Source organism: Phragmites australis, chromosome 5 (assembly GCF_958298935.1).
Source record: "Phragmites australis chromosome 5, lpPhrAust1.1, whole genome shotgun sequence".
NCBI lineage: Eukaryota > Viridiplantae > Streptophyta > Magnoliopsida > Poales > Poaceae > Phragmites > Phragmites australis.
In genome coordinates this window covers 43,915,152-43,986,031 of record NC_084925.1, presented here as the reverse complement: position 1 = coordinate 43,986,031, position 70,880 = coordinate 43,915,152, and the positions used below count along the sequence as shown (strand labels likewise).

At 42.5% G+C, this 70,880-nt stretch overlaps 5 protein-coding genes and 1 pseudogene across 12 annotated transcripts; 4 read left to right on the top strand and 2 right to left on the bottom strand.

Annotated features, from left to right (window-relative positions):
* Positions 1-1,447: 1,447 nt before the first annotated feature.
* LOC133919895 (probable tyrosine-protein phosphatase DSP2) lies at positions 1,448-5,124 on the top strand. 2 transcript variants are annotated; one of them, XM_062364451.1, is made up of 5 exons: positions 1,448-1,885; positions 1,972-2,065; positions 4,425-4,482; positions 4,578-4,621; positions 4,740-5,124. In XM_062364451.1, exons 1-5 carry the CDS (start codon positions 1,617-1,619, stop codon positions 4,911-4,913), a joined length of 639 nt encoding a protein of 212 aa, XP_062220435.1. In that variant the 5' UTR covers positions 1,448-1,616; the 3' UTR covers positions 4,914-5,124. The 2 variants fall into 2 exon arrangements, with proteins under 2 accessions (XP_062220435.1, XP_062220434.1); XM_062364450.1 differs by having other exon boundaries at positions 4,383-4,482.
* Positions 5,125-13,469: 8,345 nt separating this feature from the next.
* Positions 13,470-15,026, top strand: LOC133919894 (probable transcription factor At1g61730). Its single transcript, XM_062364449.1, has one exon. It carries the CDS (start codon positions 13,559-13,561, stop codon positions 14,531-14,533), a length of 975 nt encoding a protein of 324 aa, XP_062220433.1. The 5' UTR covers positions 13,470-13,558; the 3' UTR covers positions 14,534-15,026.
* A 1,231-nt stretch (positions 15,027-16,257) lies between these two features.
* On the top strand, positions 16,258-22,916 carry LOC133919893 (E3 ubiquitin-protein ligase COP1-like). Of its 2 annotated transcripts, XM_062364448.1 has the most exons (14): positions 16,258-16,882; positions 17,547-17,624; positions 18,458-18,613; positions 18,789-18,871; positions 18,986-19,148; positions 19,362-19,516; positions 19,618-19,683; positions 20,335-20,413; positions 20,498-20,653; positions 20,745-20,843; positions 21,244-21,348; positions 21,451-21,630; positions 22,175-22,285; positions 22,419-22,916. In XM_062364448.1, exons 1-14 carry the CDS (start codon positions 16,541-16,543, stop codon positions 22,587-22,589), a joined length of 1,944 nt encoding a protein of 647 aa, XP_062220432.1. In that variant the 5' UTR covers positions 16,258-16,540; the 3' UTR covers positions 22,590-22,916. The 2 variants fall into 2 exon arrangements, with proteins under 2 accessions (XP_062220432.1, XP_062220431.1); XM_062364447.1 differs by having other exon boundaries at positions 16,259-16,882; positions 18,789-19,148.
* An 8,326-nt stretch (positions 22,917-31,242) lies between these two features.
* Positions 31,243-34,565, bottom strand: LOC133919891 (uncharacterized). 6 transcript variants are annotated; one of them, XM_062364441.1, is made up of 4 exons: positions 34,402-34,564; positions 33,065-33,123; positions 32,832-32,910; positions 31,243-32,481 (listed from the first exon to the last, which is right to left on the bottom strand). In XM_062364441.1, exons 3-4 carry the CDS (start codon positions 32,883-32,885, stop codon positions 31,429-31,431), a joined length of 1,107 nt encoding a protein of 368 aa, XP_062220425.1. In that variant the 5' UTR covers positions 32,886-32,910; positions 33,065-33,123; positions 34,402-34,564; the 3' UTR covers positions 31,243-31,428. The 6 variants fall into 6 exon arrangements, with proteins under 6 accessions (XP_062220425.1, XP_062220427.1, XP_062220424.1 ...); XM_062364443.1 differs by having other exon boundaries at positions 32,828-32,910; positions 34,402-34,563; XM_062364440.1 differs by lacking the exon at positions 33,065-33,123 and having other exon boundaries at positions 34,402-34,565.
* Positions 34,566-51,919: 17,354 nt separating this feature from the next.
* LOC133919888 (probable WRKY transcription factor 9) lies at positions 51,920-54,295 on the bottom strand (annotated as a pseudogene).
* Positions 54,296-66,593: 12,298 nt separating this feature from the next.
* On the top strand, positions 66,594-70,459 carry LOC133919889 (protein CPR-5-like). The gene is made up of 5 exons (XM_062364437.1): positions 66,594-67,003; positions 68,309-68,365; positions 68,453-68,488; positions 68,568-69,236; positions 69,324-70,459. The coding sequence occupies exons 1-5, from the start codon at positions 66,764-66,766 to the stop codon at positions 69,858-69,860; spliced, it is 1,539 nt and encodes a 512-aa protein (XP_062220421.1). The 5' UTR covers positions 66,594-66,763; the 3' UTR covers positions 69,861-70,459.
* The last annotated feature ends 421 nt before the right edge of the window (positions 70,460-70,880 follow it).

Sequence of the window (70,880 nt, the reverse complement as noted above, 5' to 3'; positions counted from 1 at the left end):
ACACCCTCAGATGCGTAGTTCAATTATATTTTTATGCCACTGATAATATTGCAGAATATAAGGGTCTCTTGTCCGGAATGAGAGCAGTCTCTGCACTAGTATAAAACGCTTGCTAGTAAAAGGGGACTCGCTACTGGTTGTAAACCAAGTGCAAAATGAGTTTCAGTGCTCAGACCGGACAATGGTGGCGTACCTCGCTGAAGTGAGAAAACTAGAGCGACGTTTTATCAATTTTGAGGTTAAGCATGTCCTACGCAGGGACAACTTCATTGTCGATGAGTTGGTCCGTCTACCTTCTTCTCGCGCATCGGTCCCGATCGGAGTCTTTGAAGAAAGGACTCACACGAACATCCAACATGGTTTCGGACCAAGGTGAAAGTGATGCTTCGCTCGGAAATGGAGCACCTGAGGTAACACGTTTAGAGACAACACCTCCCTTAGTTTAGTCCTCGGGTGGCCATAATATGGTCGCCCAGTTTGATTCGGGTACGATCTGGATGAATCAGATCTTGACATACCTTAATAATCGAGCGATCACTGATGCTGATGTGTTAGCAGAAAAGGTCACATGACAAGCCTGTAGATACCAAGGACGCTTCTACCGTAGGGGGGTAACAATCTTTTACTGAAATGCATCACTCAGGAAGAGGGGAGCACCCTGCTCTTTGATATTTACGGAGACATATATGATAGTCACGCTTTATACTATAGAGTTTGGCATGATCTATTTATATGTACTTCTTTTCCCCTGTTATATAAAGGGGATGACCCGGCTTAAAAAAGAGAGGATTCAGTAACAAGTTCATCCAATTCATAAGAAAATGTATAGAACATATGACTATTATCCCACAAAAGATCTGAACCTGGATAAATCCCCACGTTCTTATGTCCATCCGATTCTACCGCAAAGAAACGCCGGTCAACATGTATGTCGTCTGATACACTCCAAATTCATCGTTAAGGATCATCCCGACACTGCTACAAATAGTTCTAAATATGATGGGCCGACCATATCCAATGATTCCCCCGGGCCCTAGCCCACTGATTATGAACACATCATAACCCACAAGTGACCAAGTGTGACGACACTGCAAGAAATGGATATGTGCATGGCTTTTTTTCACTAGAAGGTGTCGCACACGCGCTCTTGTGCATGCACACCATGCTCTCACATATAAATATGTTTTTATTATACTTCAATAGATATTTATAGATAACACTATTAAAAACACTTATATATATATATAAATTATAGACGCTAAAATTTAAATCATAATAGGTGAAATGGTACCCTCACATCTTCACCGTAAAAAAACACCACCATACCAAGAGGTGGTCCCCGCAGATCGCTTTCATCCAAAGCTTCCCCCCTCTCGCCGTCAATCATCATCCAACACACGCACACGGCACACGCGCGCAGTGTCACGACTCGCATCCCCCGACACCCCTCCTCCCCGGCTGCCCCTCGCAACGTTTCCCTCTCTGCATCAGATTATTGCTTCCTCGTCCTCCTCTTTCCTATAAATAACCAGCCCTCCACACACGCCCACTCCTGACTCTCTTGCCCGATAAACACAGCCACGATCCTGCAGTTCCGGTTCCATTCAGCGCACGCCATGAAGCTGGAGATTCCGAGGAGCCAACAGGAACCGGTGCAGAACGACAAGACAGTGGCCGTCGTCACCGTTGAGCTATGGAACCACCTGAAGCTAGCCCCCGACGTGCACCCTCTGCCGGTGTCCGGCGACGACGAGGCGGAGGCGGAGGCGGAGGGCCTGGTGCCGCCGCTCAACTTTGCCAAGGTCGACGACGGCATCTTCCGCTCGGGCCTCCCGGACGCCGCCAACTTCCGCTTCTTGCTCTCCCTCAACCTGCGCTCCATCGTGTAAGCACCTAAGCTCTGGCAGATTCGTGAGGGCCTCATGTCCTTGTCACGGATGCGACCTGTAACAGCGTTGCTTGGCTGATCAGGTACTTGTGCCCGGAGCCGTACCCGGAGGAGAACGCGAGGTTCCTCGAGCAGAACGGGATCGAGCTTCACCAGTTCGGCATCGAAGGGCGCAAGGTACGTACCAAAAAACATCCCAATCACGCAATGAAATCTTGATCCGTATACCTCTTCCGCGGACGGCAAAACGATCTTTGCATCGAGTTTCTTTTTAGGTTTGGTCGGTTTGGTGCGCTCTGCATGTGGCAGTAAATAATCTCTGCGTGAACGAAGTAGTAGTCTCGCACTAGCACCACAGTGGATAAAACTAAAAGGTTGCTTTCAGTATAGAGTGCCTGTTTACGGGCACCTGCATTGGTCGTGTACTTGCTTGGGGAAAACACAGGGGCAGTTAGGACAGCCCCTTGTTAGCTTAATTTTACCCTGTGTTAAATGGGAACCGACCTGTAAACGAAAAGAGTTCACGACGGTATCTTGCTTAGCTTAATTTACCTGTTTTAAATGAGAGCCGATCAGTCTGCGAAACGAGTCCTCTTTCAAAGTTCACGTTTCTCGGCAGTTGTCCCTTTCAGTGTCAGCATTGTTCTGATAAACCACACATCCTTCACTTCTAGCTGTAAATATTTCCTCAAGTAAAATGCATTTTGCTGCACGCCTACGTCACAGCTGCCCTTTACAAGGGATTCATGAATACAGAAGGAGTAATCTAGTAGAAAACTCCATTGCTAGCGCAGCAGTGTTCAGAGGTTTGTGTGGTTTTGCCGCTTTTGGGGTCCCATGCTGCGAAAAGCTTCTTTTGCTATTGCCAAGCAACAGTAAAGCTATTAGCTTCTTTTGCTATTGCCAAGCAACAGTAAAGCTATTCTTTTGATTATCCTGGAAATGTGGTTTTGTTTTATTATTATTCTTGAAGTGGGCTGCTGTTTAAGGACTTTGCTTGTGAGTGAAACTCCGTGGTAGAGAGATGGCTAAGCGAAACAGATGGCAGTTCCAACATCACTGGTTTCAGGTTTAAGAGATTCTGCTATGCATTATGACCTTGATTTAGTTGGTGAAGCTTAAGTGCTCAATGATGAAGTAAAACTAAGCACACAAGCTGAAAAGATCCCTGTCGGGTGGTGTTTGACCAGTATTACTTTTGTATAGTAAATTTTGTTGGTGATGAGCGATGACAGGGATTCCATTTAGCAAGAAGATGGACCAACGTTTCTCTTCTTGTAGCTCTGCATTCTGTGTGCAATCACATATTTACTTAGTTTTCTAGTCTCTCACCGAAACATGTGTGATATCACTTTCTACCTGTTCTGTCCATATTTTTACATTGATTCCTGTATAGATAGGCCATCACAACATGCAGCTGTACACCTAACTGTACCAGAACCTGCTGAAGCTTATAAAATATGAATAAAGTTTAATCTCTAAATATACCAAAGTTCTACGAGCCTGACAACCTTCTCTTGTCACGACCATCAGATTGAAACCGCAATTTAGCTGTCTGAAAGGCTGTATTTTATGAGTTTATTTAGGCAAAGTTGCCTTGGAATATGTCAGTTTGTTTCACCATTTCCAGAGTCCGAGCACAAATGCTACTATTCGCTGCAACGATGGCTCAATCTGAACACATTGCACTATCGGATTGTGTTCATGAAGCTACGATCTGCTAGTAGAATGGTCAAGCTTGGATAGCGCTGGCAAATTAAGCGTTTACTGACAATTGTATCAGTCGGTAATTAACAACACTTATCTGTTGACCAACTTTAGCATTCGTCGCAAAGCATCATTCAGCTCAGTGGCGGACCCAGGGCTCGGTGACCCTGGGCATCCGTTTAGGTTCCGTCCCGATCCGTTTCTGTACTTATATATAGGTTATGAGGAAATTTGTGATTTGGATCGGTTAAATTTTTGGTAAAATCTAACCTGCATGGGCATGACTTGCACCCAGCCTAGGTTCCTGAAATCCCTGGATCTGCCACTGATTCAGCTGTTACACATTGAGGTGGTTGACCTTACAAGACCGAGTGTGAAGAAAAACTTATCTCTTGAAAAGTTGCTGCTTTTTAGTATTTACATTGGAACTAGGCATGTCGTGCGAAATCATGAAACTAGGGGAGTCTCCCATTGATAATTATGTCACCATTAGACAGTTTCAGACTGTCACTATTAAGCCAACCCTCTTTAAGTCGTTGAGTGCCCTACTGATAATGTACTCTACTTCCGTCGCATCACGATATCTTACAAGTGAACTTTTTAAAAAAAAATATATTGCAAGTGAACTTTCATGCAACGTGCACCCGTACCGCATCCGCGTAAAATTCTGAAGATAATTACCGACCTTAATCGGTTTAGTTCTCACGTATTTTTCTAATTTGCTTATGTTTCCCTTAGGATTGCGCAAAATTAATGTATGAAGCTTACAAATTCTTATAATCCACAGTTGACGGGTGGTCTGACAATGCCGGAAACTCTGTTGCTACAGGAACCGTTTGTCTACATCCCTGAAGAAACGATCCGGGAGGCGCTCAAAGTTATTCTTGGTGCCTGCATTCACAGAGACTTCAACTCTATGCCACCGAATTGCAATTTTCACTGTTTGACATCTCTAACTCTTATCCTGTTTCAATTGATTCAGACGTAAGGAACCACCCGGTGCTCATCCACTGCAAGAGAGGCAAGGTAAGTCTCGATCTACCCTGCGTTCTGCAGGTGCTGTCTTTCCAATCGGTTCAGCATTTTGCTTCCGGGACTGTAGATTTGTATTCCTCTCTTCCCTGACGCTACGTGTTTCTTTCAGCACCGGACTGGCTGCGTCGTCGGGTGCCTGAGGAAGCTGCAGAGGTGGTGCTTGTCTTCAGTCTTCGACGAGTACCTGCATTTCGCGGCGGCGAAGGCGAGGAGCACCGACCAGAGATTCATGGAGCTGTTTGACGCGTCAAGCTTGATGCATCTGACGGCCTCACAGTATTGACCAAAGCGAGTGGTTTCTCATAGCCGGTCCGGATCCTGCCACCATGCTGCATCTAGAAAGCTGTTTCCCCTTTTGTTTCTGAAGCAACTCGGCGGAGAATAATGTTAGAACTGTGAATGTATTCTGAAGTTTTAAAGATCTGAGGGCCAGTTCTAAAGATCTGTCACTCAAAATAGTTGTATGTGTATTCTGAAGTTCCAAGCTATAACAAAATAATTCTATTTTATTGAGCTTCCATAGCTAGAAATTGAATTTATTATCTTGCTTTTGAAGGAAATTACTTGAACCATTAAATTAAAGTTAGGTATGTTATTGTATGAGCAGTTGTCTATAGGTTATTGAATTATAGCTATCATACAATGTATCAATATGATCCTATCATTCATACAGGAGAATAATCGAGTCCCTGAGGTGCTAATGGATTGGCTACTGATTGTGCATACTTTTGACCCTTTTCCCAATCATTACGTATTTTTCCTTTTTCTACCGTCAGTACAAATTAAAAAGATGCTGTATTTTAGTGCGCAACCAGTCAGACAAAGATCTTACATGATCCCAAAATTCGTTTACCTTCTTGTCTGCCAAGGTTACCTTCACTTGGTCAAGCGTTCACAATTGTCTATTAGCATTAAAATGTTATGATGAACTGCATTCAAACACAACACATTCTGGACAAGCAAATGTTATCTGTTACTACATCAAAACTCAGCCACATTCTGGACACCAGTTTGTGGTTGTGTTCGATTTGTGCCCTCTGCAGTAGCATGGCATTTAGTAAAGGAGAACCAGATGCTATAGATTCCGTATCACGAACCATGGATGTTCCCTGTTAGGTTTATATGGCCTGATTGTTGAACAGAAAGCTTGCTGGGAAATGTTAGACAACACATCAATGAGAAGGATTGCTGTTCCTTTGCTATTGACAGTTCGTCAAAATATTCTCATTCTTTTGGCAAAGATTAAGGCACATTCTGAGTATTTGGTTCTAACAGTGAGCCTTCTCGTGTCTTGCAGCCATGCAATACACAGGTTTGCCGCGCATTACATCAGGAGGAGGGGAGAGGGAGGTTCGATCTTGAGCTGTTGTATCAGACGCCGAGGAGGGGACGACAAGCAGGAACATAATATCCTGAAGATCAGACGTTTGATCCATTCTCTAAGGTATGTCCACCGCTACTTCTGTAAGTGTTTTTTTTGGGGGTCTATACTCTTCTGTATGTAAAACGATTGGAACAACAAGATTTAGTTGTCTACGCATTTCTTGATCTTCATTGTGGATTACTACAGCAAGATTTAGCTGTCTACAATTTCTTGATATTTGGCTTCCTCTCCAAACTCAAATGTTGTAGCTTTTGGAGCACTGCATTATAATATTGAGTATTGTTTTTCTCTCAAATATGTACTCGACATTTCTCTCTCAAATAAGTACTATGCAAACATGACACTATCATGCATTGATGTATTCATTAGACTTTTTTTCTTTGTGTTTGCCACTTTGCCCAGTTTATGTTGATCTGAAGATGGTCTTCCTTCCTCGCTGGCTTTTGAAGCAATTATCCTTATTGACAATTTGAGGTAATCAATGTGATCTATTTCCTTTTCTTTCCTGAGGATTCTTGTATTGTGTCACTCTTTTTGCTAAAATTGTGTTAGTTCATTTTGCAAGTTTGTTGTTGACTTGGTAATCAGCACATGCAAAAGCTGTTATGATATCTTATATGCCTGGGTATACTCTTCTCATATTGTTCTGGTATGCCTCAGTGTGCCTTTTGTAGATTGAGGTGATGATTTCTCTTTTTATCTTTCTTAGATAGATCTCTTGGCCTCTTGTGGTTTTGATCTATGCATGCTTCGTTGCAGAGATTGGAAAGTAAAGTAACTAGATAAATTAGCATGCAGATTAGTAACTAGATATAGGATCAATATTTTATGCATAATCATTACAAATATTTGATCCTAGGTAGGAGAATTAAGACTCGGTTGATTTGGGATTTTTTTTCAAAAAAAGAGAGAAAAGTTGAACTTACAAGCTGCTAATACCATATGAAGGAAATAGACACTATCAATGCCACATGAAGGAAATGCCATGCAAGTGTTATTTTTTAGCACCGGTTACATGAGTCGTGTTGTAACATTTTATAGAAGGTCTTAAATATTAAGATAAACTAATGCTCACATATCTGCAGCAGTTAGATTGGGACCTTGGAGATGATCAATTGATAATATATAGTATTTAGGCAAAGAAATGTTGTCGAATTGCAAAATATGCGATCCGCAACCAGTTTGTGAATGCAAATACCAAGTTTAACAGCTAGATTGTTGTCTATGAATTTTGATGCTTGTACCAGGTAAAGCTGATATGATACCTTTATATTGTCCATGCATGATTGTAATTGTTCTTTTTATGAATGTCCACGCAACTTCTGTTCATTTTCTAAAAGTTTTATTTCCTTGTAGATATGTGTGCGCTTTTTTACGCATGCCTCTTTCATACAATTTTGGCATGCTCTCCCGTATTTTGGCATGCACATGTATCCAGGAGTAGTTGTTGGTGGAATGTCTAGGTTTTGAGCTGCAACTTAAGCTTGAGTTAGCTGTAGTAGCCCTTAGTTGGCAGTGCCGCAGCCTATGTTTTGATAGCTTACTATTTTATCTTTTGTCTGGCATTGTAATCTGTTGTCCCAAATCAGATTATCGTTCTTGATTGTCAAGAAGCTATTGTGAAGATGCTTGTGGAGGATTAGTTGACAACAATTTAGTTATAAATTTGAAAATATTTTGTGAATGTGCTGTTGATATTATCGTTACTCATCGGACTTGTATGAACCAACTAATAAAAATATGCCTAAGTCTGTGATGACAATTATTTTGCTCAAAACGTTTTCCTGATTTTGCAAAGGTCTCCGCATGAAATTGGCTGGACAATGTGCAGAGAGATTGTAACAAAGGTTATGCCACATATGTTGTGCTTGTAAGTAGAAACAAGAAGGCACTTTTCAGTGTCCCGGATCAATTGAGAATGTAACAGCATCCATGTGTTTTTCTTCCATATTTATATTATGCCTACAGACTTTCCTGTTTCCAATTATTTATTTTTGAACTCTTTTGTATACCATAGATGTATTTCCTCCTTGTATCATAGCTACGATCTTGCAGAGGATGATCCTAACAACTACTATCATCTAGAATTCTTGAATTCTCTCACACCAAATAGATTATCACCACACGTTCTCAAGCTAAAGGTTAATTGATTTATGATTTTACTCAAAAATCTTGATCCAACTAATAGGTTGTGTAATGGGACAATGTAGATATTTCGAGCGTTCCAAAGGAACACCATCGATACTGAGATTATGTTGGGACAACATGCTAGAAAGAATGTCTTTCTCTCTCAAATACTGTTGTGCCCATCTGACGATGAAATGTTTCCCTTTAAGTTTAAGAGGAAGCAATTTTCTATCATGCTGAGTTTTGCAATGACAATCAACAAAGCACAGGGGCAAACGATTCCATGTGTTGGAATCTACCTCCCTAATCCGGTTTTCTCGCATGGTCAACTTAACGTCATGTTGTCACAAGCAACTGCTAGGAGTAATATCAGAATACTTGCTGCACCAAAAAATGATGGGAGGGTCAATTCAGCATGTACACTAACCAAGAATATCGTCTACAAAGAAGTAATCACCTCGTAGATGTGTTCTGTAATTGTGTGCTACATCACTTTGTTACTTGTATTAATGTTATAATTCGATACAAATAATTTAATATTTTATTTGTAATCATGTTTATGATGAAACAATCAAGAATATCGCTATAATATATGTTATCTTTGGAGTGATTTCCTATCGTAATAATAGAATATGCGTTCGAAACATCTAGATACAGTTGTAATGCATGAGTATTGTACTAGTACTGTTAGAACCGTGAGTGTTGTAGTTGCTTCATGCTCAACTGCAGATTCTGTATATTGTTATCTAGAATGAAAATCAAAGTAGTGCTCAACCCGTATTACTTAGATCCTGTTTTATAGTACTCTAGCTCCCAGCTTCATCTCAGATCTAATGTTTATAAGTTAATATAAAGTAGTTTAAGTATCTATTTTCAATCTAGAATGTAAACAACTTCAGTTTACCCTTAGCTCTAGCTCCATAAATTTTTAGAGCTAGGAATATCCTATTCTAATTTTTTTAAAACTAGAGCTCTACCAAATAGTCCTTTATAAAAAACATAAACTCAACAGGAATTTGCACTAAACCTCCGCCTTTGTATAGCAAAATTTCTCCTGAAATGGTGGGTTGGGCTGAATGCTAGATGATGTCGAAAGGCAATATCTCAAATGTTTGGATGCTGGTTTTATTCGCGTCTAAAATTAACAGTAGATATGACCTCTATTCAGGAAGGGGAAAATGCAAATCCAAGTCAGTTTGATTTTGAGATCCCAAGTTGTTTGGTTGCAAAAAAAAAAAACCTCAAAAGTTAGGCTGGTTTTGAGATTCTCCCTTTTTGCATTTTTTTTCATATATATTTGCATACTATTTCTTCCAATATTTCAATTTATTTATATGTATATATACGTGTATAGGGAAACTAGTCTATACTCCAAAAATACATACTCTTTACTATAATATACCATATAAATAAATTAGATATACCCCTTTATCACTATGAGTATACTTATATACTCATTCTAAGATATTCTAATGTGAACTACATGAAAAATTTGAAAAGAACTCCGGCATTTTTAATAGATTTTGATAGTACCTTTATATTTGTACATATAATTTAACATACTCAAAAAAATATGTGCAAACCTCCTAAAAATATATACATACTACTTAGATTATCTTATATACTCACATGCTCTGTATAAATACCATTTATTATATAAGATACTCTCTATATTATGAGATAAATATGTAGAAGTACATACTCCCAGAGTACCAAATATGCATCCTACGTGCATGCATGCATGCATACATACATGTTTGCACACTATTTCATCCACTATTTCCATATATTTATATAAGTACACACATGAATCTTATTGCCTCCAAACCGCACCATACACCAACAAGTTTCAAACTTCAAAGTTGTCTTTACAGAGATAACATGATTGCTTCAATTATCCTTAGAAGTTATGTATATTTATTTCGATATTCTTTCATGACACAAAAAATGAGAAGGTAATATTTAGGCTTCTGTGGTTGGAGGTAATTCCCCATAAGGTAGACCTTATAAGTACAACTTAATTCAGCTAGAGAACTTTTTTACCACAAAAAGTTTTATTTAGTCAGAGAAGATTCCCAACTAGGAACAATAACTTTGGCCATGAACCATTCTTGATTAGGTGAGTTCTAATATAGTCGGATCCTCGACTGTGCATAATTTAATTGCCTTCTTTGAGCAGAGTTGGAGGACTAGCTAATGAGATTTTGATAATTAATAATTAAGGATATATATATATATATAGTGGAACAAATAGTGTGCAAACCTATATACGTGTATATATATATGTATATGTATACAAACATATGGAAATAACAGAAGAAATAGTGTGCAAACCTGTGTGTGTATATATATAGGAATAAGTCCATTTTACTCCCTCAAACTATCACGTTTGTACGGATAACCCTCTAAACCTTTAAACCGTCCATTTTACTCCCCCGAACTATCAATACCGTCCATTTTACCCCTCGGAGTGGTTTTTCTCGGTGGTTTTGATGACCTGGTGACAGTTTTGCCACATGACAGTCCTAGTCAGCGTGCTGACATCAGCATTGCGCAGTAATTTAATTTTTCTTTAGAAAAATAATTCATGAAAATAGATTATTCTGAAAAATAGTTTTTATGTTTAGAAAAAAATATCCAAAAAATACAAAATTATTTAAATAAATGTTTTAATATTTTTTAGCTATGTTTTTATTTTTTTTAATATTATTTAATGTTTTTCTAGTATAAAAATTATTCCAAAAATGTTAGAATAAATATTTTAATTTGGAAAATAGTTTTAGAAAATATAGATTAATTCTGATAAAGTTTAAAAATATTTTGTTTGATAAAATAAATGCTTTTAATATGTTTTGTTGTATATAAATTAGTTTTAATTCTAGAAAAATTAGGTTTAATTCTAGAAAAATAGTTTTCGTAATTTTTAGCCGTAGTTTTTGCGTCATTTCTAGCCATTTAAAATTAGTTAGCCATACTTTTGGACACATTTTGGGCACATTTGAGCACATTTTGGCACATTTGGACACATTTGACCATATTTTAGCCACATTTGGGAATGTTTGGGGCACATTTGGTCACATTTTAGCCACATTTTGGTCACATTTTGGTAAATTTTGGGTACATTTGGGCCCATTTTAAACACATTTGAGCATATTTTTGATACATTTTTGCTAATTTTGGGCACATTTGATCATATTTGGGCATATTTTATGCATATTTGGTCACATTTGGACACATTTTAGCCATATTTAGACATATTTTAGGCATATTTTGGGCACATTTGGGTATATTTTGAGCACGTTTTGGGCACATTTGGACAAAATATGGCCAAATGTGCCAAATATACCAAAATGTAATCAAATGTGCTCAAATATGTCCAAAATATGGCCAAATGTGCCCAAAATATGCTCAAATGTGGCCAAATGTGCCAAAATATGACCAAAATATGTCCAAATGTGCTAAAACTATACCCAAATATGATCATAATATGACCAAATGTGATCAAAATGTATGCAAATGGGACCAAAATGTGATAAATGTGCCCAAAATATGCTCAAATATGCCCAAAATATGCACAAAAGTAAGGCTAAACGAATTTTAAATGGTTAGAAATGATGCGAAACTACGACTAAAAATGACGAAAATTATTTTTCCAGATTTAAACCTATTTTTTCTAGAATTAAAACTAATTTTATATGCAACAAAACATATTAAAAGCATTTATCTTATCAAAGAAAATATTTTTAAACTTTATCAGAATCAATCTATATTTTCTAAAACTATTTTCCAAATTTTGGGCACATTTGAGCATATTTACCACATTTTGGTTCCATTTGAGCACATTTTGATCACATTTGGCCATATTTTGGTCATATTTGGGCACATTTTGTTCATATTTGGACACATTTTTAGCATATTTGGACATATTTTGGTTACATTTTGGCACATTTGGTCACATTTGGGTACATTTTGGGTATATTTGGCTATATTTTGGACATATTTGAGCACATTTAGGTACATTTTGGCATATTTGGGCACATTTAGCCATATTTTGTCCAAATGTGTCCAAAATGTGCTCAAAATGTGTCTAAAATATGCCCAAAATGTGCCCAAATATAGCTAAAATGTGTCTAAATGTGGCCAAATATATCTAAAATGTGCCCAAATATGACCAAATTTAGCAAAAATGTATCAAAAATATGCTCAAAATGTGTTTAAAATGGGCTCAAATGTACCCAAAATGTACCCAAATGTGACCACAATGTGACTAAAATGTGTCAAAATGTGCCAAAATATGACTAAAATATGGCCAAATATGTCTAAATGTGTCAAAATGTGTTCAAAATGTGCTCAAAATGTATCAAAAAGTACGGCTAAACTAATTTTAAACGGCTAGAAACGACTCGAAAACTACGGCTAAAAATGATGAAAACTATTTTTCTAGAATTAAACCTAATTTTTCTAGAATTAAAACTAATTTTATATACAATAAAACATATTAAAAGTATTTATTTTATCCAAAAAATATTTTTAAACTTTATCAAAATCAATATATATTTTCTAGAACTATTTTCCAAATTAAAACATTTATTCTAATATTTTTGAAATAATTTTTACAATAAAAACATTAAATAATATTTATAGAAATTAAAACATAGCTAAAAACATATTAAAATATTTATCTAAATTATTTTATATTTTTTGGATTTTTTCTAAACATAAAACCTATTTTTCGGAATAATCTATTTTCATGAATTATTTTTCTAAGAAAAATTGAATTACTGCGAAACCGCCACCATATCATCAAACCACCGAGAAAAACTACTTCGAGGGTAAAATAGACGGTATTGATAATTCATGGAAGTAAAATGGACGGTTTAAGAGTTTAAGAGGTTATCCAGACAAACTTGATAATTTAAGTGAGTAAAATAGACTTATTCCATATATATGAAAATAGTGAAAGAAATAGTGTGCAAACCTATATACGTGCGTGTGTGTATATATATATATATATATATATATATATATATATATATACAACAAAACAAGTTATAGAGAGAGAGAGGGGAAATCTCGAAATCAGATTGATTTTGGAAAGGTTTTTTACAACAAAACAAGTTATGAAGGAATCTCATAATCAAACTGACTTTATGGGATTTTGCATTTTCCCATTCAGGAATCCAACGGCCCACATGCTCCGACGGTTCGAATACTCTCAGGTTGGGTCGCAGGTCCAGTTCGCGTAAACCAAAGAATTGGACGGCGGATTCGCACTCCAGCCCCCAAATCCAATGGATCAGCAACACATTGCGGCCCTATAAAGAAATGCGATACCACTCCAACGGGAGAACACCGACGCCGGCGCCGCCATCCACCGGACAACCGCTTGTCCTAAATATAAACCCTAATCGCCGGCGATGGCCCCCAAGCGCTCCGCACCGCCACAGCAGCAGCCCCCACCTCCGGTTGCCTCCTCCGAGGAGACCGCCTCTGGATCGGGCTCCGACGAGTCAGAGGAGGAGGAGGAGATCGCCCACTTGCCCCCTCCGGCCGCTCCCAAGGCTCCGCCGCCGCAGAAGGGCCAGGAATCCGAGACCGACGACGAGGATGAGGTTGACGAGGAGGAGGATGAGGGAGAGCACGAGAAGACCAACCACGCAACCCCTCCCGCCGTCCCCAAGAACCCGCCGCCGCCGCCAAATCGCGAGGAGTCCGAGACCGAAGAGGAGGAGGAGGAGGAAGAGACGGACGACGAGGCGCCGCAGTCTAAGCCCGCTCCAAAGCGGGAGGCGGAGGGGAAGGGCGCGAAGCCGTCGTCGTCGAGCGAGGACAAGAAGCCAGGCGCGCTCTTCCAACGCACCTGGTCGACGGAAGACGAGGTCCGCATACTGGAGGCCCTGGCCGCGCACCGCCGGGAGCACGGCATGCTGCCGCAGCCCGACGCGCTTGTCGCCGCTCTCGCCGGTAGCCTCGACAACAATGGCTACGGCCGGACGGAGCTCCAGGGGAAGGTCAGTAGCCTGAAGCGCCGGTACAGCATAGCTGCCAAGAAGGGCGAGCTACCGAGCAAGGATCGCGACCGCCGGCTTTTCGACCTCTCCAAGCACGTCTGGGGCGGCGACAAGCCAGCAAAGGACGGCGCGCGGAGGGAGGCACCGAGGGAGTTCAGTGAAATGTGCGAGCTGTACCCGTACCTCGCGGAGGAGGTGAAGGCGCTGGAGGCGTCGCACCCGGGTCTGTTCAAGAGGGAGTTCGCCATGATCCACGACGACAAGGCGCTTGCGCTGGATGTGAAGATCAAGAAGCAGAGGCTGGTGCAGATGAAGGTGGAGCTGCGCCGCTATGACCTGACCAAGGAGGTGACCAGGGCGCTTATGGAGCTGGCCGAGTGATGGGGTGCACTGAGCCGAGCAAGTATCTTGGCATTCCTCATGGCATTGAAATGCATATGTGATTGATTATCTGCAAACTGTATCCTCCACTGAAGCGCAGTAGTACTTGCAAACTATTGCATCTAGATTTTGTTGAATTTTTTTGTGATGATTCGCGGCGATCGATTCCTCCTCGCAGCATCTGTGTTAAGTCAGGAAGTGCCTGGGTGATGTTTTGGTCAGCAAGAATGTTTTGTTGGGATTTCTGAACTCTGCAAACAGGATTTTGTAGTCTCAAGTCTGAACTCTGAAGATAAGAGTAATAATTTGGAAGTACTAAGAGACTAATTGTTAATGTGATGATAAATTTGCTGGTCTGAATGTGGATGGATGGATGTTGCGCTATGGAAAATTGGGAGCTAGGTTGCAAGTTTAATAGTTAGTGCTATTCATACTGTCCATTTCAGATCATTTTCAAATTTCAGTGCTTGATAAATACTAAGATTTCAATGCTTGATGAATCTTGGCCGTGGTTGTTTGTCCTCCTGTCCTCTTGTCTGGTCAGTATTCATTGATAAATGGTGTATGTATGATTAGCATTAGCATTTCACGACCAAATATCTTCTAAACCCATCACAGACGAGGTGAAGGCGATGGAGGCCGCCCATCCGGGCCTGTTCAAGAGGGAGTTTGCCATGATCGACGACGACGACAAAACGTGTGCACTGGGTGTGAAGATAAGAAGCAAAGGCAGGTGCAGATGAAGGTGGAGCTGCGCCGCCACGACCTGGCCAAGGAGGCGATCAATGTGCTCATGGAGATGGAGCTGGCCGAGTGATGGGGTGCACTGAGCCGAGCAAGTATCAAGGCATTCCTCCTCATGGCGTTGATATGCATAAGTGATTGATTATCTGCAAATTGTAGACGCTGTAGCTAAACCTGCAAACTTTTGCATCTTTATGGTGTTGATGTTATGTGTGATGATTCGTGGTGATCGAACTCGTTCCAGCGTCTGTGTGAAGTCAGGATGTGCCTGTGTGATGTTCTGTGCAATTGTGCAGTAAGAATTTTTAGCTGAACTCTGAAACAAGATTTTGTTGTCTGGAAATTTGAGAGTTTAAGCTTGAATTAGTAATTTAGTATGCTAGTATGAGACTCATTGTTGATGTGATGGTAATTTGCTGGTTCGAGTGCATGGATGGTTGGGTGTTGAACATTGGCGTGAGCGTGAGCCTATGGAAAATCAGGACCAGGTTGCAAGCTAAATAGTTGACGCTATTCAAACTGTCAGTTTCAGATATTTTTCGAATTTCAATGCTTGGTAAATCGTTTTCAATTTTCAATGCTTGATAAATGTTGGTCGCGGTCGTTTGTCCTCCTGTCCTCTTGTCTGGTCAGTATTCACCTATAAACGTCGGTGTATGCCATGATTAGCACGATCATTTCACAACCAGATATCATCTGAATCCATCACAGAAACCTACTTGTGTAGCCCACAAGAACAACCCAGTATTTCTCCGTCTACTCACGGTTGGTTCACGACGCATCGATCCACAACTCCTCATCTTTCACAGTTATCAGGAGCTGCACGAGATAATATACAGGGGAGACTCGTTGAGAGTTAGCCCACATGATAACTGTTATGAAACGATATGGTTACATGAGAGGATTTCCTTCCGGCTGCGTCAGTTTGGTACCCAATTACAGATCCAGCAAAACGGGGTTGGTAGTAATCGAGGCCAAACCAAGCTCGTCCATTTGGAAACAACAGCGGCACGGCGATTTCCCGAGAATTCGGAGGCGTCGCGGGCGCGGCAGCAGCCGGTCCAGTCCCTCGCTCGCGCTCGCGCTCTCGCTCTCGCCGCTTGCTTCGCTTCGCCCGCCTTCCCCGACGTGGTCTCCTCCCACCCATACACCCTTCCGCTCCCACACCCACAGAACCCAATTCCCTCGCGCTCCCCTCCCCCGTCACAACATCCCACGCCCACCCCCGTATGCAATTATTCGCACCCAGACGCCACCACCACCATGGGCGACTCCTCGGTGGCCGGCGCGCTCGTGCCGTCCGTGCCCAAGCCGGAGGCCGCGCCGTCCGGTGACGCCTCCACGGCAGCCGCGGCCACGGCGGCGCTGGCGCTGGCAGAGGCGGCGGGGACCCGAGCGGCTGCGGCGGAAGAGGAGGGACCCGCGGACAGGGACCTCCTCTGCCCGATCTGCATGGCGGTCATCAAGGACGCCTTCCTCACCGCCTGCGGCCACAGCTTCTGCTACATGTGCATCGTCACGCACCTCAGCCACAAGAACGACTGCCCCTGCTGCGGACACTACCTCACCAAGGCCCAACTCTACCCCAATTTCCTCCTGGACAAGGTTGGTTCGCTACTCTACTTGGCCCAGCCACCTCCCAAGGCCTCAGATCCTCGACTTCATGTGCTACACATTGCAAATTGGCCGTAGCCGCGATTTATTTCTCGCGATCGACTGTGTTGCCTGGTGAGGAGGTATAGCAGGGAACCGCGTGTAGTTCCGAAATGTTAGGGTTTTGAAATGAAATGCCATTCAATGGTATGGCACTGGCACTGTGGCATTGCTCCAATTTGGATGTGGTTTAGGCTATGATGCGAGTAGAGCTGATTTGTAAACAATCTCGATTTTGCAGTTTACCCCTTTTTTGCATTGCATTATTAGAAGTTTGTGGTAACTTCTGCAGATGTTTGGCAATGTCTTGGTTAACCAGTTGATTCCATGATGCATTGCGAGCTCGCAGCATGTTGTAAATGTTAGGTTTGTTCAGAGTTACTTACACAACTACTGGTTTTCCATGTCTGTTTGGTAGTAACTATTTTTGTAGCTCTGTTATAATATGTTATGGTGTTGACTATTGTTTTATGTTATATGGTTCTGTTATGTGCACATTTACCCTGGCCCTTGCGGAAGCAAAAATGCTGTCTCTGATTGTGTTTATTGGTTACATGGAACTGGCATTGAAGATATGACTTGCTAAGTTTCTTATGTTGCATCTTTGTTTGCATAGGTCCTGAAGAAAATATCGGCACGGCAACTTGCAGAAACAGCGTCACCGATTGATCAATTTCGATATGCACTGCAACAGGTCAGTGATTCAATGGTGAACATGCTGCAGCTATTTTCTATGATAAGCAAGCTTTCCTCTTGCATCTACTGTCGAATCTGAGTAGCCACACATGCACTTTGAAGTATCTGAAATGGCTTCCCTCGTGGGTCCACTTTTGAATCTAAGTAGACACTGCCATTGTCTCTAAAAACACAACTTTAATCACCGACTTCAAATGTAATATTTTTGGAAAGCATAGCTAAACTCTTATGTTATGGAAATATTATGATAATTTACATATATCATTTCCATACAACCCAATCTAAATATTCATAAAGATGTTAGCCAAACTCAAATCATTTGACTGCAAGTTTCCCATGGTAACACTTTTCTGTGGCTGTAGGGAGTATGTATGAAGTCAAAGTTTTTAGACAGCTCGTATCTGTGAATACACCATTCTGTTCCTCTTAGGACTACATGTCGTCCATATTTTGTCCTAACATGGTTCTCTGTTCATATGATAAACAAGCATCATAGGATATGAATTTTCATTAATATGGTAAAATCTCAAATGGCATATTTGCGAATGAGAATCGAATAATGTAATCGCAAGTTTGTAACCAAAACACCTTGGTGTGTCTTTTCTAATCAGATTACTTTTGAGTTTCCTTCATGGGAACATTTTGCCACTTTTTTTTTTCTTTTTTACCAAAGTTGCCCTTATTATCTGTATCTATTTCCTGGCTATTTACTGTTCGACACTATATATGTTTCCTTGACATAACTATTGTAATTGTTAATCCCCGTAACATACTGCTGATGATCTATCAATTATTTACTCTTGAGTCTAATTCATCCCTTTTTTTTTATAGGGAAACGATATGGGGGCTAAAGAGCTAGATAGCCTCATGACTTTGATTGCTGAGAAGAAGCGGCAAATGGAACAACAAGAGTCAGAGACAAATATGCAAATATTGCTAGTCTTCTTGCACTGCCTTAGAAAGCAAAAGCTGGAAGAGTTGAATGAGGTGTGTCCTATATATTTCTATCATACAGATTCCTGCATACCATGCTTATAGCTTTTTATGTTATGCAAAGTTTTCCAATCTTGCTACTTAGCAAAAAAGTTTTGCTGATTGCATTCCTATCACACTTTTCTCTGAAATTTATTCTTGTTTATCATGCTGGCTTCTTTTCGCACAGATTCAAACTGATCTACAATACATCAAAGAAGATATAAGTGCTGTGGAGAGACATAGGTTAGAATTATATCGAACAAAAGAAAGGTACTCCATGAAGCTGCGCATGCTTTTGGATGATCCTGCTGCACCAAAGATGTGGCCCTCTCCTATGGACAGAGCTAACAGTCTCTTTCTCTCCAACTCTCGGGCACCACTTAGTGCATCATGTCCAGGAAGTCTACAGAATAAGAAGCTTGATTTGAAAACTCAAGTTAGTCATCAAGGATTTCAAAGGAGAGATGCTCTCACTTGTTCAGACCCTCCTAATTCCCCTATACAATCGGGTAATGTCATTGCTCGGAAAAGGCGAGTTCAAGCACAGGTTCGTTTCTCACTTCATTTATTATTGTATTCTTTTAGGCACTGTTTTTTCCCCCAGTACACAAAAAAAAATATATATATAGCTGTTCTCATGCTGCAAAAGTAGATTGACGCATAGAGTAGGGACATAATCATTTGCTTATTTTATTGTTAGATGAAACGGTGCTATTCTTGTGTCATTTATTGTTATCTAATGCTATGAGAAACATTTCAGTTTAACGAACTTCAAGAATACTATCTGCAAAGACGGCGGACTGGAGCACAGTCACGCAAGCAAGAAGAAAGAGACATTGTTACGATAAACAGAGAAGGTTATCATGAAGGTCTTGAAGATTTCCAGTCTGTGCTAACAACATTCACTAGATATAGGTGTGGTTATCTACTCTTGTGACCCAACATGCTTGTAGTAGTGTTTATGGTACCCATTGAGCTAATCATACCTTTTTTGCTTGCTGCTGTGTTTACTTTAGTCGTTTGCGTGTCATTGCGGAACTAAGACATGGAGACCTCTTTCACTCCGCCAATATTGTATCAAGGTGAGTAGTTTGAAAAATATGCACCTTCCACTTTGTAGTTTAATCTGAGCACAGATTCTTTTCTGTGCTTTCACATGTAACTAGCAACAGATCCAGTGCAGTTGCATGGATAGATAAAACTGAGTTGCATTCATCAGAGTTCTAATATCTATTTCCACATGATATATTGTTAATATGGGACCCTGATAATCTTTGGCCACCAAAATAAGCAGTGTAAATCTTTTTTCTTCCCTCTGGTTAATGTGGGAGTTCCTGGCCCCTCAAAGCAAATATGGAAGCTGCTTTAAGGTTTTAAGGATAATATTATAATAGATCTGCAAGTAGGGTATCATCGTAGCAGAGCCACGAAACACATTGTCACAGAGGGAGGGATGAGTGTTTGTTAGAGAGGGAAAGGTCTGCACCGCCCATATTGATTTGGCTTTAAGAGTGTTTGTCTGTCAAATGAATGTGATGAGGATTTGATTACTAATATTACAATACACAACTAGAGACACCAACATAGCTCCTTTTCTATGAATGTATGTATCTGGTTTGAGGGCGCATAATTTAGCACATTCATTTCCAGTTCCGCCTAATTACTCACCAATGACCAACTTTACCTTCACTGCAAACATTTGGAACGAATATTTGACATTCCTTACAATGCAGTATTGAATTTGATCGTGATGATGAGCTATTCGCTACTGCTGGAGTCTCGAAGCGCATTAAAGTCTTCGAATTTTCTTCTGTAAGTTTGCTTTGTCAGGGCACTTGTGTTGTCGATAATTTGCTGTAGTTGAAATTACTCAAGGTAGGTTTACTTCACTACCAGGTTGTTAACGGGTCATCAGACGTGCATTGCCCGGTTGTTGAAATGGCTACTAGATCTAAACTCAGCTGCCTCAGCTGGAACAAGTACTCGAAAAATGTTATAGCAAGCAGTGATTATGAGGGTATAGTAACTGTTTGGGATGTCCAGACTCGTCAGGTACCCTTGGTCTATTCTACAGTTCATGTTGCAGCAGCTGTATTATACTTCAAACTGAAATCTATGCTATCTGTGTGTTGTGTGTTGTTAGAGTGTGATGGAATATGAAGAGCATGAGAAAAGAGCATGGAGTGTTGATTTTTCTCGTACAGAGCCTTCAATGCTAGTATCTGGGAGTGATGATTGCAAGGTAATTGAAGATTGAAATATTGCAATTACCTTTGATTTTTCCAATAAGAAAAGCTTGGTGATAGTTCTCAAATACCATTAAGATGTCGAGGTTTTCATCCTGTTTTCCTTTTACCATTCTTCTACCTCAGTTTTGCATCCTTTTGCCCCACAACTCCTTGTGAAAATGATAGTGGATTCTGATGGTTGTAATCAATATATATGAGGTTTAGGTTCTAAATCTTTCTTTTTTTCATAAGTTCTTTGCTTTCTTCCCCCCTTCACTTTTTCAGTTGAGTGAATGTGTGATTCAGCCTCATTAATGCATAGGTGGAACCCTCTAAATACTGTCTTGCGTATTTTTATTGTTGTCTTACAGTGCTTCTGTAGTTGCTAATGGAAACCACTGCTGTGTATGCCAGGTCAAAGTGTGGTGCACAAAACAAGAAGCAAGTGTTATCAATATTGATATGAAAGCAAATATTTGCTCGGTTAAATATAACCTGGGATCAGGCTGTTATGTTGCGGTATGTTGCTTCATTTTCTTGGCTCATATCAAATAATTGGTTTGTTTACTTGTCCGGTCAAAATTTTGATTTGTTTACTTACCAGATACTACAATATTTCAGGTTGGATCTGCTGATCACCATATTCATTATTTTGATTTACGAAATCCAAGTGCACCTGTCCATATTTTCGGTGGGCACAAGAAAGCAGTATCGTATGTGAAATTCTTATCTAACAATGAGCTTGCATCTGCGTCAACAGATAGCACATTACGGTTATGGGATGTGAAGGATAATTGCCCGGTATGCCCTCATTGAGATAATTCTTTCATTTGCTATATTGACGTTCTTGCCTCTTAAGCTTGTGTAGCATAGGGAAAGTTGCATATTTAGATGTTATAGGTCTCAAAGTGTGGAGCTATATTGTTTTTTAAATACTCCAAATTAAACAGATAAAAATGTTTGTGCTTCTGTTATGCTCCTATTTTTTCTTTACAATGACTAGTACTCCATATTACATAGAACTTGTTCCTACAGACATCTACGAACAATTTAGCAGTAACAACTCTAAATCCAATATGAACTTCACGAATTGAATTATCTTTTTTTTATGAGAACGTTTTCTTTCATATGTGCAGTTGGTAGTGAATTCATTGCTTTATTTACCCTAATTTTAAGTTCACCAGTATGTCACGTGACGTTGGATCATAATTCGTTTTCACCCTGGTCTCTTTCTTAGCTTGTCTAACAGTCTGGCTTGGTTCAGCTGGTGCCAGACTTGAAAGAGCATTTTGATTGAAACTAAACTTTTGATGACCCTTTTGTCAAAATGACAATGTTTTTTCAGGTAAGGACGTTCAGAGGGCACAAAAATGAGAAGAACTTTGTTGGGCTGTCTGTGAATAATGAGTATATTGCTTGTGGAAGTGAAACAAATGAGGTTTTTGTTTATCACAAGGTAATTGCTAGCTTCCAGCCTGCTCTTGTTCCCGTATCACATGCATCATGATGTGTCATGCACCTTCAACGATCAGATAAGCACCTATTAATCTCTATCAATCTAACTTCAAGCAATTCCACACCAATTGCAGGCTATCTCAAAACCTGCAGCGAGCCATAGATTTGTATCCTCGGACTTGGATGATGCCGATGATGATCCTGGTTCTTATTTCATTAGCGCTGTCTGCTGGAAGAGTGATAGCCCTACCATGTTAACTGCTAACAGTCAGGGAACCATTAAAGTTCTTGTACTTGCTCCTTGATGTTTATCAAGGGTTTTCATGAGATTTACAGCCAGCTTGCATATCTTATTGTCCGGTTGTTTTCATCCATGCCATTATATTCCCAAAGTGGGAATGGAGGCATTATTGATCTCCAATTAGGGCGTGAAGTTTTGAAGATAATCTGCTGACGTAGGGTTTTGAGGGCTCAGAATGTGCATAATTGTTTATGTTGTATAGGTGTAAAAGCAGCCAAGTTATTGATTACAAGTGTAACATGAGAAATACACCTTACGTTTCTACATTGAGAGTATTTGTGTTTGGACTCAGCAACTTGTGTTGGTTGATCACACTTTTTTCCACCTGATCTGCTGGACGGCGCAGCTTCCTGGAGTATGTTCTATTTGTTCAACTAGGCGATCTTACAAACTGGACGTACACAGCAATATATTTCATCTTAGTTGTGGGGAATCTGTTCCAAGTTTTCTTTCCCTAGTGACCAGGATGTGTTGTGTAGTTGGTTCGTTGTGTGCGTTTTCTGAAGATCAATATGGTGGCCGATGTCTGTAATCTGTTTGCCGATGTGCATATGTCGTGCTGGGACGCCCGTACAGATGTTTTCTCTGGTAAGATTGCATACCACGTTGTGTACTTCTTCATCAACTACAGCTATAGAATAGTGGGTGTGGGTGTGGGTGTGTTTGGTTGCTTGAGAAACCTGGTCAAGTCACACTTTAGACGCTGTGCAGTTTCTTAGATGCGCGTTTGCTTCAACATCATATCTTTGGCTTGTCAAACCTTCTTGCCTCATGTTACACTTATTTTCTGGCTAAAGTTTGTGATAAGTATGATGGCTATTTTGTTCATCATACTTATTTTAACTTACAAGTTTTATCTAAAAACAAGTCTTCAATCTCCCACATTCCACTTAAAAAGTGCTCTTTTGTTTATGAAAAAGAATTAGTACGGTCAGCGGGTATGAGCTGAATCTCCCAAATTATCTACGAAGTGCCAACCACTTCTGTCGGGATAGTTTTCCATCTTTCACCCACAGATCTGAAGCATCTCTCAACTGCCAGCAGCACGGGAGAACTGTGGCTATGCCGTCTGCCGCGTCGCAGCTTTTGTACCGGCTGCCGAGTCGCAGGCCACCGGTAGAAAAGAAAGAAGCAGACTGCAAGAGCTGGGTGGCCTTTCGAGCGCCCAACGGCCAATGCTGTTTCCGCAGTCGAGCGAACAGGGGCGTGCACGTCACCAATCGTCCAATCCAACCCGTGTGCATGCACAGCCGCGCCTGCCCGCCGTCCGGCACATGACCAACCCCGCGCGATGATGGGGCGGCCGGTTGCGAAAAAAATTATATAAGATTTAGTTTTACAGAAAGTGTATGTTCGGCACATGACCAACCCCGCGCGACGATGTGGTGGACGGCCGGTGACGATAGAAGAAAATTATATAAGATTTAGTCTTACAGAAAGTGTATGTTATATATTTTTTTTTATTTTTTTCAGTTGCACGTATTAACTATTGAATTAAAGAAAAATATAAAGATTTCGTATAGATGTTTGTGCCGCACTGCTGAGCCGCCGTACGTGCCGACGCGGGCGCCTTTGGCCGCGCTGTCGGGTGTCCGCTAGTTGGCTTCACGCTGTGGTTCAAACTTTTGCCGCGAGCGGGGAGTCGACAATGATCCGCGCTGTAAGCTGTTGATCGGATGGTCCACGAGTAAACGGGATGGTTAACTTCGTAAGGTCCAACACTCCAACGTCATGAAAGCATTCTTGATCCGAGTAAGGTTAAATCAGAATCAGGGCATATGATCTAGCTATACGCCCATAGCTTGTCCGTAGTCTTCAAAACTTCACTGTCTTGGCTACCAGAGCATGTGTTCTGCTGCAGGTTTTTTCGCTTTGTGCTTGTTGCCCTGCCGGAGTTATCAACGGTGAATCTTCCAAAAAAAGCACAACACAAATGCATCTCTGGCTAAGATTTGACTGGCCTATTTTGGACTCCCTCCGTCCCAGAAAAAGTTGATTTTTAACATTTTCAGGACATATTAAGGTTGACGTGAAATGACTGATATACCCCACTTAGATCATCTTTAATAGATACTTTAAAAATTTATCTCTTATAATATTATTATAACATCCTCTATAACACTATTACAACATCCCCTAACACTATTACAGTATCTCCTATTTTTTTATCTCCAACATATACTCTATTTACTACCTACCGTTACTTTCCATATCTCCTCGGGCCCACAGTCATATGTAGCTATAGTAATGCGGAATCCTTTTTTCTTCGGCAAAGTTGCCGGCGTCAGTATCCATCTGTATTCCTGTAGCACTGGATAGGGACTCTTTTGGAGAGCTCCGATCGGCAAAAGCTGTCGACAAAAGCGCTACAGTGATGAAGAAAGTGATCGGCACAGTGGATTGCCTCCTCTGTTGGAGATAGCCTTAATCCCGCATGTCACAAATCCCAGGCTTCATCTGCCTCGCTGCCGCTTCAGTTTGCCGAGGCAATTCAATGAGTTTTTCAACTGATAGATGCGCCCAGTTAATGAAAAGTGATTAACTTGACAAGTGGCAAAATCACAGCGCATCAAAAACAATCAAATTCACATAATCAAGTCATTACTATCAATTCTATTTATCATCAATTCGCGATCGATTTCACAAAAATTAGCAAGCTTTGCAGCCATGACATAGCGCTAAGCACAAAAAATAGAGCGCTAAGCTAGAAAATATGGCACTAAGCTTCAATTGCATCAGGAATTCAAAAACCAAATTTCATTTGCCTATAAAATCTGATAGCGCATAACACAGCAGCACACACACATCCACAATAATGATAGTCGACCTTAACCTTTCAGCCGTAGAAGGAGGGGAAGAGATAGCATTAACTAATATCAATATTCCAGTCATAGAAGTGGTAGCCCAGTAAGAGCAAATGGTAGCCAGGAAGCAGCACATGAATAAGGAGAAGAAGGCCTCGATGAAGCAGCTACTGTCCAAGGAGAGGAAGTCCTCCATAGAGAAGAAGGGCATCCATTCGATTTTTACCTGGATCCGATAATGCGAGAGTCAGGTACGCAAGAGCATATTTTTTCCCATTAATCTAGAATTCCATGTTAAAGTTCATATGGTAAAGATCAAAAGCTTACAAGTTGACCCTTGTAGATGATGACGAGGAAACTTATAACAGCACAAAACATAGCCATGGTTTTATATTTTTGATTTCAACACTTTATAAGAATTATAACAATTTCACAATGCACAGTAATAACTATGGCGTGAATTGGGGGCTGGAGCCGAGACTGAATTCGAGAGCAGTAATAGCGCCTAGTCTTTGCAGTACGAATTGGCTAGAAATCAAGTTTTTATGGGACAAATTTTGAATCCTTAAAATCAAGTCATTGTGGGACGGAGGGAGTAGACTGGAAGAGCCAATTTGGTGATTTTGGTCTGGTCCAATCTACTGTACTAGCTAGTCGTGTTCTGTTTTCAGCCTTTGGTTGGCTTGGCTTACATTTCTCCAAAATTTATCATCTTTCTGTGAAAATTGTGCATGTATACTACTTTTTTTGGTTTTCTGATAGGATACCGGTTTTGATCCGTGTAAGGGTACAACGAAAATAATTATATTAAGTTATGTTTGTGATTTTGGTGATTAATAACACTAAAGCTATTGGAATTAACATGTTTGTCAAGAATATATGTTAGTAGGTCTTATAGATGCAATACATTAATAAGCCACTATGGTCGGGAAAGATTGATTAAATTGGAGAAGTTCGGGGAGAATTGGCTTCACCAGATGGTCCGGTGTTCAGAAGTTGAACTCATCGGAGCATTGTGTCCAGAGGCAAAGTGAAGACTGATGATTTTACTGGAATATCCGGTGCTCTGTATGTTGAACGCACTGGAGTATTTCTAACAAAGGGGGAGAAGATTGATGACCTCATCTGATAGTCTGGTGATCTGCACTGAGTAACATTTGAGCATTTTTTGCAAGGAAGAATGCAAGTACAGAAGACTGAAGATCAACCCACCAGAAGGTCCGGTGCTTGGTTTGTGTACATTGAAATATAACACCAGAGCATTTCTTGCAGAGCCGACTGTAAGTATTGAAGAATGAAGATCAACTCACCGGATAGTCCAGTGATAACAGAGATAGTTGCACCGGAGCATTTCCAGTGAAAAGAAGAGAATGTTTAACTCATCGGATGGTTCGGTGTGAATGGAATGAACACTGGATGATAACTGTCGGTTAGCCATGAACATAATCAAACATGATTAAAACATGTTGAGTGTTGGGGGATGATCTCTCATACCCCTTCGGATGGCAAGTTGAAGTCCGCCGGTGGCTGAGCACTGATGAATGTTGCAGTTGTATTTCAGAAAATGCAGGCGAAGGCTATGGCGGGCCTTCGGTCGGAGGCCGAAGGTTGATCCACAACTTCACACGCCCGTGTAGGCGAAGGCTAGGACGGGTCTTTGGTCGGAAGGTTGATCTGCGACTTCACCCGCCCGTGTAGGCGAAGGCTCTGGCGTGCCTTCGGATCCGTCCGAAGGTCGATTTGCAACGTCGGGGGCCAGGATGGGCAAAGACCATGACGAACCTTCGAGTGAAGGCCGAAGAGTGACCCGCGGCTCAGTCACGAGACTGACCGAAGGCGCCCAGTGGACGTCAAAGCCCACATAAGGCTACAAATAACAATTCCATCAATCAATCATCATTAACAACACAATTCTATCTTATGTTCTTACTTTCAGACACTCATCTTTGTCAGAAGTATGAGCCATCTGGAGATGCTCTTTACCTTTCTATTATTCGTCAGGAGCAGTCTCTTCAGCAACATGATGCCATCGTTGATGTGTTCTATGCTCAGATACGGAGTGTGACATACCATTTCTTTTAACAAGGGATGAAATAACTTGAAGCACAGTCAATACGGAGATGTAGCCCAGCAGGATAGATGATAAGATGACTAGGAAATCTAAATGTGCAAGATGTAGCCATTAAAACTTCTACTTTCTCTAAACATTTAGTTATTTACCACAAAAGGAAATTGAATTGGACCAAGACAAGCTAAATACATATGATAGATAACAGCATTCACGATATTCACCCCTACCAGAAAATTAAGCAATCAAGCGAAGATTCTATCAAGATTTACATGCAGACTCAAAAGCCTTAAGAAATATCAATGATGTTGGCATATTAAATCACATGAGAAAAATAATAGCTACCAGTAAAGCCATCTTGTTGCTCGCCTGCACATTGATATCAAGAACTAAAATCACTAGATCTCTATCAACTGACTCCGGCAGCGAATGGCCCATGACAAGAGGTTAAAGCTTTTAAAAGTCCTAGCATGTCAGTTCTTTTGTGAAAATACCTGAAATACCTCATACCCTTAGAAGGAGGGTGGTAACCATGACCTTTCACTCACAGTCAGCGATGGCATGGAGTGTCAAACTCTCGAAAAACGAAGGCATGGGGATGCTCAAACAGCTGAAGAGCTGGTCTTGGCTTTGATGAATCATGATCTTTTCCTCTACTTTGGACATGGAAGTGGTATTCCCAGAAGATTAATAGTTTTTTTCTTTTCATTTTGTTGGATGTTTTTATCAGTACTTGTGTCCCAGTTATTTGAAGTTCCATTCCTTCAGTAGTTGCCTCCCCCCCCCCCCCCCTCTCCCTATTGCGAGCCTGATGCATCGCAGGTAAGTTCTTTTTTAACTGTGTGGTAGCCCAAGCTCAATTACTAATATAGTACTGGCATAGCGTCCAGTGAAGTTCTTTTAAATAAAATGCTCTGAGCCCAGCTTTTATTGAAATCTTTCGTCACTGGATTACACTAAATGGTGTGACTTCAGGCTATATGACTAGTTAGACGTACTAGCACAGTGACATACAACATCAGTGGGGACTACTTCGCTTGTGGTGCCAGAGCCAATAATGTTTTAAAGTGCCTAATGGCATTGACAATCAGTTGCTTATGCTGTTACTGTCTATTATTGTTCATATACTCTTTCTTTAGTGGTATTGTTTAGATACCTGTTATACGAGTGCGGAGAACAAAAACAGCAGTTGGTTGAATAACTGTGCTGCTGTGCTGCTGCTGCTCTTCTTATGGGATGCAGCAGTGGAACACTGCATTGCAAAGGGAGTTTGCTCCTCGAGGGGCCCCTCTGTCCTATTTATTAGCTGGTTCCCTTGCTGTCGTTGCAAATCTCTGGGATGTTTCAGATAAGGATATTGATCGGTTCAGTAAAGCTTTGCTCCATTCATGGTTGCAAGAAAGTTCCGCAGATGACAACAGTTGCTCACAAAGTTGCCAACTAACACAAGAATTTGAATCCATGAATATTGCTGCCAAGGGAAATGGTAGTACAAGACGAAAAGGCACACGAGGGAAGAAGTCGCAACAGATAAATTATAGGACCAAGTGCTGCAGCTGAAAGCGGAGTCGAATAACTTCATATCTAAGTGAAGCTAGGCGTGCTTGCAGGCTTCCACTTCTGATTGGCGCATCTCCTGTTTGTTATGGCGTGCCTACAACCATTAGGAAGAAGTAGCGGCCTGTTCTCTAACAGGAGTTGAGGGATGATCTCCAAAGTGTGGCATTATCGACATGGTATTGGCCACATTAACAGGCGTACCTTTGGTTGGGCCATTGGCCATATTTATAGTGTGGCAGTCCATGGTATTGATGGAAGCGGCCACGGTATTGCTCCAGCTCAAATGTGCCCACTAATGGTATGCTGTCGTAGCTCATACTTGGATGCGTGGTTTTGCTGGACATGTTGCGGAAATGCAGCCGTTGAAGATTTAGAGTTGTCTTCACAAGTACTCTTTCTGTTTTTCAATACTTGTCACTTTTAACTACTTTATTTGTTTTCAAATACCTATCACTTCATATTTTTTAAGACATAATTTCTAATTTTATTCTTACAAAATAGTATATCTTACCACCTATTTACGGTACGTTCTAGAATATTTGAGTTAATTTCTAAAGGCATTTTTGTTATTTTCTATTTAAATCATATGGTTTGGTGAATCAGGTATCCATCTTGGATTTGGATTCTCTCCAAGAGGTAAGTCCCTTGTCAATGATGGAGCTTAGGAGCCTTTGGGGTTTGTGTTAGAGTGAGTGCAGACTGCATGGCATAAATATACCTGTCCTCATCTTCCTTCTGCATCACTTGATGTGGGTGCCATGACGCATACACAATGATGGCAACAACCGTCTTAAATAGGGCTTCTTATAAATAGATCCATATGTTCTAAATGGATAAGAGAGATATGGGCTTTCCGCCCAGCTCAAATTGTCTCATATTCCTTCTGTTTGGACAAGGAGGAGAAAAAGGTGCTGTCATTTGGAAATGAAGACCGGCTCAGAGAATCACTGGCGTGCTTTCTCTCCCCCATCGTTTCGCCAACAAAGAAGTCATCCTTGACTTGACGATTGACCATTCCATCCCTACCGAGCCGCCTCTTCGCAACGAATTCCGCAAGTGTATCATTGATGAAGAGCTCGTCAAACTATCGAAAGATATGTTCTAAGAGTACATACCACACCTCTAGGCGCCCGGGCCGACCGACAGGCTGAGGAAGTGAGGGCGCTAAGCTGAAGGGAAAGGCTGAATGCCATAGGAAGTTCTCGATGAATAATTCACTTACTTCGTTACTGCTGATTCAACAGTGGATCATAGCTCAAAGAACCTATTACAGTGAACTTGACTACCATTGGGAATGTCGGTGCCGTATTTTCTTGTCTTGTTTGGATGGTTTAGCCAAATAAGCAAGCTAACCTTTTGACTTTGGGTGACCTAAGGAGAGAGAGGGATCATCAGTCTGAGCTATGGTTCCTACATCGAAAGGATTCAAATAATGTACCAGAATATGTACAGAGGCATCTTCTTTATCTCTCTATATGGGAAGAATTACGGTCAAGGACTTACCTTCTCTTTCTGAGCTCATTCGGACCACTGCCGTCCCATTCTTTAGTGGGTTGGAGCGCTGCCATCTTATCCACGGAAAACGTGTCAAGCTATCGCTTCGGGTCGAAGCACTAAAAGAAAAGGACCAGGAAATGGGGCGGCATAGGAACCACGGGAACCCAGGAGGGAGACTTCAATCATGGTGCAATGAATATCGTAGATAGAGTGATGGAAGAAGTTCGATCTCATATAGCTAGCTGGAGTCTTTCCTTTCAAAGTGAAACATTTTCCTTTTACGTTGAGATATTTGAATTGGATTTTCTTTCACCACTACTATCGTAACGCATAGAAAACACTGACATGGTACTATCTTGATATACGTGTTTAGTCAACAGTGACAAATATTTGAATTGTATCAGTTTTGATCCTTATAACACAAGCTCTTCACGTTGTGTGTTCTAACTGTTGTCAAGATTGAAGGGTTCGAGTTTATATGGTGGTGTAGGCGTTGAATTGCCAAGTACACTGCATTGCATTGTGTTCATAGTTGGTACTGTCTGGGAAGGACTACCGCTTCTGGTCGGCAGACCCAGACTCCCAGACCAGCACATGCGCAATTCTCAACTGAACTTCATGCTGCAGAACAAATGTTTATGCGACCTCTAAATTCAATCTCTGCAGGATCAGCATAGCAACTGAATCAGTGGTAACGACAGAAATAAGGCTACACAAACAGCACAAGATGGATGCGGTATTTTCCTTTTCAACAAAGAATGTGAGAACAGACATCGATGGGAAACAATGAGCTGATGTTAAGATAACTACATCGTACATGATCATGAAAAGTAAACTGAGGCTGAAATTGATGAATGCCAGACAGCAGGGAATCATTTGTGCATGTGCTCCTCTGGTGGTAAAAGCCTGTCTTCTCAATTAGCACCTAAAAACAATCTTCCACGGTTCCTACGGTGGCGCCGCCGCCGCCGCTCTGGTCTGAGCACATCAGTGCTTCTGCCTCCGGTCATAACCGTACCATCCTCATCCTCGCCTTCCAAGGGGTAAGGGTAAGGTGTGGTTCCATTGGCACTGCTGCTCATCACATAATTCTCCTCTGCGCTGTCAGATGCACCGTTTGCATTCTGAAGCCTTTGGTTCTGATGATGCTGAGCAACTTGACGCATTATAAATAATAGCATCCTTCGAGTGTTTTCCGTCCCATGGCCATCATCAGCATCAGCATCAGCATCACTTTCTACATCCTCCAAGTCCACTCCATCCTCCAAGTCTAGCACATAGTCACCAAAAACAACAGCCCTCCCCATAGTGGCAGTAATAGTACTGAGCGCATCTTGCCTCTCTCTTTCAATCTCGAGTAATCTCCACTTCTGTTCAAGGACTGGATCCACTTCCCTTGGCTTTGCAAGAGGGTGCTCTGACTTGATATGCTTGCTGAGTTCCTTATAGGTCCCCACAAACGAGCAGCCGTCCTGCATGCATGTTCTCCTTTTTCCATTGAGATAGCTTCGAGCTGGTTCTACCACTGTCCACCCTTTCACCTTGCCACGACACAACGGGCATGCAAGGTCAATGGACTCGGTTTTTTCACCTGCAGTCAATGGTGCTGAGTCTAGGTTACTCCCAACACTATTGGCGGGAACTTCCTCGAGCAATGCACCCTTGGTGTAGGCCTTCTTGAACTGATCAAGGCAATTCGAGTGGCGGTAGCTAGATCCACACATGTAAGGGCGACATCCCTTATCATGAGATGAACAGAGGAGGAGAACAGCATTATGGGGGTATTCCATGCACACAGAACAGTTGGCATCTTCCCAGTCCATCTTGTGCGCAGCTGGCAGTATTTTCTTTCGGTTGGAATCTTTCATCGCCTTCCATCGGTACGAAGGAATGGGATATGGGTTGGGCCTGAGATGACGAGCTACATGCCTCCTTGCTCTAGCACTTCTTGCCATTTCCTCGAAAATCTGTCAAGAAAGGCATGGTTATGTTCTTTACATGGAACAATGGATAATGATAACAGAAGGCTTCTTATAAGCAAGACGGGGTGAGACCGTGAGAGATTATCAAGACATGTGCAGAATTGGTTGAGGGCTATGTGAAAGACCACTAAGAACTGCACCGGTGAGAACTCACATTGCCAATCTAACTTAGCCATGTCAAAGAGTTCGATATTATAACATCTATGCATCCTCATAGTTTGCCAAACAGAATCAACAGCGAAAAGGGTAATGAGAAAAGTGCATTAGATGGACAGTTAAATGGGAAAGCTTAAGCATTAAACAGAAACACAAATCTCCATTGCCTTACTACCTACAGGCGACAATTTCCTTAGGTACTGACTGCTGAGACCACCCACTGCCCATACCATTCAGATGGCATCAGGTAGGTCTAATCTGAAAAATCATGGTATGAATGAGTCACAGATCCCTTAATATGCATCACTCAAAATAAAAATAAAAAAGCAAACATCAGAGTCTGCAGGGAATGCAAACTAAATAAATTGACTCTCCCAGTAAGGGCAATTTAAACATTAATTAGCATCATTACCAGTGAAATGCAGCTTTACCCCTGCAAGACTGTTCCCTCTTCTTAGACAAGCTATCAAACTTCAGATCCAAAATGGTGGATAAAGCAAACAAGGCAGGAGAAGTTACAGATAGACTTTATGGGATCCAAACTGATCAGGCAGGCAGCAGTTGGATCAACCGGAAGCATTAAATAATCAAATCAATGGAACATGTTAGATGTGATCTACATTCCCCATTAAAAAAGTCACAAGCCGAAGCCAGATAAGAACAAAAGGGAAAACTAGCGGCCTACATGGAGCATCTCATGTCTCCTCTCAGATCTAGTGATCTACCATATTAGAAGGGAAAAAACAACAGCATACGGCTTTTTAATAGAAAAGATCGAGAGAATCATTTGATACTGCACTTGTGCCAATGATTCCATCCTTTTGAGAATAATGCTAAATGACCAGCACAAGAAAAGAATTTGAAGCAAAGATAGTTTCTTTAGTTTTACTTTGCTCTTGGTCCTCCATACAGATCACCAGCACATGGATCGGACTTGGCAAAAGGATCCTCTTTTGCCACAGCTTGGTCCAAAATTCACCATTCTCAATACAATCTCAGTGGCAAAAGGATGCAACTTTTTTTTCTAACTACAACCACCTTATCCACTCAACAATGTATTAAGAAATAAGCAGGAACTCTTTACCTGCACGTCACGGAAAGAATCACGACCTTAAATGATAAGCACATGCGATTGACCTGAATTCCCTATCAGAATTCTGGATCGTCTACACTTAAATGGGACTACCAATTGACGCAACAACGAATTCACGAAATGGATCTTTATTAGCTTCGTGACACATGTTCTAATGTACACACAAATGAAAAATTCTATCGACTTAATAGGCAAGTTACTGCTCCATTAACTCAAAGTTGGATAAAAAAAATAGTCTCTTCCGCTCAGCTATCTTCAATTTAGGTCCAAGACCAAAGAATTCTTAACCACAAGCGCCTAAATTTCCACATGAAGGATCAATTCTGGTCACCCCTTGCGAGATCCCTACCCCAACCATTCCCACCTGAAATTTCCCGAAATTGACCCATAAGCACCCAAAGTTTTCCCCAAGCCGCGGCCGTTTCCGCTCTAACCAACAAAAAAAAACACTCAAATCACCACGGGAACACACAAAATTCGTCAAAAACAAGCCATTTTTCTCCCATCCGAGTCCATACACACAACCAGAACCGTAAACGAAGCACCTCATCCCACCATTTCAGGACCTAGAAGCCACTATTCTCGGCAAACCAAACCACCAATTCAACCCAACCAGCCAGATCAGACATGCCCGAATTAGGAGTCACGGGCCGTACCTAGACCGCGGCGGAGTTGCCGAGGCGGGTGCAAAGGAGCCGGATCCCGGCGGCGAGCGCGAGGTCGCGAGTGTCGGGTGACGACGGAGTGGGAGACGGCGGACGCAACGTAGAAGAGAAGGGGACGCAACTTAAAACAGGAACAGTTTCCTCGCTTAAAGAGAGAGAAAAAAAGGAAGATAAAACGAAACGGGACTTGGGAAATGGACGCAAAAGATTTGGGGGTGGGGGATGACGGGTGGGGCCACGAGATTGGAGAGAGGGACCCAAGTCTACGTCGAACCGTTAGACAGTAAGTTTATAGACGCTGTTTAGAAAGATTTTTCTAAAATCTTACCTATATCATTTCTCGTGATTTGATTTAATAATTAGGTCGAAAAGAAAGAGAAAATAAATACGTAGAGTATTTTTTATAGAATTTGACGCCGAACCGTTGTGGGTTCGCGTTGCAATTACGGCTCGTTAGGGGTGGCAGGTGCGTGGGCGGGGTCCGTGGACCGATGCCCGCACGGGCGGAGCGGGCCGCCGTGGGAAATCGATGCGACGGGTGGCTAGATCCGTGGGCCGCGCTCAAGCAGCGAGCGCCTTGGAGGAGTGACGCCACTATGGGGTAACCACCGGAGTCAAGTCGGGGCGCCCTCCTCCACGGGACGTTCACCGGACGTGTGTACTCCGCCGGAACTGCAGAGAAGAATATTCTCCTCCCTGGTTTTATCTAGGGCTGGCTAATTTTGGTGTTTTTATGCGTGGTCAACGGATTTTGTTCGCTGCTGAGGCGCAAGCGTTGTGTTTTTACCTCGAGCAAGCGTCTGTCTGCTTCCTTTTCAAATGAAACCCGAAGGGTGACAAAACATGAAAAAAAAAAAACAAAAGAAAAAAGTGACCGAGGCCAAAAACAAAAGCCTATTCTCCCTGCATGAGATATTCGAGACGCTCCGCTCTTACTAAGTCCTGATATAATCTTGAAAAGAAAATAGCAAAGGATTTTGTTGTTATAGCGTGATATGAGATATTTTGGACTATATCGTTGCATCCAGAAGTACAAATTATGAATATATGTTTTTACCATATAACTATAGTTTTTGAAAAAAAACACACTAAAACACCAAACTAAGACCAAAATCTGTACAATTTACAATGATTACATATATTGAAATCAGGGGAGGTGGGGGTGACAGTTGGGGGAGCCCTGTTCCCTAACAGTTAACAATTAAATTTTCATGGGATAGTGATATAAAAAAAGTGTATATTTAAGTTTAGGATAAAGTTTTTCTGCACTATCTTAGGTGATTAGAAATTTAGAATAATTTGTTCTCCTATCCACTATAGACTATTGGAGACAAAAAACAATCATAGCAAGAGAGTCTTTGTTCAGTTTGGCCACTGCGTTTTTGCAGAGATCAGAGGACGGATATTAGGCTGGAAGATTCTTGCAAACAACATGAGATCACTTCTAATACTTTGTTTCTTAGTTGATATCTTAAAGAAGAGAAAGTAAAAAATTAGTGTTAAGAAATAAGTTTATAATGTATAGTATTTATATGTTGTTTCTTTAGATCTTTTAAGACAATTAATGGTTGTATGTAGTATGATTAAAATTATCATTTTGATCATGTGGCCAACTATGTGTCTATGTTACTTTACAGAGAGAAAATGGTGAGCAATGCTTGTGTCATGGAGGGCGTAAATGATCAAATATGAAGAGGGAGCATTAGAAAAAAAACTGCAGTACCTAAATACGGTGTTTTAGGTCGTAGATAGTTCAACTAGCTAGTTTCTTTTATAACAAATAAGTTTCATCTCTCCCCTCTTTAAATAGCTTGTCATATTAATTTTGTACTTATATGAATATCTAATTAATGTATAAGAAACTAGCTATATTAGGGTATTGAGAGAGTCCTGACAAAATAATGGGTTTGGATCAAATCTAGTGGGGATAAGGTTGGATTGGCATTTTTAGATGGACCGAACGCATGGCACACAGACATGCACGAAGAGAATTTGTGTTGTGTGGGTGGCATCACAACAACGCAGCCATTCTCCAAGAAATCTAAAACCTAATAGCGGACCCCACGGAGGTGATCAGGATAGAGAATCGAAAAGAGAGGTGTTGGTGTTGGTGTTGGTGTTGGTATGTGGTGATCTCTCCCCACCCTCTGTTTTTCTAACTCCACTCGTACGCTTAGTTTGGTGACTTTGGTCTCAAAAATTATTTAAACTCTTTTTCTTAATCGAGAGATCAATATGCAAAATTAAATTTGTCGGTGTCATAAACTAAAATTGAACTTAATAACCTGCATGTCACTCTGTGATAAATATGGAGTAAACTTTAGTTCGAACTGGGGGTTTATATATCTCTCTTGGTGCACTTTAAACTATATTTAAGAAAAATTACACTTTGAACCATGAACTTTACGACAATTATTGCAGTTTAAACCATGCTTAGACCATGGCTTTGGAATTTGGATCATGCATTTCTGAATGATATAGGGCATGCAGTTTACACTGAAGAGGAATAGGGAGCATGGCCACCTCAACCATTTAATTGGTTATGGTTTTCTCACTACAAGAAATTTGAGTTTATGTGAGAAAAGCCTTCATGACGAATAATGAAAATGTCACGTATAGTGATGATTATTCAGGCGATTTCATCATTAAGCCAGGATAAGGCAAGTTAGGCCCAGAGCCATCGATTAGCATGTACAAAATGGGCGACCGCACAAGATCCCTATCCTGTAATGGTTCTATGTGATCATTAATCCTACTTACCAATTTAATTTATGTAATTTTAGGTTATTAATTAGGTCAGCAGTCCGTTAACTTGATCATTTATCTCACTGTGAACAACTACGTCTCATGAATTTTCATATGAAGATTAAATAGAACTATACTACTAGTACTAAGCATGTTTTAGCCTTTAGGTGCAACTAAATTTTCATCACCCGTTTAAATTGGACAATATGGTATAGCATATAGAATATAAATAAACTCTTCATAAACCACAACTCACCTAGATTTATTTTCTCTAGTTGCAATATTATACATCAGAATACGACTTCAGCCACCAAAGTTTAAATCCTAGTGTCCTTGAATTACACATGAGTATTTTCAATAATATTATTTGTAGGAGTGAGTATGTGAGTGTGGTGTGTGCGTGCGTGCGCTTTATCCTCATAGCCGTAGAAAAAGAAAAGATGTGATATTCCACAAATATCATTCCATTATGTTTAATAAGTGGTAATTAGTGCTTGTCAAGTAGAGGTTTAGATATTATTATATTTTTATGAGTTTTTCAAAATTCCTCTTTTATTTATAAATATTGACCACATATAACATTAATTAATTTTATTTTTAATTGTACACATACAATTATATTCGAGAAAAGATTTAATTTTAATTTTACATAGGATCCTGTATACTGCGGTACGGTCCTGGTTGGGCCGCTATCTATTCGGTCGTGTGACGTGTCCCCTTTGAGGCGCAACAAACTTGTTTGGTTTGCCCCTTCAAACTCATCACCAGGTTGTCGCATGTGTGTTCGACATACGTCTCGAAAGACTCAGGCACACGGGATGACAAAAGGATGTCACGTGACCGTCACAGCAACAGATGTCAAGGATTGTCGAAACTCTTCCGAATCGACTGGCATAACTCCTGCAAGATTAGAGATCAAATGAAACCCCCAAATTCCTTATAGTAATGTTATACTGGAGTGGAGGCGGAGCCGTCTTCCCTGTCCTATGTGTTCTTCCTCTTGTCCAACATGGCGGCTGAGGTGCCTTGCCTCCCACACCAAATTACCAATGTAACTGTTGGTAAAAAACGCATGATCAAAGAGAGTCAGCCGGTCAGAGCCCAAACATGGTGCAAACTGCAACATTTGTTCAAATTATCTAGTATAAAGTACATTTTTTGTTTAACACTACTATAGAACATGCTATCAGTGGCGGTTTAAAATTGCTATTGATTACTCGGTGCTGATAGCCAGTGACTATCAGTGTCGGGTAAAACTGTTATACAAATTATTTGTGAAAGAAAATATCTTTCACGAATAAAGTGTGATGAGAACCGGCCCACAAGAGTGGCTCAAGTTTTGAGGAGAAGTAGAGAAGGTAAGAGTGACTAGAGTTCTTAGAAAATTCAATTCCCTTTGGCTGGGTGGCAAAGGGTCAATATTTATACTGATATTCTGAGTGTGAATGTATAAACGGGCCCACATGAGACTGATAGACATATAAATTCTTTTCTTGTCCAACATGGCATAGGGACAACCCCATGAATCATCGCTTCCGCTAGTGAGGTGGTTGTCCCAGCAGCTGATCATCTATTCTGGTGCCCTACTGCACTAGCGTGTGAGGCACCACCACTTGCACCAGTATGTTAGGCGGCCACCACTTGCACCAGCATGTCAGACGGCTACCACTGGACGGGTATTAAATGCCGGTCACTTCATTGTAAGTAGGGAACGCCCCTGCAGGCCCTCTCTTGATTGATCTTTCTGAAGGTCTAATGGCTCCAAGAGTCCGGAGGGCTCCGAAGGCATGGCCTCCGGGACCCCTCTGGAGCCATGGTGCCTCGGAGGGGGTCCCGAGTCTGATAGTCCTCATGCCTAGATCGGCGGAGCCCAGGGGCGTCGAGGTCCTTGATGCTTACCTCTAATAGCAACCCCTTATGAGGATGGCCTGCGGTGCGGCTGTCCTCGTGCTACTCGGAGCAGGGCCTCCGGCAACCCTTGGCTCCGTGACCATGGGCCCTCAACCCTCCGACGGTTTTCAAGTTGGGAGTGTCGGTCCAGCGGTTAGGAAAAATGCCTAACATCACCTATGGGGAGGACATCAAATACAACTTACAGTTAGTGATGTAATCGTGTTCTATTTGGGTTGTAGTGGGACGCGCGACGTCTTGGCATTGAAGGGTCGTGGAGAGCGGTTGTACTTCCCTATGATGGTGGGATGAGACGACGTAGAACTTGCACCCGTGCCTTGAAGGAGGCAATCGACTCCTCCTTGGGTAGATAAAGCAAGAGTCTTAGCCAGTGGGCGTTCTCATCTAGCATTCTCGCCTCTTTTTCTCCTACTCTCACCAACGCTCCCGTCGGTCATTGTGTCTTCCCTCTCCATCACTATTGAGCATTCCTCACTATAATTCCAGGGTCGTTATGACTCGTTCGGGCGCACACGGTGGAACTGGATCCCCGCCGGAGGGCCGGGGGCATCTGGGGACTAGGCCGCCACGCCGACGGGATCCACGGGGACCATGATTCCCCCACCGCTTCCTGGTCCGCCGCCAGGCGTGGAACTCTGCTCTGCCAGCAAGAAACACCCCCGATGGACCTTCAATGCCTTCGCTGGTAGCAACTTTGCGGGGTCGTCAGCGAGGATTCCGATGAGATTTTCAGCGACAAAGGACACCAAAGCACTCTATGGGACTAGTGGAGTGCTTCTAAAGTGATTTGGACAATATTCACTGAGCTAAACTCAAAATATATCATTGATTGGATCTAGGCTAGGTTGAACTAGGGTCTAAACGACATGAGGGTCGAATCGAGCTTGGAAACAACGGGAAAATAGTAGGGGATTCCTCACCTTAGTGTATGGCAGCTTCCTAGCAGATCAAGCTTCAGAGAAGCTCTAGTTCGGAGATCGGGCTCCGGGGTAGCGTGCAGGCATGAGGTTGGATGAGCGTGCCTCTAGGGATGGAGAATAGGTGTGAAGCTCGGGAAGAGCTTGGGGAGGTTCCCACCGTCGATCTCCAGTCATCATGCATGTTGAGGTGGAGCTCTCCTTCTCTCTCTAAGGTGGAGTGGGGAAGAGAGTGAGGGAGTGAGTGTGTGAGAGAGAGCAAGAGAGTTTAATCAATTCACTTAAGTCGAGCCTCTGTGCTCTAGCGACCAGATCGCCAATGCTCCTAGTCAGACCGCGGTAAGTCCACGCGGCAAGCCCACGTGGTTGTACTCTTGGTGATCAGACCACGGGTAATCCCGATCAGATCACGAGGGCGGTTTTTACTGAATTTTCTTATGTGCCCCCTTATCTTCACTCTACATCTTTTTCTAAGTATTTAAGGCTTCTTCAAAGTGCTCTAAATCATCTCTAAAGTACTTGAAACATATTTTAACTCAACTCTATAAACAAATATGTATAATTACATGCAATGACGATCATGCATGCTTAATTACATTATTAGTATTTTGGGATGTGATAGCGTGATGGAAGCATGTTGTGGCCGCAACCTACGAGGCTACCGAAGCCTACCTGGTCACGGTGGAGGTTATCAACGAGTCCAACACAGCCCATGTGGCAGCCGAAGGCGATGCCCGTGACCTCCAGATCGTGGTGGCCACAGTTCAACAAGAACTGAGGGCGGCACAGGCGATGGAGGACGTGCTGCGAGTGGAGTACCAAGGGCTGGCCGAGTGTGTCACGGAGGCTGCCTGTGCCGTAGATAGTACTTTGGTCGGCCTCAGAGCGAAGGGCCCACCATTGCCCTCTGGCCCTGACGTCTTGGTTCAGACGCTTCACTACTCCGGTCCGCGGTAGGGGTGATGGCCAGTGCTGCCGAGGCTTATGTCGGCTCAAGTGTCTAGGTGGCCTTGGCGCTTCTGCATCGAGCAGGGGTCCATTAGTTCGGTACCTTGGAGCAACCTGACCCTGGCTTCGCAGTTGAGGATGTTTGGCTCAAGGCACCCTCGCGCAAATTCGCGCCGCCTTGGATGGCTTCCACTGGAGAGTATGGCCGAGGCACGACTGACCTACAACACTTTTTTTTATGTCAAAGCATGTGAAGCCCAGTGTCCGAGAGACCCCAAGTTTGGGAGTTTAGGCTATACGCCTGGAGGACTCTTCCGGCATACTGACACCACCTGCACAGCCTCCTAGGCCAGACATCACTCCACAGGGACAGTCACCGCACACGTATGAAGCTTCACAGGGTTGGCCTTTGGATGTGTAGTCCTCAATAGGCTTTACTTTTCTGTTTCTCTTTTTCTTTTGCGAGGGGGGGGGGGGTTATAGCATGTTGGTCTAGCATTCCTGCTTTATGTATCTTGATTTTTTTGGCTTATCTTTTAGTGGGGTTGTGTCTCCTTTTCCTCTTGTCCATTTACTCTGTTGATACACCGGGATGTACAGGCTATGATGCAGGCCGAGAGACCTGAAACAGCTAAAACTATCCTGGGTGAGGACTTACCCTGACTTTTCTGGCTAATCTTTTAGTGGAGCAAGTTTGTATTACCCATTGATTTGAGTAAGAGACCCTAGCTCAATCTTTATGGTCGCTTGGGTGAGGAAAGGGTTAAAAGAAACCCGGCTCTTTGTGAGCTCCTTAACGGAGACGTAAGCACTTCTTTGTGGAGTGATCGCACTTTGGGAACAAATCTTTGTCTCATTTACTTTCTTGTTTTTCATTGTTCTAGTTGATTTTGAGCAATTTGCTCTGATCTACTTGCTAGTGAGTTTGTGGCTGCAGGTTGTTGGAGAAAATACATTTAGGCTCTGAAGATGAAGGAGTCGCCACCATTGCCATTCGTGCCTCTACACCGACAAAATCACTTTTTGGTGACATAAGCGACGATGACACTCACAAGTGTCTTATGGCGAAAGGGCGCAAGGTAAAATCACAACTCAAACTCCTAGATAGTGATAGTGATAGTCAAAATGGGTGTGAAAGCATGCTTAAAGGTTTGAGTAAAAATGCTATGTCTAAAATGAAAGAGCTTATGGATACAATAGAGAGTCAAGAGGAGATTCTCGATAAACAAGAGGACTTGCTCATCCTTGAAAAGGAGAGAAATCTTGAACTCGAGGAGCTCCTTGCTAAAGAAAAGGAGAAAGTTGAGAAATTATCTAAAGATCTTGATTGAGCCAATGTCTCAATTGCTAGTTTTGAGAGTAGCAATTCTATACTTCAAAGGAATTCTCATGTTTAGATAAAATTCATAGAACTCTTGAAGTGCAAGTTGACACCCTCAAGAATAGATGCAACCTTACTTTCTAATGGCTCCACTAGTAATGGTTACTCTCGGTGTTACAATATTGATATAAATGCTTGTGCTATTAATGTTGAATCTTTGCAAGTATTACAAAAGGAAAATGAGAGGTTAAATAAGTATGGGTGCATCAAAGTCTTGAAATCCAAAGATGCACTATACAAGACCATTGAGGCCAAAGATAACAAGCAAAAGAGAGATCTTGAATTTGATATGTATGCAAACAAGCCTAGTGAGCGTGTCGTTATCAATGGTAAGGAATGCCTCAAGTTCATCAAAGGAAGCAAGCAAGATAATCACACTGCTCAAGCGAAGCAATCCAAGGGCCATGCACCTGAATCCACCTTTTATACTTCTTATGTGGTTAAGAGAAACCACCTTGGTAAAGTGATTGCTCTATATGTTGGTGCTCGCACAAAAGATAGAGTTGTGAAAAGGAATGTGTGGGTACCAAAAGTGCTTGTGACTAACATTAAAGGATCCAAATAAATTTAGGTACCAAAAGTGCTTGTGACTAACATTAAAGGATCCAAATGAAGTGCTTGTAGGCCTATTCCTCCGGTGAATCAAGTTGGTTGATCGATAGCGGTTGCACAAATCATATTACCAGAGAGAGGATCATGTTTTCATCATTTGAAGGAAATGGAGGATCATATAAGAATATTGTGTTTGGTGATGATGGAAAAGGAGAGCTAATTGGTTTAGGTAAAATTACCATTTTAAATGATCATTCTTTTTCAAATGTCTTGTTAGTTAAATCTCTTAGTTACAATTTGTTGTCCGTGTCACAACTTTGTGAGATGGGCTACAATTTTTTTTTACCCATGAGGGTGTGACCGTCTCAAGAAGAGATAACTCCTCAATAACTTTTACCGGTCGGTTGAAGGGTAAATTTTATCTTGTTGATTTTTCAACGGATGAAGTAAAGCCTAAAACTTGCTTGATTGCTAAGTGTAGCATGGGTTGGCTATGGCATCGCCGACTAGCCCATGTTGACATAAGGAATTTATCCAAACTTCTAAAGGGGAAGCACATCCTAGGACTAACAAATATTTCTTTTGAGAAAGATAGAATTTGTAGCGCATGTCAAGCGGGAAAGTAAGTTAGAGCTCCTCACCCCGTCAAGAATGTGATGACGACCACAAAGCCATTGGAACTTCTTCACATGGATTTATTCGGACCAATCGCCTACATAAGTATTGGAGGTAATAAATATCGTTTGGTTATTGTTGATGATTATACTCGTTTCACTTGGGTATTCTTTTTGCATTATAAGAGTAAAACGTAAGCTGCATATATTCAAGAAAATCGTGAGAAGATCTCAAAATGAGTTTGATGTAAAGATAAAAAGAGTGAGGAGTGACAACGAAAATGAGTTCAAGAATACACAAGTTAAAGAGTTTCTTGATGAAGAAGGGATCGAGCATGAATTCTCGGCACCCTACTCCCCTCAACAAAATGGGGTTATTGAGAGGAAGAATAGGGCCCTCATAGAGTCAGCGAGGACAATGCTTGATGAGTATAAGATCTCCGATCAATTTTGGGCGAAGGCGATCAACATCGCATGCCATGCCATCAATCGTTTATACCTCCACATGATCTTGAAGAAGATTGTCTACTAGCTTCTAACAAGTAACAAGCTAAATGTATCCTACTTTAAAGTTTTTAGCAATAAATGCTTTATTCTAAATAAGAAAGCCAATAGTTCTAAATTTGGTCCTAAGGTTGATGTTTATACTTGGTTATGGATCAAATGCCTACGCCTACCGTGTTTTCAATAAAACCTCCGGTTGTGTTGAAATCACGCGTGACGTGACATTTGATGAATCTAACGGCTCTCAAGTGGAGCAAGTTGATCCAAATATTTTAGGAGATGAAGAAATTGCAAGCGAGACGATAAAGAAGATGGTAATAGGTGAAATCAAACCTCAAGAATCTCAAGAGCAACAAATGACCAATAATGATCAAGCTCAACCATCTTCATCTACTCAAGTGGAGCCATCAACATCAATTCAAAATTAAGATCAAGAACATGATGACTCTAACAAATTTCTTGATGATGATAAAGTGAAAGACACTCAAACCCAATCCCAAGTGCCACACCCAAGAGTTCATCAAAGTGTCCAAAGAGATCACCCCGTTGATAACATCCTTGGTGACATTCAAAAGGGGGTAACCACTCATTCTAGAATAGCAAATTTTTGTAAATATTACTTCTTTGTTTCTTCTTTGAAACCTTTGAAGGTGGAAGATGCACTTGGTGATCCGAATTGGTAATGGCCATGCAATAAGAATTGAACAATTTTAAGAGGAATGAAGTCTGGTCCTTGATGGAAAGATCAAATCAAAATGTGATTGGCACAAAATGGTTTTTCCACAACGAACAAGATGAAAACGAGATCGTGACAAGGACAAGGCAAGACTGGTTGCTCAAGGATTTACACAAATTGAAGGTTTGGATTTTGGTGAGACTTATGCTCCTATAACTAGGCTCGAGTCAATCCGAATATTACTTGCCTATACCACTCATCATGATTTCAAGCTATATCAAATGGATGTGAAGAGCGTATTTCTCAATTAACCAATTTCTGAATTAATGTATGTGGAGAAACCGTCCGGATTTGAAGATCCCAAGTATCCTCAACACGTTTATAAACCCCATAAGGTGCTCTATGGGGCTTAAGCAAGCACCTAGAGCATGATATGAATGCCTTAGGGATTTTCTTGTCAAAAAGAGCTTTGAAATAGGCAAAGCCGATACTAGTCCTTTTACTAAGAAAGTTGATAATGATTTATTTGTTTACCAAATATATGTCAATGATATTATATTTAGTTCTACTAATCAACTCTTTGTGAGGAATTTAGTAGGGTAATGACTAAAATATTTGAGATGTCAATGATGGGAGAGTTGAAGTTCTTTCTTGGATTTCAAATTAAACAACTCAAGGAAGGCACATTTATATGTCAAACCAAGTATATTAAAGATATGCTCAAGAAATTTGACATAGAGAATGCCAAACCCATCAAGACATCTATGCAAGCAAATGGACATCTTGATTTCAGCAAAGATGGCAAGGCCGTAGATCAAAAGGTATGTCGTTCTATGATTGGTTACTTACTTTACCTTTGTGCATCTAGGCCCGATATTATGCTTAATGTGTGCATATGTGTAAGATTTCAAGCCACTCCAAAAGAGTGTCATTTAGTGGCCGTTAAGAAAATTCTTAGATATTTGGTCCATACCTCTTATCTTGGCTTATGGTATCCCAAAGGTTCATCTTTTGACCTTATCGGCTATTTAGATTCTGATTATGCCGGTTGCAAAGTGGATAGGAAGAACACATCAGGGACTTGTTAATTCTTGGTAGATCTTTGGTGTCTTGGTCCTCGGAAGAAACAAAATTTTATAGCCCAATCCACCGCCGAAGCCGAGTATGTTGCCGCGGGCGCTTGTTGTGCTCAACTACTTTGGACGAGGCAAAATTTTAACGATTATAGTTATAACATGACCTAAGTCTCACTTTTCTGGGACAATAAGAGTGCCATCAAAATAACCAACAATCCTGTGCAACACTCAAGAACCAAACACATCCGACACCACTTTTTGAGAGACGACTCAACAAAAGGGGATATCGATATTCGCTATGTGAGAACCGAGAAATAACTAGCCGATATCCTCACAAAGCCATTAGATGAGCAAATATTTTGCGAGTTGAGAAGTGAGCTAAATATCCTAGATTCTTGTAACGTGGCTTGATATGTTGCATACAATTGATTATTTTTAGCTTTATAGTTTTAGTAGCTAGAAGTTTGCAAAAATGTCATTTTTGTGCTTTTTCGAAAAGATTCGCTTCTTTGATCTTTGGATCACACTTTGCTACTTGTGATCATGGTTATGTATTGTTGTTTTTTGGCTGATCACAAGTGGTAAAAAGGTCTTATATGTAAATCAATCATTCTCTAAAAATTCCTTGTCGAATCTCAGCTCATAATCTTATCCCTGTCAAGTTCCAGGACCCAAAGAGTCCAGCCTAGTCCGGAATATCCAGATCCTGGACATCCTTAGTGCTCTACTACTTCTGATGAGTTGCTGGAGTCTCCGGGTCCGAGCGGATACTCCGGGTCATCCAGTGGATATCTGGGGCCTGGGCGCCCTAACGCCCTCGGCATCTTCAGAGCCCCTTTTTACCGATGAAAGTGGTAGGGCATCCGAGAACCCCATTTAGGAGGTGGGGTTCTTGGCCTCACAGCAGGGGGTCATGGTGACACGCACGATCTCCTGACGGAGCCACTTCTCCTCTGCACGTGCATATTCCTCGAACTTGCATATGAGGGTGCTTATTAACTGCACCAGGTGTTGATGTAGTCGATTGAACAGAGGCCCAAAGGCCAGACCTTGGGTGGTGGAGTCAATGACCGACGACTCTGAAATGCCCTTCACCTGGGCCATGGTTTAGGTGAACCTCCGAAAGTACTGTCAGATGGTCTCACTAGGTTGTTGCTTAATGGCATACATGCTCCTGGAGGTCACTGGCTCGACGAAGGTACCCTAGAAGTTATTGCAGAAGATGTTCCTGAGCTGGGCCTAGGCATAGATGGACCTGATCTCTAACTCCTAGAACCATCGTAGGGCTACTCCCGCCAGAGCGAGAGGAAAGCACTTGCCCATGGTGGCTTGCCCGCCTCCATTAGCTTCGATGGTGAGGACGTATGCACAAGTGAACTCCTCTAGGTCCGAATCGCCTTTGGATTTTGGTAGCTTGGGGGTCCAGAGTATGTCTGGGAAGAGCACACCATGTAGGTCCCCCTGAAAGGGAGAGTCGGAGTTGACAAGCGGGGCCTCGCGCCAACAGGCCCGAGGCTCAGCCACCCGTTGGTCGACCGCGGATGGCACACAATGATGTTAAGTCATGATGACGAGACCTTCGCTAACCCCTAGCGCCTGGGCTAGCGCAACGTTGGTTGTTACGGGTGCTACCACAGTCATGCCTATAGGCAGATGTGCGGCCCATAGGGCCACCTACAACACCTCCAGCTGAGCCTAGAGGGCCAACACGTGCGCCTGTTGGGAAGCTGTAGTGGCTTTTGTGGCTGTGGCCTTAGCAGCAGCCCCTTGGGATGCAGTGAGGTTCGCACCTTGCTGCTGCTGAAGGGCCCCCAGAATGGCAGGGCCCCTAGAACCTGCCCCAGCCAGGGTCGTGGCCGATTCGCCAGTGGCCACGAGGCCCTCATTTCGATCGGCTGAGAGGTTGGCACCGGTGTAGCGTGAGCTTGGTCACGATAGTCGTGTAGACTTTCACACTAGTGTGGTCAGGGAGTCGACCATTTGGGCCGTCAACCTGGTAATTTTCTTCTTTGGTGGCATCCTATCTCTCCTAATGCCTCTACACACAAATTCCCACGAACGATGCCAGCTGTTGGTGAAAGAAAATGACTTCCATGAACAAAGTGCAGCGAGAACAAACTCACATGAGTGGCTCAAGGTTGGAGAAGTAGAGAGGGTAGAGTGCCTAGAGTTCTTAGGAAATTCTATTCCCCTTTGTTGGATGGCCAAGGGTCAGTATTTATACTGATATTTAGAGTGTGAATGTACAAACTGGCCCATATAAGGCCGGTAGATATGCAAGTTCTTTTCTTGTCTAGCAAGGCATAGGGACAGCCCTGTAAATCATCACTACTGCTAGTGAGGTTGTGAGGAATGATGACATCCTAAGAGAGGATATGGGTGAATTAGTACACTTAGAAACTAATGACTCTAAAAAATTCATAAGATAAATTTATCTTAATTTCTATCTAAATATGCTCTAGACTTATCTAGTATATCTAGTCTACCACTCAAGAGGATTACAGCCTACTCTAGCAAGTTAAATTGCAAGTATGTAAATGCAGAAACGTAAATAAGGTAGAGAGAGCAAACTCGATATAAGAGATTTTTATCCCGTGGTATCGATGGCACACAAACCACCACTAATCCATGTTGGAGCTCCACAAAGGATATGCTTCAGGTCGCCAAGTCTCTTTCGGTCACGACTCTTAAGCTACCAATTCACCAAGATAAGACCTCAAGCATGATGAGCCACCAAGTCACCAAGGCGAGGTCTCACCACTAATCTCTCTCCTAGTCACTTGTGTGCCGTCTTCACTTTGGAGCTTTAGTCACCAAGACAAGAGCCTTCGCGTCCTCACATAATCTTCTTGTCATCGCTCCACACCAAGTTGGAGGGTCAACAAGTTATCAACGAGTCACCAAGACTCCAAGGCACCGGCGTACCTCTCGGTACACGGTTGGATCATTCCTTGATACACTTTCTAGGTTGCAGCACCTAGCAACACTTCTCTATAGGCCTATAAGCACTAATCACTCTCTAATGGTGTGTTTAATCACCTTGGATGATCACCTTTAGCACTTTGATGGCTTAGATGTCTTTTCAAGTGTATATGAGCTTCTCTAGACTCCAGGACCTTCAAATGACTTAGTGAAGGGGTATTTATAGCCTTAACCCCGCGGACTAGCCGTTACCCCACCAGCTCAAATTCTATGTATATATCGGATGTTTCGGTGTAGACAGATTGTACTCACTAGAACATCTGGTGTGCACACCTTCAAAAACTAGCTGTTAGAACTCCACTCAAAACCAATGTAAACATCAGATGGTTCGACGTGTTCACCAGCTCTATCGCCGGACCTTCCGGTGTGTTTAACTGAGCCATCCCGCGCCTTCTTTAGTGCAAAATACTCCGGTGTTGCTTTTCTTCATCGCCGGACCATCTGGCGTGTTGAGCTACACCAAATCGGACTTTGACATCTTCTCTGCACAAATGCTCAGGCGTATACTCCGGCGTGCACACTTCAATCGTTGGACCTTCCAGCATGTAGTCCTTCAGTCTTTCCAGTGTTGCAATCCTCTTTGTAACAATTGCTCTAGCATATACTCCGACGTGTATACTACTGATCACCGAACCTTCCGGCATGTACCATCGTTGAGTTTCAACTCAGAAATGCTCTGGCGTTCATATCTCCACATTGTCAGATCATCTAGCGTGTAAAAACACCCGACAAGAAAACACTCTGGCGTTCACAACTCCTCTATGATGGACCTTACGATGATGGTGTAGTCATTTTTTCTAGGACTTCTCTAATTCAACCAAACTTTATTCTGACTGCGGTGGCTTCTTCATGTATTGCATCTATGAGACATACTAACATATATTCTTGACAAATATATTAGTTCCAATGACTATGTTATCATTAATCAACAAAATCACAATCATGACCTAATAGGGCCATTTTCGCTACAAAGGCAGGTGTCCCAGAAGCTAGTCGTCTATTCTGGAGCCCCACTGCACCAACGTGTCAGACGCCACCACTTGCACCGGTGTGTTAGCGACCACCACTTGTATCAGTGTGTCAAGCGGGCACTACTTGATGGGTATTAAATACCGATCACTTCACTACAAGTGGGGGGCGGCCCAGCGGACCCTCTTCTGGTTGATCTTTTTGAAGGTCTGATGGCTCCGAGAGTCCGGAGGGCCCCGAAGGCATGGCCTTTGGGACCCCTCTGAAGCCATGGTGCCCTAAAGGGGTCCTGAGCCTGATGGTCCTCGGGCCTAGATCGGTAGAGCCCAAAGGTGTCGGGGGTCCTTGATGGCGACCCCCAACAGAAACTCACCATCACCACTAGTTCGAGCCACGAACCGGCAATGATAGGTGGAACGGGTGCCAAAAAAGAAGAAAACAAGCCAGCTCAGCTACTAGTACTGCCGCCGTGCTCTGCCACCGCGCTCGCTCTGACTGCACCACGTGCTCCTCTGTATACACGGCTCTACTCAACTATACTCCAATGGCATATACAGTGTATGAAAGCTGTTATTATAGATGATGAACCTGTTAATGGTCCATAGCTCAATCATAAGCTAGCTATGGATCATCTAGTTGTACTAGTACTGCCACACACATATGGAATGCCCATTGTTCTGCAAACTAGCACTAAAAACAAATGCATAACAAGAATATGTTTCTATCTCTGGCTATGGCAGTGCCATATACATGGATTGGGAAGCCAACATCCAAGTAGGTTATCTTGATGGACAAAATGTTTACAACTTCACAAAGCTGGTAACCTCGCTTCTTTTTGTAGACTGCATTAGTAAATCTCATCAGACCAAGGGGCACTGTCGTGTGGGGAAAAAACAAAGGAAATAAGGATGGACGGCATAAGATGAAGTAGAATGTAGAATCAAACAGAAGAAGCACAACTTACACTCCTCGTCGAGGTTGAATGTTGAGAGGTCGACGAAGGAGAATCGATTGTAGTAGACACCCCGCTGCTTGGGATCGAAGTCGAGGATGGGAGACAAGGCTTCCCACCTCCGACCCAAGAGGTGGCCCTCCATCTGAAGATGGTGTACCTCCTGCAACGCTTCCTACCTTTGCCTCTCCGCCTCCACCGCACGCTCGGCCTCACTCATGAGGGAGAGAGGTAGAGAGAGAAGGGGAAGAGATAAAGTAGAGAGAGAGGAGAGGAAGAATAGATAAGGTGGAGCGTCGTTGGCGAGGATGAGCTAGCTGACGAGCCAAAATCTCATTGAATGAAAATTTCGGATCTGATCTACAATAGAACTTATCAGTGTCGGTTCGTAGCTAGAACCAACACTGATATATTAGTGCTGTTTTGTAACACCAACCGTCACTGATAGTCTGTTTCAGTGCTAGTTATTAGAGGATCAATCATTGTTTAAGTGCGGGAGGTTAAGAATCGATACTGATACATTTTCAGTGCCGATTCTTACACAACCGGCATTAATGAGCCATTATTTATGACATATTCCGTAGTAGTGTAAGCACCTAGTTCAAAGTTTAGCGAGTGAGATTCAAATTGAGATTCCCTCAGAATTTATGTCAAGCCCAAAAGAAGATGAATACAATCGAGAATACATTTGTAATTAATCCTTATCCTCTATATATCCTCACAGGCCATGAATTTTGTGTAATTTGATTATATAAGACCAATTCAAAATTATTATTTCAAAAAAACTCTAATATTATGTATAATACCTTTTTTCAATATAAAATCCTACTATATATTCCATACCTCTTAATGTAAGACGCGTAGCTCTCCTATATTTTTTTAGGTAAAGGAAAAACTAGCTCTCTGCATATTGTAAAATCATCATAACTTGTTACCTCTAACAGGGACGGATCCAGGAAAAAAATATTGTTGGGTTAGTCTTACTAGAACACTACATCATTGCCTACTTACTAAGCACCGCTCGCTACCTATATCTAATATCTATGTAGAATTATCAAGAACTCGTCGGGTCGCATGACCCCTCTGACCTCGTTGAAATACTCTAGATCCGCCCCTCACCTTTAATTGTGCACTAGTTTTGAATGAGCGTGCCAAAAAGTGAACAAATATTGTAATTTACGGTGAAGAACAATTGCAATCGATCTGTTCCAAAAGAGAAAACCTGAAAAATGATTACAATCAATGCCCCCAAAAAAATTCTCCAATGTGCCCCCCCCCCCTCTATCTTGATCTGTTACACACAACAAATATGATGAAATACCCCCCTTAATTTTCCACAATTAGCTAGCCTTGGTGTCTCACTACTGACTACTCTCCCGACCTTGCTGCCCATCATATCACCTGCCCGTCCTTCCCCATGAAGCTGTTGATCGCGGCCGCGATCGCCACTGAGAACTCGCTCGGGTCCGACATGACTGCGCCGGCATTGTCGGGCAATGCTAGCTGCCGTCTTGTCTTCACCGCCGGTGCTCCAAAATGGCATCTTGCCCCTTTCCAGGCCACCACTGTCGTGCGAAGGATTCTGATACCGCAGGTAATTGAGGTGTGGCGCCTGTTGAGCTACCATGGACGAATGCCCGAACAGGTTGGGAATTGGGATGTTGCATGCCACTGGCGCCAGAGGCGCCGGGTATTGACGGCGGCGTGCTGAGAAACGGTGAGGCCGAGGAGTGGTGGGAGGTGGAGTTGAGCAGGTAGTGGCTGAGGTAGGGAGGCGCGGCGGAGGCTCCGCCTGCGTCGGAGGTGGAGGAGGAGGAGCTGGTGCTGGACTGCAGCATGAATGTGGCAGCCGCCGAGGTGGTGGAGGCCATGGCGGTGGCGCCGACGGGGAGCGGGTGGTTGTGCGTGCCCTCGTACGTCGTCACCAGGATCGACATGTCCTCCAGGCATCGCTGCACCTGCACGCCCGCGCCATCACAAAATCAGTCCATGCACACACATGATCGAGCTCGAGTACATGCTCACGCAACTGATGCTGTAATTCCTAGCAAACGGCGCATCAAAATGTAGTCGTCTCCACTCTCTCCACAGATATGCACATGCGCTCAAGTATTACAAATTTGGTTACCTGCTTGCGCACGGGGCAGCCCGGCGCGACGGTGCACCGGTAATAGGCTCTTGGGCACGGGTTGCCCTTCGCGACCTTCTGCCCGTACTTCCTCCACTGGCACCCGTCGTTCATCTGCACGTACACGGATTACTCGTCAATTTGGCCGTGAAATCGGCATGGAATTGGCATATATGCATGCAACAGCAAAAACTTGGTGAGATGCAGTAGCGTGTGTCTTACAGTGGGGCCTTGGCACCGGACGCGCACGGAAACCCTAGTTTTGCGGTTGGCCGGGTTGACGCTCTGGCTCGTGATCCCGGCCGCGGCAAGATCGCTGGCGGCCGGAGGGCCGAGCTTGCTGCTCTCCATCAGCGCGTAGCCCTTCGCCTTTCCATCGGCACCGACTGATGCGGTGGCGCCGTCGAAGTCGTGCCCTGCTTCAAGCTTCTCCTCCTCGTACGCCCCCAGGCTCAGGGACAGCCCTAGGCCCTCCTTGCCGTCGTCCATATCATCATCGCTTCCCACCGAAGGCCGCCGCGCCGCTTGCTCCTTGCGCTTCGCTCCCGGGAAGCCGCCGGTCGCGGCGGCGGCGCCGAGGGAAAGGAAAACCTCGGGCTCCTGCCCATAGAATTAGAAATCAAATCTTGAATTCGAATAACAAGGTGTGAGTGACACAATTGATATGGTAATTATGGCGTACGTGTCACGTGGAAGAGTATATAATTAAAAGCGTGCACGAGAGGAGCGCTAGCTAGCTGGTAGAACATGGGCCGGGTAGAAACTAAATCTATTGGATACGATTACCCTAGCTAAGCAAGCTTATCGATTAGTTCTCTAGACTTATTAGCTAGTATTACCTTAGGCTCATCTGCTGGTTGCTGCTGATATGTGGCTAGCTTCATCTGCAGCTCGTAGTAGTCGCGCACGGTCCGGTCGACGACTTGCCGGAGCATCCTGTTCTCCTCCTTCATCTTCTCCATCTCCTCCTGCATCGAGCTCACCTGAAGAAGTACTCGATCCCATGTCGTGCCCAAGAGCAAACAATCAAGATGAACGAAATCTAAGTCATAAAAAAGATGAACAAAATCTACAGTTAGCTAGTGCTTTGCTAGCACGACTAGCTCTTGCTAATTAAGTGCATGTGCGTACCTCGTCTTGCACCATGGTGTTTTGGTTATGGTCGCAGTCACCGTTGCCGGCGACCTCTACCACGTGCTTATCTTCCGGACGAGTTTCCGCTTCATCGCTCTCGTCGTCGCCGTCCTCTGCTAATTGCTTGTCCTCCATCTCCTCTCCTTGTTGAGTCCTATATTTGATCTCCTCCGCTTCCTCTTTGGGCGTCTCTCCTTGCTTGAGCTGCCCGTCTCTCTTGTCCACCCCGCCATCCTTGTCCCGGCGATCGCCGTCGCCTGCACCGCTGTGGTTGTCCTCCTTCCTCTCCACCTCCAGGGAGAGATCTCTCTCCGCCCTATTCTTCTTGGATGACATGCTTCTGATCGACCTCTATCTAGCTACCTTGTGTACCTTTGTCTCTTCGTAAGCTAAAAGGAGAAACGGTCTTAAATCCTGATGCTGCCTCTCCCGAGGCATCCAAGTCAATGTCTGGGTCTCTAACACCTACTCATTCTATTTAAAACTAATAGACATATTTATTTTAGCTAAGATTTTTTTAATAAAATATATCATTTATAGCTACAAAATCTATACAGTGTAAAATCATTTTGAATTGTGAATCTAGTTATATAATTTTTATACATTACATATTTTTATAATTTAATTAAATATTAATATACCTATTATTTCTAAACAGATGGAGTATTAAAGAGGCAATGAGGAGGGGAGACTCATCTCCTAATCTTATTATCTCATGTCATTTCCTATTCAACAAATAGTCTTGGTACATGGCTGCATACACCACCTACCAATATTAATCTATGTAGGGCTTACATGTCAGTGACGCACAGCGCATGCTGTTTCTACAAGTCAAGTCCATGTATGAGAGCAATGGCGATGGATGGATTAATTCTAAGGGCGTGTGGTGCACGGTGGTGTGATCCAAATGACAAGGGATCGGATACCCACCAAGTGATGTGGTGGGCTCGGTCATGTGATGCGAGGAGCGCTTTTCCAACGCTAAGGGAGCATTGTATGGAGCCCATGTCAACTCTTTGGAATTTTTCTGATGATCACGGCTGATGTTGCTATCATCACCCACACCTTAATTCCCCCGTTAACCTTTGGACCGGACAGATCAAATTGCGGGCCATGGAATGTAGCACACTTCTTTTAAAGCATGCATCTACATGTCAACTTTCAATGTTGTATTGTCTGTATTCCAACTATTGACTTATCATATGTCACAATAATTTAGTATTCTAGTGTATATTTATGATGGAAGAAGATATATAGCTGTACAGACTTCATCAAGAGAACAAAACAAAAAGGCAACATGCATTTGATGAAAATGCTATAGTTCCTTTCTGAAGAAAAATATTGCGATCGCATGACCTTCTCTAACAAAAAATTCCCAAGATTGGGGTTGCTTTTATGTAAACCTAGCGAAACCTACAAATGGTTTAGAAAAAAACTAAGCCGTGGCCATTTTGTTTTCTAAGGCTCTGTGATCCTCAACTTTTATATTATTGCTTCGATGTCTTCACTCAGACCTTTGCAATGTGTTGACTCACAACATTGCATCGTCTGCATCCTCTAAAGCCATAGCCATTTCAGTGCCTCGCTCACCGCCAATTAAGAACACCTGCAAGGGTTGCAATTGAATTAATTTGAAGGCCGGCCAAGTTGCTCCCATGCATATAAAATCTTGAGTCAACTTGCTTGGGCCACACAGAATTTCACTTAGCATTTTTTTCTGCATTATTTTTCTGCTCAAACTATTCTCTCTACAATAATATACTACATTTTCGATCTTGATCATGTTTTTTTTTTTTCCCTCCCATATGCTTTCTCATGATGATTGAGGTCAACTGGTTGTTGGAACCCAAAAACTGGCTTACCTGTTCCTTGTGGACCTTGGACTTGGAACAGATCTCAAGATTCTTATTAACACCAACAGCATACATATATAATATATTATTACCCCTGTAAATACAATAATCACGCAGCTGATTAGGACGAAAGCTTCACTGCGACATCTCTGACTTGTACTACATAAATATAATGTTTATTGTTAGGGAAAAACAGCAGGTCCTCGGCAGAGGAGGAGCTCCATACGAAATCCCAAGGCATGGCTTTGGGATCGAGCATGTATGGATAATGCTAATAGAATCAATTAGCCAGGAATATCTTTTCTACTACCAAAAGCTCAGTTGATGGCGGTGGTGATCCGTTCAATCTCCAGTTCCCTCACATTGCATAAGACTGCAGAAATATGGACTATTGTACGCCTCGCCTCTTCTCCTTTTGAATCGGGAGCAATTGCATACTCGACCAACCCAAACTTGTACACAATGTTATTTCAACCTCATTTTTGTTCTCTCATTATCCTCTTGGCTTCCCTTGCCATCACTACTAAACGAAAGTTGCAATGGATCCCAGCACCATCATTACTAAAAAAAAAAGATCATCACCGTCTACTACTACAAAACATGCTATCAGTAGCTGTTCAAAATCGTCATTACTGACAAGTATTGAAACATTACTAATAATCACTAACAGAAAAGGTCATCACCGCCCACTACTACAGAATATGTCATCAGTGGTGGTTCAAAACCGTCATCACTAACAGGTATTGAACCATAACTGATTACTCGGCACTGATAGTCAGTGACTATCAATGCTGTTTCGTGGCTCCAACCGGTAGTGAAAAGTTTCAGGGGAGGTAAAAAAAATAAACGAGTAGGCTTTTCGAGCTGGCTCAACTGCCTCTCCTATCACTGCTCGATGTGGTGCTCTCACCGCTGCATGCTCAAATCGACTCGTCTCATCTATACAAACACATCTCATAATCAAATCGACTCATCTCATCAATATACTGCTCGAACACAAGAACAAATCAACTCAAACACAAGGACGAGGCCATCATGGTTGACGTCACCCGCACCTTGGACCCACCCTGGATTCGTCGGCGTAGCTCCAAGCACGCCACTTCTTCTTCGTCCTCTTCTTGGTGATGTCCATCCACGCGCTGAGGCTCTGCTCGACGACGTCCATGGGTGGGCACACGAGCAGGTTGCCCACGGTGTCGAACCAGACGAGCTTGGTAAGGCAGCCTGCCATGGAGTCTGCTTGTGGAGGAAAGAGATAAGGGAGAGAGCGCACAAAAGAGATAAGAGAGAGAGAGGTACTTGTGGAGGAAAGAGATAAGGGGGAGAGAGAGAGCACTTGGAAGAGATAAGGCAGATAGAGAGCACATCTGTGAGTCAAGCCAAACGCGAGGACCGAGAGCTAAAGTTGCATTGGAAATAAAATCCGGGTCCAACACTGTAGCAACAATTCGTGGCGGTTCGTGACTAGAACCAGCACTGATAGTCAGTATTAGTGTTGTTTCTTAGCGGCTCCATTATGGTTTGGACCCGAGAGATTAAAAACCGACAGTGATACATTTTCACTACTGGTTCTTACCACTACGTGAAAAAAAAAGCCATGGGTGATAGGTGGCAAGTGTCCTTAGTGATGGGTTCCGCACCCGTCACCCCGAACGCATCACTGATGATAGGTGACGAGTGACAACTTGACCTGTCACTAATGAAGATCATAGGTGATAGATTGTAATAGTAACCCATCATTTATGACTGATGAACATTTTTCACATTTTTTACATGACGGGTTAGCCCAACATATGATTGATGAAAATATATTTTTTTCACCCGAGTCACCCCAACATAGGGGTCCATCACACATGACCCACAAGCCACACAATTTTTCAAACTATTTTCAGTTTTTGCGTTCCATTTGAATCGAAGCTGCGACCTCCCCTCGCGCGTGAACCACCCTTACCACCTGCGTTAGTACTAGTTTTCTCACCGGATCATCCGGTGTTAACAACTTCTCTGAGTCGTTGGGTTAACGGCTAGTGTGCAAGTTTGAGGCTATAAATACCCACTCACTCGGCTATTTGAAAGTGCTGAAGTCCAGAGAAGTTCATGTACACCTGAGAAGACATCCAAGCCACCAAAGTGTTTAAAGTGATTAAGCATAAGATTAGAGAGTGTTTAGTGCTTATAGGCTTAGAGAGAGTGTTGTTAGGTGATTGCTACCTAGAGAGTGGATCAAGAAGTGATCTAACCTTGTACCAAATGGTACGCTAGCACCTTGGAGTCTTGGTGACTCACCGGCAAGCTTGTTGACCCTCTGACTTGATGTGGAGCAGCGACAAGGCGATTGTGTTAGGACATGGAGACCCTTGTCTTGGTGGCTTAAGCTCCGAAGTGATCACAACGATAAGAAACCGAAAGAGAGGCTAGTGGTGAGACCTTATCTTGCTGTCTTGATGGCTTATCCGCATGGAGTCCTTATCTTTGTGACTTGGTGGTTCAAGAGTCGTGACCGGGTGCCGACGAGAGTATATCCTTTGTGGAGCTCCAACGTGGATTAGGAGTGGCATTCATACCATCGATACCATGGAAAAAAAAAATCTTTGTGCCGAGTTTGCTCTCTCTGACTTATTTACGTTTTCGCATTTACATTTTTGCAATTTACCTTCTTAGATAGGTTGCAGGTGCTTTGATCGGTAGAGTAGACACACTAGATAAACCTAAAGCATATTTAAATAGAAATTGATATAGATTTATATTGTGTTGTTTTTGAAGCCGAAATAGTTATAAGTGTCCTAATTCACCCTCTCCCCCTTTTAGGATGTCACCGATCTCTTCACCACTTCAGCTATCATGTCATTATGATACGAAGATGACATTTTATCCTTTTAACCTTTGTTGCCAAAGGTCATAGGTAAATGATCATAATCATGACCTATCACCTATGACTCCGATAGGAAGCGGATATTTTATCTTTTTAATCTTTATTGCTGAAGGTCAAGGTGACGATTCATAACCATGGCCCATCACGTATGACTGATTAGTAACGGGTCAGAATAGTGACCCATCACATATGACCATGTTACCAATTTGAATTACAGGTTACTCCAGAGCTTGAGAGCAAAGGGAATAAAAAAATTAATGGTTGGATTCAAATTTTTGGAATCAGAGTGGAATTAAAGTTCAATTGAGCTGTTCATTTCGACCCAAAGTAGCTGCAGAATTGAAATAAACAATATAACAAATGTTTCAAATAGGTGACTCAGAGTGTCTTCGGTAAAACAGGTATAATTTTTACATACGAACTCCGGTTTTGACCTTTTTTTACTCTACGAACATCTACAGAAAAAGTTACATCTGTTTCTCCTTATTTTGTTGGGTTCGACAAATTTTTCGAGACCAAATTCGGCCTATATATACAAATTTTCTATTTTTAATTATATTTTTTACAATTTTTTAATAAAATAATATTATTTAAAAAATCTAGGATGAGCAAAGGGTCAAAGGTACCACGCGGGCCAGAGTGCCTTAGATGACGTGGCAAAGCCAAGGGAGTGAAAAACGTGAAGGCAGATCGACATGTTAGCATAATGTGGAATTCTTTTAGTTAGTGGCAAAGCACGGAAGTTCAACTAGTAATACCACCACAAGGACAGTAATGACCTAATTTTCGTAGTATTATAGCATGTCTTATATCTTCTTTTTTGCGAACGGTCTTGTTGTCTTTGCCGTACGTTGTTGTTTAGTTCGGCGATCAAGACCGGCGACGACCCGTGCTTGGGCTAGCTAGTGTGTTGGCCGTGTGGCATCTTCTGAAATTCCATGGGTCGTTTCACGTGGATGTGGTCATGGCCAAAGAATTCTAGATCGACCTGTATAAATCATCTATTAATCAACGGCACTCGTTTTTCCAACACGTAGGTTAATCATATATTTTTCAAGTACATATGTTACTTACGCGACGCGTGTGTACGCAGAGCCGTACTCGTTGGTGTTTCTGACGGTAGACACGTACTGGGTGAAAAATTCCAAGTCGGAGATGGAATCTTTCGACATCGTGTCGAGTTGATCCTTTCATTAGAGACCCGTGCTCGATATAGTTTCACGAGTCTTGTAGGACGGAATACTTGACTCTGACCATTTTCTTTTCCTACGTTATTAATTTCCTTGGAGATAAGGGAGTGATGATAATTTTCAGCATGCAGTAAAGTTACTTACACAAGTCTCACACACGTTTCTAGATCAGTCTTACGTTTATGATCACGTACACACACGCACCAACAGTTGGATTGTAATAACATTGTTACTTAATTAATAAGGGAAATTCTTCTTTCCAAGCGTTTGCTCCCTCGCCCGTACTCTGGTCGATCCTTCAAAAATGTTTAATATCGGGTTCTCTTTTTAAGCCTTTGTTAAGAGACTTTTTTACGGGACGTGCGAGATCGAGGACTCAAGCCTCCGACCAACTCCCTCCACTTTAAAGTTTGCTACCGGACTACAAGCTCGTTCACCGATCATCTGAGAAGGACATGGGGAACGATGCTACTCTCCCCAAACCCCTCACATCCGTATAAAAAAAAAAAAGCATCTCCTCATTGCGTTGCTATTCTCTCTCTCTCCGCTCTACTCTGAAAAAGTCTGCCCCACATCCCTCTCTCGAAGATCCAGGCACACGGTGAGGCCGTCGGTCATCCCGTGTGAATGGAGCTGCGAATCTAGCCATATTGAGGGTGTGGCATGCCTCTGCGGATTCGTCGGCTCGCGAGCCCAGGGATGGTGGGATGGTGCTGTCTCTCCACCTCAATCAGACGCCGAGCCACCGCCTCAGTAGATGCATGGGATCCGGGATGGTGCCGTCCATTCACCTCCGTCGGGTGTGAAGTCGCCACCTCCGTTGGCTCTGTTCCCCTTGGACTGGGTTCTGAGATTTCAGTGGTTCAAAATAAAATTAAAAATAAGATCTATTGAACATAAATATTGAAACATTTATATATCAATTACAAATATAATATTTTAGTAGAGTTTACGAGCATTTATGATAAATTTGAAGAACCTGGAATGCATCTGTTACGGTAAGTTGGAACAAAATTATCGTAAATACTCACGGGAATAAAATTGTGAAGGATCGAAGTACACGTACGTATGCTTACGTTAATGCATGCTAGCTAGGTAGAGATACTTACATGCCTATGTACAACTTGCTACGTACAGCTCTAGTTACTCATCGGTATATACAACAAGTAGCTTGCAGCAATAGTAGCTTTAGATCTATCTGCTCGCAGGTGCCAGCACCATAGTACAAACGCTGGATTCATTGATTGCCGGAGTGAGCGGAGACTTTTCCGTATTTCAAACATACGATCTCAGCAAGGGTCGGATCTATTTGAGGTGGAGTAGAAACTATAGAGGAGAAAAACTAGTAACAAAAACTCATGTGGCAATGACTGACGCATGTTCTCGATCGAAGTTGTGGGTATGCGGGACACCTTGGAGTCGTGGTCCCACGAAACGCAGAAAACTGGACTATGTGGATGGAAGAAAACACGAAATAGACAAACAACCAAATAGGCTAGGCAGACAGGTTACTTGATTTTTTATGGACTGGAGGAACCATGCCACTTGCGTCCTACCGTGCGAATTGCTAGGCTTACCTACTACTTTAGACCTAGTTCTATTTATTATCGTACTGTTAGACATGCATGTTATACACAGGTACACGAGAAGTGACCCCTCGGTTTTGGGGCCCGAGATGGCCACCCCACTCGACCCCCTCAAGGCCGGCTCTGTCCACCTCTCCCGGGCATGAAGCTGCCTGATCCAGCGGCCCTGGAGGGGGGCGAGCGGGGCAGCCGCCCTGGGCCTCTAAAACCCAGGCGCCCATATGTATATGTATATTGTATATGTGTTCTGTCTTCTATGCTATTTTTTTATACGATGTATGCAACTGCTATTTGTTTGATATAAAAAATATAACAATATTGCTTTGAGTCACTGTGCTATATAAATATTTCAAAATTTATATTTAATGAGATTCTATTTTTAATCTCGATCCGGGTCACCGAAATTTCAAGACCGACCCTGCCGGCGGTTCCCACGCACACCTACATGCAATTTGCATGAGGATGCCGGGGGTCGTGCATTGCCATGGCACTGCATCCTCCAAACCTCTCGCTCCTTTCTCCGCTCTGTTCATTTGCTTTTGCATTTTATACTAAGTTGTATATGTTCTACTTCAAATTTGCCTATCAAAATAAGTCGAATTGTCTTTCCTGTTTTGTTTGCAGCTCTACCAGTTTGCTATACACTGCTTCTAATTTGCCTAGCAAAATACACCAAATCGCTTTTCAATTTTGTTTGCAACCATCCTAATTTTGTTATCATATGTGCAAATTTTATGTTGGTTTTGATTTTTTTCCGATGTTAAACCTAAGCTCTATTTTTTAAAACAAAAATTAATTTTAATTTTGTTTGCATTTTATTATATCTGAATTCATGTCAAATTATTTGCTCATTTGTCCTAATTTTTTTCTGAGTTCATTCTTATTTGCTTACAACTTATAACATAAATGCTTCCATTCTGATTATTTTCTTACAACTTTTGTAACATAATTGCTTGCGTCGTTGGGTGAATATGGCAAGAATATATGGAATTTTTTTCACCTTCTTTTGTTTGTTTTTGCCACATTTAAAGCGTGATCTGAAAAACGAGGGCCTGGATCGTGGATGTTATGCAGCTTAAAACAGAAGGAGAGTGTGTTCTGACCAATCTAACTTAAACTCAGCGACAAAAATGAAAATGGGGGATTGGATCGGGTGAGCTTACCAAATATGGGTATGCATGTGGTTGGCTTAATGGATGCGCGTGCAGGCATTAGAAAGAAAAAAGATTTAACAACAATTGGGGTGAGCTCTCTCTTTACTCCTTAAAAAAGGATTTAGCAAAAGCTGGACAAGTTGGAACGCAACACGTATCAGTTTATTTATCGTCCGTCATCTGCAGCGAGATCGAGCAGAATCGATGGGAGTACTTCTCTCCCACACTGACGAGCAACCTCGATGGAGCACGGCACCCGATGCGTGTAAACAAAACAGCGTTCAACTTGAACTCTGCTGGACCAAGCGCGCGCCCATCTCCACGGACATGGCCTGTACTCTATCCAATAATCATCAGAGCGCGAATTCCCGGCCGCATCCCTCGCCGGAACGACGTGTGCTGCCCCTAATTGGCCATGGCCGTTCGTGAATCTCTTGCTGCTCGGTCGGTAGTCGCATGCAGCAGGCGGGCCTGCTTGTGACCGATCTCCATTTATGACGTCAGTTAGCCATGAGTTCGAGTGCAGATTTGGATCTCAATAAATAAAATTTTATTAGTTCTTATTATCATAATATGAAGATATACCTTCATTTTCAAATAGATGTCGTTTTAAAATTTTGATTTTGTTTTTAAATAAATGTCGTTTTAGGTTTTTAAGTGGTATTTTACTAGAGTGTTTATATTAAAGTCTATTGTAAAGTGAAGTTTAATTTCAATGAGTATGGTAAATTGATGACTTATGTACTATTGAATGAATGTTAGAGAAATCAAGAAGCGTAAAATTCTGTATGTTAAAAGTTAAAATAATTTTTAAAAGAGAACGGAGATAGTAAAAGAGTTTGCTCCCAATGAGATACACATATTTGGATCTGGTTCGAACAAAGGGGCAAGTGGATTATTATACGTAGTTAGTTAGGGCTCGTCGGTCGGCGAGCAGGAGATCGAGGAGATGCAGCATCAGGATACGTGCGACGTAAACCGGCTCGACCGAACCGACCGAGGCACGCATTAGTCGGGATATGGCCCGTTTGACTCTTGTTTAGCCTACAATACAGATTAGCCAGCTCCGTCCGAGGCTTCTGAAGAATATTGATTGTCATGTGCATTCGCGTGAGCGCATCGCAAACCACGCAGACCAGACGGTTCAGCGGCTGTTGCGCGACGTGACGGCTGTTGCTCTCTAGCTAGCGGCTGTTGCGCGATTAACAGCCTCTTTGCTGTCTTGCGTGCACTCCGTTTCAGTACTGCCAACTGCCATGGCGTTTGAGAGGCAGGCGTGGAATCGGACCAATCAGGACGTCTTGCTGAAACAGAGTTATTTTACGTAGAGAGATACAGACATGACCAAATGGGCCGTTCGTGCCGGCCTGGCACGGGTCCGACTCGGCACGGCCCAGCTACGGCACGACCCAAACGGCCCATCTACAGTAACAGGCCGTGCTGTGCCGACCCGTGTGCCTTCCCCTCGGCCCACGGCACGGCCCGTCGGTGACTGTACCGTGTCGGGCCGGTTCGGGCACGATTTCGGCCCGACGGGCCAAAATAAATAAAATAAATATAAAAAAATGAAAAAATACATAAAAAATATATAGAAAATAGATAAAAATATAAAAAATAGATAAAAAATATTTAAAAATAGATAAATTTTTTTTAAAAAAATAGCTAAAAAAATTAAAAATATAAATAAAAAAATAGAAAATAGTGCCGGGCCGGACGGCTGGGCCGTGCCCGTGCCGACCCGACTTGACCGGGCCGTGCCGTGCCGACCCGTCGTGCCGCGCGCTCGGCCCAGGCACGGCCCGTGGCGTCGTGCCGTGCCGGCCCGGCCCGTCGGTAATCGGGCCGTGCCGTGCCTGGGCCGTGCCTACAGTACCGTGCCTCGGGTCGGTCCAGTAGACACGGCCCATTTGGACGTCTTTAGAGAGATAGATCGATCGTCATATACAGCTAGCCTATCAAAGCACACATGCATGCATGAATGGGCATGGCCTTTCATCAGACGAAGAGATACATGTCAACAACTCAGTATATCTGCAGGCGTGATAAGTGGACATGCATAGCCACAAGCTTGTATGGAGGTGCGTACGTAGTTACGTTGATTAGGTGCTACCAGCGACTTGGTACTTGGTATATATGATCGATAAAACAGCAGGAGGGAAATTTAAGATGGCGTGATATATTTCAGCGGGCTAGGCATAGTGAAAATCTTGTGCAGGTCTCTTTCAATCCTAGGTCGGGTCAGCAACCCCAACAGCATATATATCCTAAATTAAACCTGGATGAGTCGTATCAACATCAGGGAAACTATGCTGAGCATCAGAACTCTATGAAGTTATTACTAACTTTCCTAGCAGACTAGTTCGAGATAATTTCGAAAATTCCAAGTTGGTACGGTCAGACTCTATGGTGCTGTGCAAGAGTAACGAATGCTTGATCGATGGATCATGGGAAACCAAAGAAAGATTGTCGTTCATTCAGCAGGAAGCATTGCAGGTTGACAAGTAGGGAGCAGAAGTAAAGCTGTTCATGGGCGGTTAAGTGGTAATTAACTGGCCCAACACCGGGTACCCGGGCAGTGCTCCACCGCCTGTTTAAGTGGTAATTAACCGGCGCCGAGGCGGCGGCTGGGTGGAAGCCGTTCATGGGCGGCGCGTGGTCTTTAGTTTGCTACTGGAAGGCAGCGTGCCCACTGCCGATTATGAATTAAAATTTTGACGAAATTTTGTGAATTTCAAAGAGAAAAGAAATATCTAATTCTTGATTATTTTTTTTTACTAATGCGAGGTGCTTAAAGAGCAGAGGACGAAAAATTATTAAAATTTCAATAAAATTTCTTGAAATTTTGATAAACGAAAAAAATTATAAAACAAAATTGAAATCCCCGCCGATTGCGGAGCGACCAGCGAGCAATGGGAGAACGAGGCGTGGTGGACGGCCGGGCCGTGGGACGTTACGAATCGAGTCTCGAGCGAGGGATACACCGGTGCGCGTGGTGCCACTGCCACGGGCCTAGCTAACGCGGGTTTCTGGGAGAGGGACAGCGATGTGATGGGCCTTTGCGCAGTAGTATGGGCCGTTCGTTAGTTTTGAGCAGGGAGCTAATGTGACAACGAACCAGGCCCAGGAAAGCAAACATGGGCCACACTAGACTGATTACTTCTGTTTCATTTGCTTTGCCTACGCAAAAAGTAGCGTGCCGGACTGCCGGTCAGGTAAGCAAGCCCAATCCAGAGAGTATTTAGGGCAGGTTTATTTCAACTTATAATCCTGTCTTTATATTATAATAATTTAATAATCTGTCTCCTATCAGCTTACGTAGATTATGTAATATAACTTTTATAATTTAATTTTTTTATAATACATAATCTACAAACTGTTTTTTTATAGAGGAGAGCAGAATGGCCTGCAGTTTCGGATAATTTCTCTTCTGAAGAAATATTAGTTAAACAGGAGAATTTCCAACTGGCCCGCTAAACTTCGTTGATACTAGTATGTTTACAGGAAACAACGTGGTATGTACAATGTACTACATTTCATCAGTTATTAAGACCATGAAAGAAAATTATAACTTTCAGACGAAAGTTTGAAGCAAAGGCGAAAAAATACAAGGGAAGCAACAAATCTACATCCAACGGAACACATATATGGCAGCAGGTGTTTACACTAGGGTTTTAGTTACCATTTTGTAAACGATTATCTGTCCCTGACGGTAACCGCATAGTAATTCAGTAGAAATTGATCGGATTTTATCAAATATTTGATTTTTTAATTTTTAATTTAAATTTGATCGGTAACCGCTCGTTTTATAAAAACGGTGCAGAACAAATCATCCAGTAACCATAATAAACGAGCGGTTACCGACATATTTATAACCGTGTTTACACGCGCAAGTTTATCAGAGTTTCCGCGGATGCTTCAGCGGCCGAGCGGTTACCATACACGCGCAAGTTCATCAGAGTTTCCGCGGTTGCTTCAACGGCCAACCTCGCCTCATTATGACGCCGTTTCGCCGTCGTGTTCCCATCTCAAATTTTATTATTTCATAGAAATAGATCCCTCTCCTGCCGTATAAGAGACGCGAAGACGAGAGACGCAGCGCAACAAGCAGAGCGAAGAAAATCCTTCCGTACTACACAGTCCACGGTAGAATTGCAGACCTCTCAAGTTCATAAACCCTACTCCCTCTCTGCCTCGCGGGCCCCTTCCCATATGGACGGAGCCCATGTCGCCGGCGGCTCGCCGGAGGCCGGCGGGGCGTCCTCGTCGGCGACGTCCGCCTCGTCGTACGGCTCGGCGTCCCGGCGCTCCAGGCTGCAGAAGGGAGTGCCCCTGCGGCTGCGGCGGGTGGTCGTTAGGGGAGGCGGCGGCGGCAATAAGGGCGCTGGTGACAACGATGTGCAGGATCTCGCGCTGCCTCTCGGGATGTCCTTCGCGGCGGTCCTTGCCCAGGTGCGCGGGTTTATTGCTCTGTTCTCTTTCTTGTTTGGCCGGCGACCCAAAGATTCAATTTTTACGCCCCTCTCGCTGTTTTGCCTGTTCTTGCCATGTTTGGACGGTCATTAGATTAGGAATGGCGAGGGTGCAAAGGCTTCAGTTTTTAAATTAATTTTGTTGTGTTTAGATTCCGAGCGCTCTTGCGATCAAGAAGACGCTGTTGGTTATTTATTCAGGAATTCGTAGTTTCATTTAGGCGGAGAATTACAGCTTTTGGTGGAATTGTTTGGATTTCGAACAATACTTGTTGGCACCAAAGAGGTTAAGCTGCCCCTGGCCATGTATTGTTGGAAGAGGTTCTTTTGGTTAACATTCAGCAAGCGTTTGATATGATTGTGTTTAAAAGTTTCATCGCTGTTTAAGCGGATGTGGTTCATTGAATTGTGAACCCCCCCCCCCCACCACCACCACCAAGAGGGTCAAAGACTCAAAGGGCACTTGCGTTGCTGTGACATGGACTCCACTGCATAATCTTATTGGGTAGGGTTTATTGAATAAACAATTTGTGTAGATATTTGCTTAAGGAGTATGCACTGTGGAACTGGAGTATTACTACATTCTCGTACCAAGCATGAGGCATTGCTCAAGCCACTGAAGATTTTTAGTATGTTTCAGTGCAAAAGGTCCTTGTTTTATTCCACAGATCGATGTGTTCCGTCAAACTTAAGATAGTGCTATTTTGATGTTAAAGTTTTACTTGGCGAAGGAAGGCCCCATTTGCAATGGAGAGAATGTGTAAGAATTTTGAACAATTCAGTTCCTATAGGAGGAAAAGAAAAGAGATATTGGAGGATTCAAATCCTATTGCTCTTGCTCAGTTCACAAAAAAGTTAACTTTTGGTTGTTCAATGCAAAACTTACCATTTGAATGCACCTTGTGAAGCTAGATATATAATAATGGCGATGGATAGTCAAAGGGGCCACTGGAACAAGATGCTTTGATTTTAAATGCCTATCCTTCATTGTAGTTCTGTTTGGCTCGGTTCATTCTGTGGTTAACCATGAATGTTTTTCCAAAAAAAATCTGCGGTTTTGAATGTTCAAGCATCAGCATGCTAGTTGATGTCGAGGTGTATAGATTTGAGCATCCCAATATCCTAATTGATAGTGTGCTGCATGTTTGCTAGTATATATCAAGGTCTATTTGGAGGAAGTACATTCTGTCAATAACTTAAGTTGTGTAATTACCTAAATGAATTGGGTGAAACTAATTGGGACACCAGTGATCAGCTTCAAGGACCAACACATCCTCTATTACAGGTTCTGAATAGATGCAGTGGTTCTGGAGGAAGATTGCAACCTGACATCCTCTCAAAGGTACACATGCTGTCTTCAGTCTTTCATAAATGATTACTGTTGACTAGAACAAAACCATGAATGTCCTCACACCAAATCTGGATGCAGATGTGTACCTCAGCCGTGAAGGAGTCCTTAACAAATGTATGACCGGCCCAGTTTCTTGCTCACTCTCTTTCCACTTTCCATAAGCTTGGTGTATCTGACTTATGTTGTACTGTAGATTTATGGTGACAGATTTGAAAGTTTCATGAGAAACTTTGAGAAATCATTTGGCAGTACATTGAGGACCCTTCACCTAATCAATGGGACACCTGTCTATGAGCAAGATATACCTCAATGTTCTTACAAAGATAGCAATTCTGTAACTGAAATCAAGTTGAATGGTGTTGATTCACAAAGTCCGATACATAATGTCCAGAAGGACACACCCTTGAACTCCGTGGATAATCAGATTATTCTTCATGCGGGTGTCAATCAGCAGCTGGTTCACCTTCCTCGTAGCAGATCTACTCCAGAAATTGATCGGCACATTCTTAGTGTATTTGAGAGATCTCTGAATGAGCAAGCTCGCTCGAATGAGCTCAAGGAACTTGAAATAGGGCTTACTATGAGAAAATTGCAATTGAGGCAATCTCAGTTAGCACTTAGCTCCTACTCACACATGCTAGAGAAGATAAAAATTTCTATGGGATTTCAGAAAACCTCTTTCAAAGAGGGGAAATTCAAGACTCAAATGGAGGATACAAGACATGCAGAACTCCTCAGGAAGCTTATAGATATGCTTCTTACTGCCGTGGTACTCATGTCTGTCTGTTTTGGATATGGAACATATATTTACTCGTACCAGCGGATAACTGCTTTTACTGCAGCCTGTGCAGCCGCTTCAAGGGTATGTGCCACCATCTTTTGTTAGGAACTAGCTGCTAGCAAATGCCATTGATGAGAAGCTCATATTCTGTATCCCCCTTTCTTGCAGGAGTCTAAATCTTGGTGGATGCCAAGTTCAGTGTCAGCTTTCAACTCGGGTTTGCTGTTTTTCAGATGCCATTTAATAGCAACGACAAGGATATCATTTGGAATTTTGATGATTCTATTAATTTCTTGGCTGGTATTCCAGCGTTCTGCAATGACTGGACCAAACATGCCAATAACGTTCAATGTTATGTTATTGGGAGTTCTTTGTGGTTCTGTTGGAAGGTTTTGTGTCGACACACTGGGTGGTGATGGAAATGTCTGGCTTATATTCTGGGAGGCCCTTTGCTCCATTCATTTACTTGGAAACATTTGCCCATCTCTTTTACATCGCATACTTTATGGTCCTATTTCTGTGACTCACAGGACCAAGGCTGTTGGTTTGCCATATTGGGCTCGCCGATACATATTTTATGTTTTGTTGTCATTTATTCTCCCATGCTTGGCTGGTTTGCTGCCATTTGCATCTCTGCCAGACTGGAAGGAGCATGCAGTTCAATATGTGAAGTCCAGATTCAATGGAAGTAACATTGAGGATTGATTATGGAGAGATTAGGTGGGGTTAATAAACACTTGAAAGGTCAAACTTATTTTGTGAAGATGGAGAGGTCTGACCCACTTTTTTCCAAGTGAAATACATATGGACTGGATTTCAGTGTAGTAAGGAGGAAAGCTATTTTGTTTGGTTTCCGTTCAATCCTCAAACCTCCGATAATGTAGACATAGTTATTGGCATGACAGCAAAATCTCTCTTATTGCCTTGTACTGAAACATCAGATGGATCAGGTTTTGGTAGTTGTGCTCCTTTGTGCACCGCCACCGATATCAAGAGCGAGATGCTTCCCTTCGCCTATGCAACCTCTTTTCACCAGGCAAGCTTAAAATACAATATATTTTACAATTTCATTGCCTCCTTTTTGTGGCTCTTTTGTGTAAGGGCACTGTCCTCGGTGATGGGAATCTGTTGATTTTCCTTCCTCTCCCTTTATCCTTCATCCCTTAAGCTGCAATTCTTTTCTTCAGTTGGAATCCATTACACACTGATAGAGTTGTTTAGGTATAGTTTCTCACATGCATGTATGCTGTAAATTGTAACATTAGCAAGATCAATGTACCATCTCTATTTACTTGCACACATTATTCGGATTTGTTGTGTGTACTGTGTAGAGCAGTGATGTACACTGATTTTTTTTTTAAGATGAAGGAATATTCCTCTGCGCAAAGTTATGCATATAGCTATTTATTATTATAAAGTTCGATATAACACCTGACATTTCGGATAATTTATAAAAAATAAAAGTATCCTTAACATAGAGGTCAAGCACAAAGTCGCACAAAGTCTAGTACTGAATAATCAACCATTTTGAGCGTAGATCTCCATCACTGTTGTTTTTAATCTTCAACATGTATCCTTTATAAAAGGTTGATCTTTCGTCTTTTGTAGCAATGACTAAAAACTAATCTAGTAAATGTCCCTGAAAAGAACTTGCATGGAAGAATGAACTTTTGTATTGTTAAAGATAACATCATTTCGACTTAACCAAATAGCCCAATAAAGAGC

Bases quoted from the DNA above. Each gene is read 5' to 3' on its own strand.
- LOC133919895 (XM_062364450.1), top strand. From the start codon at position 1,617: ATGAAGCTGGAGATTCCGAGGAGCCAACAGGAACCGGTGCAGAACGAC. The intron at 1,886-1,971 runs GTAAGCACCTAA...TTGGCTGATCAG, and splicing joins CTCAACCTGCGCTCCATCGT to GTACTTGTGCCCGGAGCCGT. The intron at 4,483-4,577 runs GTGCCTGCATTC...CAATTGATTCAG, and splicing joins GGCGCTCAAAGTTATTCTTG to ACGTAAGGAACCACCCGGTG.
- LOC133919894 (XM_062364449.1), top strand. From the start codon at position 13,559: ATGGCCCCCAAGCGCTCCGCACCGCCACAGCAGCAGCCCCCACCTCCG.
- LOC133919893 (XM_062364447.1), top strand. From the start codon at position 16,541: ATGGGCGACTCCTCGGTGGCCGGCGCGCTCGTGCCGTCCGTGCCCAAG. The intron at 19,517-19,617 runs GTGTGGTTATCT...TGTTTACTTTAG, and splicing joins ACAACATTCACTAGATATAG to TCGTTTGCGTGTCATTGCGG. The intron at 22,286-22,418 runs GTAATTGCTAGC...CACCAATTGCAG, and splicing joins AGGTTTTTGTTTATCACAAG to GCTATCTCAAAACCTGCAGC.
- LOC133919891 (XM_062364440.1), bottom strand. From the start codon at position 32,885: ATGGTATGGGCAGTGGGTGGTCTCAGCAGTCAGTACCTAAGGAAATTG. The intron at 32,482-32,831 runs GTAGGTAGTAAG...CTTTCTTGACAG, and splicing joins ACCTAAGGAAATTGTCGCCT to ATTTTCGAGGAAATGGCAAG.
- LOC133919889 (XM_062364437.1), top strand. From the start codon at position 66,764: ATGGACGGAGCCCATGTCGCCGGCGGCTCGCCGGAGGCCGGCGGGGCG. The intron at 67,004-68,308 runs GTGCGCGGGTTT...CCTCTATTACAG, and splicing joins TCGCGGCGGTCCTTGCCCAG to GTTCTGAATAGATGCAGTGG. The intron at 69,237-69,323 runs GTATGTGCCACC...CCTTTCTTGCAG, and splicing joins CCTGTGCAGCCGCTTCAAGG to GAGTCTAAATCTTGGTGGAT.